General features: G+C 39.2%; 1 protein-coding gene and 1 long non-coding RNA gene across 5 annotated transcripts; both read right to left on the bottom strand.

Moving 5' to 3' along the window:
* Positions 1–21,851: 21,851 nt before the first annotated feature.
* Positions 21,852–24,514, bottom strand: LOC113961169. The gene is made up of 3 exons (XR_003532227.1): positions 23,987–24,514; positions 23,538–23,546; positions 21,852–22,884 (listed from the first exon to the last, which is right to left on the bottom strand). It is a non-coding gene; the product is annotated as an uncharacterized LOC113961169 (long non-coding RNA).
* A 1,663-nt stretch (positions 24,515–26,177) lies between these two features.
* Positions 26,178–52,162, bottom strand: FAM174A (family with sequence similarity 174 member A). Of its 4 annotated transcripts, XR_003532225.1 has the most exons (4): positions 51,851–52,162; positions 48,250–48,384; positions 48,033–48,145; positions 44,437–44,917 (listed from the first exon to the last, which is right to left on the bottom strand). XR_003532225.1 is itself a non-coding variant. In XM_027671257.1 (3 exons), the coding sequence occupies exons 1-3, from the start codon at positions 52,147–52,149 to the stop codon at positions 26,285–26,287; spliced, it is 468 nt and encodes a 155-aa protein (XP_027527058.1). In that variant the 5' UTR covers positions 52,150–52,162; the 3' UTR covers positions 26,178–26,284. The 4 variants fall into 4 exon arrangements, 2 of the variants coding, with proteins under 2 accessions (XP_027527058.1, XP_027527060.1); XM_027671257.1 differs by lacking the exons at positions 44,437–44,917; positions 48,033–48,145 and adding an exon at positions 26,178–26,318; XM_027671259.1 differs by lacking the exon at positions 48,033–48,145.
* Between the last annotated feature and the right edge of the window lie 19,927 nt (positions 52,163–72,089).

Here is a 72,089-nt window from a genome sequence, read left to right as displayed (position 1 = left end):
GACATCAGTCCTGCCACCACTGAGATAGTGGTAAAAGACAACTAAGAAATACTTACTGACAGCACTGCAGAACAGACTGGCCACTAGCTCCTTTATCTATGATAAAGGCCACCATGGGGATTGCAAGAAAAGGAAGCTCAGGAATAGGCAGAAACCTAAACACTGCATTGCAATGTGTCGTTATGACACTGCCAAACCTTTTGATAACTCACCTGCTCCCCGTACTTATCCAAGACCTACCCTGGTAACTTTTGCACAGAGGACCTCTGTCTGCTGGTAATAGAACTCTTCTGGATAAAGTGTGCCTGAGCTATGTTGCAAAACATCCTCATTTTCATTATATTTTACAAACCTCCGCAGAGGTTCGTATCTCCTATTCCACAGATTTTTAGTAACCAGTCATTTCTATTAATAGCTTCTCTTTCTTGTTCATTTATCCAGACATTTCACTGCTATGATTTTTATTTTCCTTCCTGACCCTTTTGCTGTTGGTCAGAAAATCTCCCATTTTTGCCTTCAACATTACAATTTTTTAGTTTAGCACTCTTTATCCAATAAAGGCATGTTTTGATTTCATCTGTGCTTTGCTCTGTCACCACTGTAGATTTATTTGTTTTATTAACCTGCCCTAGGGCATAGCAATGTGGCTAAGTAAGAAAGAAATGGTTCAGTACTGTTCAGGTCCCAAGGTGGGTGTTGGTGAGGGGCCATAACCATTTATTCACTGTTGGACCCACACATACCTGCCTATTTTGGGAAAAAAGGTTATCAAATGAATAAAAGAGCATGAAGTCTAGATGGCTAACTAGCAGAATATCCAGATTTGTAGAACAGTAACAATCTATGCAGGATGATTGGGAAAGGAGAGTGAAGTACATCTTGTAATCTTTTGGATTGGAAGGGAGGGAAAAACCCCACATTTTCCCTAGTTTTTGACAAACGAAAGCACAGTGTTTTCAGGGCTGATAAAGCACCCCAGGGCAAAAAGAAAGGAAAAGGAAGAGGGTATGGGAGGCTGACCTAATTATTGAAAGCTTTGGAAAAGGAATTAGAATAAAGGAATTCAGGTTGAATTTGGAATGATTGTGAGGCAAAAAAAGGAATGACAGGGAAAGATAATTTTGTTTTGTTGTGCTTTTTCTTTTGGGATGATACAACAAGTATATGGATGAATGTCAGTGCAGCTGTGTAGGATCCATTTTGTTCAATGTCCTCCAGCAATATCCTCAGGTGGTGAGAAAACAGGTTGCCTACAGAGAGTGTGAAAACTGGGAAAGCATGGCATGGTATATTATACAGTGTTTTTTTAGTTTGGCTCTGACACATCCTTGTGCAGACAAAACCAGGCTGTTATGATCTCCATGGTAATGGTCAACTTAATAACCTTTAATTGATCCTCCATATTTGCTAGCAGGTCATCAATCAGCCAAAACCCTGCATGACCCTGGCAAGAATGTTTGTTTTCTCATGAATCAATAAGTCATCTGTGTCTGTGACTGATCATTGTGATGCTGCTAAATCTGGCCTAAAGCAACAACTGCAAGCTCCTCCAGGACAGCCATTTTCAGGTGTAAATTCAGAAGGCTTCCTTCTACAAATAATTTAACCCTTGATCAATAAAAACCAGGAAGAATAGGACTAGATTAAGTGACCAAGTGCCATAGTCCACAAAGAATCTTTGGATGGCAAATTTGGAATGTGAGGTAGACAAGTAGTGTGTTTGGACACAATCCTGAGTAAGCTTTTGTGTTTGTGAATGTCCAGCTTCAACTGTCATATGTAAATATGTGAGAGTTTACAAATGTTGTGTTGATTCTTTCAACATCTGCATCACCATTTAGTATTTTTATTCCATTTTTTAAACTGCTGAAGAAGTTTTGCCTATATATAAAATACTTGAGGCAGATCTAAGGAGCCTGGTCTTCAGTAACAGATTTCAGAGGCCTTGTACTTAGGGAGTGAAGAATTGATTAAAAAGTAAGGGATTGGACTGACATTTTAGAAGTGTTGTACTTGGAATAGGTGATATAGGTCCTTCAACTCTGAATACTCGGACTTCAATGGTGAAAAAGGTCTGTTTTTGTGAACCCAAGAGCATATAAAGGCCTTGATATTGGTTATCAAAACCCAAATGGCATATTCTTGAATGTATGATTTACTTTGGCTTTGGAGAATATGCTTCTGTTAAACATTTCTGAGAGTCCACCTTGAAGAAGTTATAAACTTTCAAGTACTGATGTTGTGACACTCTACAAAAAGAAAATGGTGTAACATTCTTCATGCAATTTTATCAATTTCATGTGGCTTATATGTGTGGTTTTGTCTGTTTAGTCTTCAACATAGCAATCATCAGGCAACATCAAAGACCTGCAAGGCCTGTGCTGTGTCTGCCAGGCCATGCAGACTCCTTTTACTCCCCATGGACTCCCACATGGCACAAGAAACACATCCTCAAGCAGCTGAATCCTGCTCTCCTGCTTGGAGGACAGTTTGGGGACTGTGTGAAGCTATGTGCTGATGAACGCAGGCATGCTTTTCCATCCTGGCCAGACTGGGAATCTTGCTGAGATGAAGCCATTGTCAAAGCCCTCATCTATGCTGACACTGAAACATGACTTTCACTGGTGGTGTCCTTGGACAGAGGTAGAAACAAAAACAGCAGGCTGGGCTGGGGGGTTTGCTAAGGTGTCCTGTAACCCTGCCTGGGCATTGCTAATAATAGATGGGCTCCAGCAGTGAATGCAAATTATGGGCCTTATTTTCCTGTAAATGTGGAAAAGAAAGGAAAGCTCTTCCAAAAGAGGAAAAAGGCTTGCAGAATTCATTTTCCTATGGAATAGCGGGATATATGATTAGATGTGTGCAATACAGTCTTGGAGTCTCTTCATGTTTGTGAATTATGTGCATTTTTTTTACTTTTGTTGTTGTTGTTGCTGTTGCTGCTGGTGGTGGGTTTTGTGGGTTTTTGGTTTGGGGTTTTTTTTTACTTTTTTTTTTTTTTTTTTGCGTAGAACCAAGTATGGAAATTTCTTTAGCTTGCAGAAAATCAGGAAAAATAGATGCCTTCTCTGAAAGAATAGTTTTTTCAAAGGCATGTAGAACAATGAGAGGTGCATATAGAAATTGTCAGTTTATTTAACAACATGCATTCAATTAAATTGTGAGTTACAAAATTACAAGATGAGCCATTTGATATTTATTTGCAGTGTTTTCTACAACAATTAAACACTTGCAAGACATCTTCCCATTTCTCTCCTCCTGAATTAAAATACTGTGAGAGATGACTATTTAGTATGGGGATTCACAGTCAAATTTCCCTCCAGAGTGAAGCACCTAAGTCATGTCTTATAATGCACACTGATGGCTCACTTCTCTTTCATGAAGCCAGTAAAGTTGTTAGAGGAAACTCCCTCTTTTTGCATCACAGTTCAGTGCTTACTTGTGACTACATGGTAAGTATTAATCATACTAACTGGATACATTCTTCTAAAAAATTGAACTCTTGGTTCCTCTGAAAACAGTGTGGGGGTTTTTTCTTGTACAATATGTAGGTTTTGGGGATTTGAGAATGCAACCATGCAGAAAGATTTCATATTTCTGATATTTATTAGACATAGATGGCTTGCCATCTCCTTAATCTTTTACACACGCAGGCATGGATGTGTTTTTCTCTTCCTGCCTCTCTGGATCACCAACCACTGCTGACAGCTTTCCCAAGTGTCTATGACAGGTTCACTCATGGTACTGAAAAGAGAAAGCTAGCAACTTCTTATTTTATAAACATTTTATCTGTTCAGCAGGAAAGTGTCAATCTGTATCTTATTCAGTATTCACTTCTTAATCTCTCTACAATTAAATAAATGCTTGGTACTAAACCCAAGGTTTTGGAAATGGATTTTGTATTTTTCTTTACACAACTTGCCAGTAAGTGGCAGTTTCACCTTCTCTTCTTTCCAGTAGCAGAGCAGTGGCAAGGGAGGCTAACAGACTATTTCAACTCACCTGGTTCCATCATCTAGTGGTTGTTAAATATTCACCATGATCCCAGGCCTGTGTGGGATTTCTAACTCTTCTCACTTTCAAAGGTTAGTAAGGTCAAAGATTGCTTACTTTCCAAGATGAATTATGCATTAATACTCAGAGAAAAAGAAGTTATCAGATCCAAAAACTCTTCTCTGATTAATATGGCACAGAAAGAAGTATCTCATGCAGGTATAAAGTGATTTAAATAACATGAAATCTGATGCGAAATAAAAATATCTACTGAGGTGGTGTGGCAGTTACAGCCACATTAGAAATCAAAAAAATCCAATTTTCAGGCTTCTCCACCCCCTCCCACAATTTATGCCAACACCAAAGAGAAACTTTCAGGTCAGAGGCTTCTATAGGGGAAGGGGGAAGTATATACATTTATTTACACAAATAAATACTATACAAGCTAAAGACAACTATATATATATATATATAACATTTCTATCAATCAGTCCTTTCAAGCCCCTCCTTTAAGTTTAGTCCAGGAAAGAGCCTTTTCAAGGCTGGAAAGTAACCAGTCCCTCTGTGGGAGTGTTCTGGGCCTGAACGCTCCACCTCACAAAGTTCCAGTTGTTTTGTTGCAGTCTCTCCTCCTCATGAAGTCCGAGAAGATAGCTTTGAGTCCTTGCTCTCCTGCCGCTGTGTGATCTCTCTCTCTCTCATACCTCGATTTGTAGGCTGCTGCAGTGTAGTTCTGCTTATCAAGCGTCCACGTCCTGGCATGTGGATTTCTCCTCGGGTTTTCGGTTGTCCTGCATGGCAGAGACACCCTCCGGGCCCCTTTCTCTCTCTCTGGGGGGTCCGTCTCCAATTTCGCTTGGGACTCTTCTCCCGAGCGCCGGGCCTACCTCCATGGCCCGTCCACTTGGCTCAGCTTCAATGCTGAGCCTCTCCTCCACTTTCCAGTGGAGGGAAAGGAAAAGCCCCCCTCCACAGCTTAGCTGTAGAAAAGGAGAGGGGAGAGGGCTTGGCTGCAAAAGCCTGCCTCTCTCCTCTTACCTCAAGTCAGGTGTTGTGAGTCTCTTCCCTCACTGCACACACTCAAAATGCTGCCTCTAACTCTGCTCTGGCTTAGGCAGAGCTGGGGGGGCCGCAGGGCTCCCCTCTCCCCCCGGAGGGGGGTGGGGAAGAAGGAGCCCAGCCACCCCCCGGCCTTCCACACCTACACGCAGCAGACACCAACAGCCCAAGTGCCAACACAGAACTTGCCAACCACTTCCGCTGCTGTGAATATATGATTTTTGAGCAGAAGCAAACAACATGAGTGGTGATTGGCTCTTCAGGGAACACTGCCCTGGCATCCAATCACCTCTGAGCCCCCCTCTCTCGAGGGGGGGCCAATCTCAAACCATGACAGGTGGAATGGGAAAAAATTAGACTGCAGTTTTATAATACATGTAAACATTTCACGGCAGTTCTTTCAGGCAAGCTCTATACCAAATGCTTTACAATCTGTTAACAAAATTTGAGATAAAGCATTAAAATAATATGAAGAGCAAAAAGGATTTTTTCATGTGAGATTTGAAGGTGAGAGAGAAAGAGAAATTCAAAAATGTATGCTAATAAAGTGATAGGGATTAAATGGTTTTATATGAGTCCAGCTGGTCATAAAGTTCTAGAATTCCTGGCCTTTTCCATATTGCAGATAATTCTGTGAAAGTTGATACACAGATGGAAACATGGCAAGTTCCCTGAAAGAAAAAGATTCATCACTGAAGAATAACTCAACCCATTAAAATAGATGCACCAAGGGACAAGAATGGAGCTGCCAACAAAACTGCTTGAGTTGTCTGCCAAGATGCTGCTGCTAAAAATTAAACATGAAAAATTCTTATCCAAAATTGGTATCTGAGCTTTATGCCTGCATTCTCCAGAAGAAAAAATAAAAACTACACAGTAAAGAAGTACCTTCACTGCCAAGCACTTACAGATCTACTTTTTATAATACCAACTGCTAGGATAAATGGGAAGAAACACCTCATCCTATGCAATTCTGGGGCTTGTGAGATTCAATAATGAAGATTGGAATGGGCTGCCCAGGGAAGTGGTGGATTCTCCGTTCCTGGAGGTTTTTAAGATGAGACTGGATGTGGAACTTAGTGCCATGGTCTAGTAACCGCAGTTGTATATGTCCTGTGCTGATCCTCTGCAAACAGGTGATTTTTATTCAAGTAGACCTCTGCTTACTGCCAACTGAAACCTTTTTAAACAAATAAATAACTGAGCTGTATTTATTTTGCCCTCTGTGATAGGAGTGAACTTTAGTCTAATCCTAATTTTGTATAAGAGTACACACATTTCTGCTTGCTATTCCTGACAATGACTGTTAAAATCACAGAATGGTTATGCAAACATTCTGAATGTATTGTTTCACAAATTACAGGGAAAACATTTTGAAACCTTAATTTGAAAAAAAAAAATCAGTGATAAGATTTATTAAAAGAAATTAATTGTATTGATATTAATATCCATTCAGATGAAGAAGATAGAAATTGTAATAGATAGTCCAGGATTCACATTGTAAGGAAATGGAGCTTTAGAGAAAGAGACAAGATAAAACCTTACAGATTTTTCCATTTCCATTTCACATTTCTCCTCAGTTCACCCAGTAAAGCTATTGTAAATCTTTTTAGCAGACAATTGAGGAACTATTAAAAACATCCTGTTGTCTGACTGAAAGAGCCACTTGTGATTTGGCTACCTGACTGTACTTTTAGTACCCAGAGAGGTGTAGTTTTCTGGTGGTGAAGAGGAAATAAAGCATCCACAGCAAGAGTTAGAAGATGTGTAAAAACCAAATAAATTAAAACCTCTTGTCAAGGAGTATATTATATCAGGGAGCCATACGCTTGTTTGACTGCATGACTAGGACAATTTAGTGCTGAAATATATCAGACTTGTTTATGTTAGAGGGTGTGACATGCTTCTGTGAAACCACCCATGACACCAAACTATATGGTCATATGAAAGATTCCATCTGCTGGGCTTTTTGAGTTTTATTCTTGCACTGAACAGGAAAAAGGTGATTCGTGACACTTTGTTAAATGAAGCTTTTGAAAATTACATATTTAGCTAGTATAATTAAACCTTATTGAGAAACTTGAACAGAACAGTTATCCAGGATCATGCAAAATTGGCAAGAAAAAATTCCATTTTAAATGCAGTATGTTTTCCAGATGATCTTGTAAATGGTAATAGTCACACATTTTAATTAATCATGAGATTATTACTCAATAATTGAAGACACGCTATGAAAGTTAAAATCCTACATTTAAAATATAGTTGGTAAAAGAATTAAAATTATGACATCAGCCTATAAATTAATAGAGCACAGAACTGGTATAACGAATGAGACTAGTAGGAGAATAAAATATTGTTGCAAACAGTGATGGACAGGTACCTATTAAGTTATCTCTGTTCTGCATTAGTTAGAAATACATTCTGATCATGACACCTAAGTTATTAAAATGTCATAGAGTCTAAATTCTCAACAGACATTCAGTTAACAAAAAAAAGATCATAAGAGTGCTTGAATGATGTTTTGTTATAGCTTTTCTTCTATGTCCTATCAGATTCCCAGTGCTGCAGATCCACTTGATGCACAAAAAGTGGTGAACAGTACACAGGGAAATTTGATTCCCTGGAAAAGATGCACCACTGGACTAGCTCATTTGTCTGGAAAGTTTTGGGGACATCAAAACATGGTGTCTGGATAACTTTGGGAACATTACGGAGTTAGTGACTCATGGCAGGAGACATTAAAACTGAAATAGGAAAAAATTTGTATTTCATAAACTTCTTCTGTATTTATTTAGTAGATCAAGGCTATATGTAGTCCATTTCAGATACTTCCTGGTTTGAGATGCTCTGTTATCATGAGAGATTCCACCTGATCCTGGATACGGGTCTTATCTCTGCATATAAAAATATAGTAATAGAGTCATACAATATTTTGGTTTGGAAGGGACCTTCAAAGTTCATCATGTCCACTGCCCGGGGGAGGGACATATTTCACTACATCAGGTTGCTTCATCCACACCTGAGGTTGAACACTTCCAGTGTTGTAGCATCAACTTCCTGGGGAAACTTGCTTCAGTGTCTCACCATCCTCCTTGTAAAAACTTCTTCCTTACATCAAATCTAAATGTAAACTCTTGTAATTTAAAATAATTCCCATTGTCCTCTAACTACAGTCCTTGGCGTAAAGTATCTCTCTGTCTTTCTCATAAGATCATATCAAGTATTGAAAGGCTGCAACAAGATCTGCCCAGAATCACCTCTCAATCTTTCTTCATAGGAGAAGTGTTCCGGTCCTCTGATCATTTTTGTGGTAACCCACCGAACTTGCTCTCTAATAAGTCCTCATCTTTTTTGTTGTGGGGGAGCATATCAAAGGTCTTACAGATGTTTTAGGTAAAAGACATCCATAGGTCTTCCCTTATCCACTAATGTAGTCACTTAATTGTGGCTAGATAGCCACATACAAACAACATAAATGTTTCAAAAGGTGGTCCACAACAGCCAACAGCAGGAAATGAGGCGTTAAACAGACAAAAGAAATGCTTAAGGAGTAAGACTGCAGTTGTGTCTATCTCCAGGTAACCTCAGAGGTTTATCACCTAAAGTCCTGAACTTCCCTTCTGAAGTCAGATATTTATGCTTGATCTTTCTCCATTAACATTTCTGGCAGCAAAACCCACTCTTTTTTAACCATTACTAAGCCGTACCACTTCACTTCTGCCATTTCTTCTTCCGCACAGGGAAACTGGAACCCACAGGTTCCTTTCTGCCCTCTACTTCCACTCTGCCTTTGCTTTCTGCATCTGAATATGACAGAAACTCTTGCTGGGTATGGTGGGTATGAAAGCCACCTCAAGCATGTGCAATGAAGCCTGGGTTCATACCAAGTTTCCATTTTGCTTGGGGTATTGAAACCCCAAGGAGAAGAAAACCTCCTGGATAATTTTTCAGACATTTTCTGAAGAAAGAAAGAGATACCTGAATCTTAGTGCCTGATACAATAAGGATTTAGTTATTGAGCAGTGGGCAAGAAAACGAACTAATGTCACTCTTCAGAATGAAGAAGAGACATTTCTAGGTTCTCTTTCAGCATCAAGAAACTTCCCTCCAGGTGTTAAGAATAGACACGGGAAACAGCTGAAACATCATATCTGAACCTCTATCTGTTCTGCTCCTTCAGATAACTGTTAGGGGTCCTCCTAAAATCCTCTACAGTAAGAGGATTAAACATAGTTCAAAACATGACCAGGTTGGAAAGCAACAGGCATTTTTACAATATTTTGTTATCAAGACAAATCGAACTCTGACCTTTTGGCTTTATTCAAGAAGAGTGTCTCAAAGAACCAGCTTACACACTTGATGTGTCTAATCAGGGATTCAGGAATAGCTGGATCTAAGACTCAAATTTGGAGGAGGAGATGCACGTGGTGTGTGGCTGCGGTATCAGTGATACAATAAGCCCTACTTGTACTGCTCAGGTGTTTGCTAGGATTGTCATTGCTAGTATTAGCTGTAGAGCTAATAACTAAAAAGGGAATTACTGTGATTTATAGCTGCTTCTGTATTACAGGATGTAGATCCAATTTTTGGTTTGGGCACAAGATTTCCTTTGAGCAAGTTTCACTGTCCACATGTTAAATAAAAAATTTCAAAAAATTCCCCCAACACTTATTTGTGAATACTCCTTAAAATTGATTAGGCTTTGCTGTTGTTTAGACTTTCTCTTTAATTAGTTTTTAGACTGTACTTTCTTTATCATTACCCCAAGCAAGATAAAATGAGAAAGTTTAATACACTTAATTTCTGCCATGAACTGAATAATTTGTGGAAGGTGCTCTATGATTTAGGTAGGGTTTTTGCCAACCTACCATTTACAATTTGATTACTGTTCATGCATTGTTATGTCTAATTTAGGGTCCTATTTCATTTTGTGGATATATGTTTGACATGTGCTAGAAATGCCCTCACATATTGAAAGGACACACTGAATATTTTTTTAACAATTTTTTCCGAAAGCACACAAGCTGTTTTCAGTTGTTCAATCTGGTTTGAGGTTAATGCTTTTCTTTGGTTTTGTCTTTGAAGGTTTTTTGGGGATATGTTCAATATTTTTTAATTTTAATGTATTTTTCTAATAATAATGTGACTGCTTCTTTTGAACATGAACAGATATTGGGCCCTAACCTATTACATACCATTGCTTTTATTCTGGGGGCTGCAGAAATTACTGAAATCAATTATATTTTAATGAAGCCCATCATTGCAAGAAGAATTGTTGCAATATCCTCTATATTAATATGTTTCCTCACAACCCTTATGAAAGGTTACAAATAAAACACTGGTATAATTTCAATATTAATTTGAGACTTTTTTATATTTAATGAATTAATTTTTTATTTTTCTTATCATATAGAAAAAATGGAAAAACCTGTTTCAGATGTAAAATCACCTACAGTTTTGATTCAAATACCAAAAGTGAAGCTAGTTAATTGAAGCAAATAAAACCAAAAAAACTGAAATGATATTTAACAAATGCAGTATCAGTATGTGTGAAAGATGATCCACCTGATAATTTATAATATTTCTCATGCTTAAATAACACAAATGCAGCACATTCTTATATTTAAACACATATTCTTACTCTAATGCAGAATATATGGGTGCAGCTGTAGAATTACACAACTTGGACTGACACCTAATAAGGTTAAAGTCGGAAATTTCAGCCCATAACTAGAAACACATACATTTTTTATTTCAGTTTGTATACAGTTTTATATTTCAGTAATTATTCCATTCTTTTGCTTCTCACTAGGAGCTAAATAAATTGATTTCAACATGAACTAAAGCTTATGGATCATGATTACTGGAGTTGCTGGTTATATTTGGTACCGGCCTTTAACAAGACATCTAAGCATGTGCTGAGCAGTAACAACAGATCTCAGTAGATTCTGAGATCTATCCATGGTTTTACAATCAAAAGTAGATGCTCTTGTAAAAAAATCTAAGTTCCAGGTTTTTCAGTGTTTCCAGAAAATGTTCTTCCCGTTCACAGCAAATCTGTCCTTTCTGTGACAGCCTAGACTTAAGAAAAGAAGACCAAAGCTGCTTCTGCTTGGATATCTCAGACATTAGCAACTACTGAAGCAGTAGAGAAGGAAGGTAGAAAAAGACAAGCATAGGAATATTTTCTTTGCCTCCAAAAAGCATGATTCAAGACATTTCTCTGTCAGAAATTCTTCTGTTCCAATGATTATTCTATATCAAAAGATTTCTGGTTCCTGAACTTGTTAAGCCCATGTGTTTTTCAGTCAAAACATCCTGTGGCAAAATGTCTGGTAATCAATTTAAATTTTAAGTTAATTAGAAAATTATGTCCTTTGATGTCTGATATCTTAATCTAGGGGTGTTATGGTATGCAGTGAACAAGTGTTCTCTGTGAATTTCCATCATATTTATGACTTCATAGACATTGATTGAAGGATACAGTTCTGTAAGAAACTCTTCATAATGACTACTTTATTCTGAGTATAATGGTAAATAGTATTGCACCCTGTCTAGTTGTTTAAACTTTCAGAAAAATAGATTCTGAACAAATTTGGTTTGGAAACAGTCAAAAAAGCTCTGAGAACTGACAGCTCTGCTCATCTCCAATAACTTACCATTCTCTGGCTGTATGGCTCAGAGTTTGGAATTTTTAATTTCTCACTTCCAACAAATGTGCATCTTTGGTTTTACCACCCTACTTCATCTACCTGATGATGCAGTCACAGCTTGAGCTCCTTCACAAATCCCAGGGAAATGATGACATTCTAAAACTGACTAACCTTACTTTCTACAGTAGCAGTTATTCAAACCTGAGCACACAACATACACCTGGGTATTTTGCATGCAAAGTAGATAAATCCACTTTCTCTTCCTAGAGGATAAACCAATGACATGGTAAAGAGGCATGAGAAGAAAAAATCTCCAGCCATGATGTGCTCCCTTGCCATATGGATGGAGTTGCCATAACTGCAGTTGCTGGTTATATTTGCTCCTGGCTCCTAAACATCATCTGATTTTGCTATAGAAATTACTGTATGAAAGACAGTCAGCAAAACTGCAATGAGATTGTGCAGCAGAAAAGGTGTCAGAGCAAGGCAGATTGAACTACATTGGAAAACCTCATCTCTGATTCTCCTCAAGTGTGTTGCTATGAGAATTGGGTGCATTTCTTCTATGAAATCTGACTTTGCAGACTTATCAAGAGATTACAATGTCAATATTTTAAAAATTTAACAAAAAAAATAAAATGAAAAATGACTTACTATTGAGTTTTAGAACTTTGTAAACAGACTCCAACAACTGCAAAAATATTCTAAAAAAAAACCCCAAACCATCATTTAGACTTGACCCTTATCTCTCACTTTCTCAAATAAACAGCTTCAACACTTCCAGCTTCCTGTTCATATGAAAGCCTTAGTGGACATTTAAAAGGTCCTTGAGAGGTTTGGGATTTTTATAGTGTGAAAATTGTAAACCATCAAAAAGAAGAAAAAACACATATTAAAAGCTCTGCAGGCACCAACTTAGACTAGACTTGCACCTACAAATTTCCCAGTGTTTGACAGTTTACTTGTTCTTGAAAGAAGTACACACTTCACTGCAGTGTTAGTTGAAAGTAGCATTTAATCTGTAGTCTGTTCCAATATTACTATGTTATACTAGAGGAATTTATGAGAGATCAGTAAGGTATTCATCTGTGATAAGTCCTGTTTGTATCAAATATCGTAGTATTTCTTGGTAGTTTCATATGAGAGATATTTATCAAGGGTAAATGAAAATATTTTACTGTAATAAAGATGTTTTAGGAAACCATCACAGTCAAATGCTCCAAGAAGTCAGCAGTTTTGAATTTTAATAAATATCTAATCCAAGCTTAATTTTTATTTTCATAAAAGTAACTTCGAGTGCTTTGCAATGTATCTGTTCAAGATAATGTTCTGGGACAGTTACCTACAACAATTCTCTTGATTAACTTGATAGAATTTCCTTTCTCTTAACATTTTGCTCTTAGTACCTTTCTTTGAATAATTTTGATATTGCAGACACTTACAAAAAGAATGGCTTTGGAGCAGAATGAGCATCTTTAGTTTTGCACAGTTACAAGCTTCCAGTTAGCAAACCATAGAAGATTTGGATAAACAGCAGCAAAACCAGACAGTCCCATAAATATTTGGAATATTATGCAATCATCCTTATCACTCCTGCTATCCTTACTTGGTGTTATTTAATGAAAATAATGGAATCACTCCTGTGTGCATCCAGAATATACTTTACTGTTTCTAATCAAGTCCAGAATATACTCAATATATTTCCTGTATTTCCTCAGTATGACCTTTTTCTAATGCTGGTAACTTAAAGTACTTTAAGTAACATAAAAATGGGAGAGTGTTCATTTTACACTGAAACATTTGTTATATGTGTGGAAGAGTTTAAAAAATTACATTTTCAGAAGTGCAGATGTTGATATTTATTACATTGTTTCCACTTTAACATACCTTCTGTAAAGCATTTAAAAAAACTGGAAGCTCACAATGTTACTGATATTCATAGACATAACAAAATCTGTATTTCGAAATATTATCATAGTAAGCTGATGCATAACACAGTGCTGTGTTTTCATACTTTCAGTAAGTTCCTTTTATGCGAGTAAATGATGCTTCATAAGACATCTATAATATAACCAGTAATACTTCAACTAAAATGAAATGACCAGCTTAATGTTTTGAACTCCTTGATAGAATAACATAAACCATAAAAAGCATACAAAATCAGTCAAGCATGACTGGGAAAGAGCCTGTGACCTGTTTCACTGATATTCTGCAGATATGGAGCAGCTGTGGGTGTGGACAGACTTTTGGGCTGCCTTTGGTTATATCAAATGGCTAGGGAATGATGGCAACAGCTTCCAACAGGTCATTTTAGAAACTTCCATTTATCTGCTCAATCTTGCTTTCTGCAGTAAAAAATAAGATTATTCAAACTGTCCTCTAATTTTCTTAGGAAACAATCTTTTTCTGTCCTCCTATTACTTAATTATATTGATTAAGTAAATAACAATTTCATATGTCCTTTGTTAACCTCCAAATCCATTAAAAATAGGGGATTTTATTTTATGATCATAAATTTAAGAAAATATTGTGTTTTCATAAACCAAAATGACAATTCTATTGAAAATAATTAAATATTTAATACAGAAATAATTGTAAACCCCATCGAATTATGGTAGTCTCCTTTTAACTTCCCTGTGCTGGCTTTCTTTGCTTTTTGGTCAAGTCTGTATTTATTGTTTCCACCTAGAAGTAGCCTATCCTCCAAATAGACAAGATACTCAACCTGTGTTCAAATTTGCATTTATCAAAGCAATTTGGCTTTTGAATTTGGCAGTTACTAAAGAGCTCATGTTTATACAAAAAAACAAAACCTGACAACTCCACTCATTCTGCCAATTTTTCTGCTGTGTTTTGGACCATGACATACTGTCAGTAATCGACACATTTTAACAACTTTCTTTTATTGTTCCTAGCAAAACCAAACCAAAACAAACATCTTTCCCCTGAATTCCAAGAGAAAATACTATACAGCACACAGCACACATTTTTAATAGCAGTTCTGAAGAAAAGGATGCTGCCCCTCTACTCAGCCCTTGTGAGGCCACATTTGGATGTGTTCAGTTCTGGGCTCCCAGTACAAGAGAGACATGGAGCTCCTGGAGCAGGTCCAGTGGAGAGCTACTAAGCTGGTCAAGGGTCTGGAGAATCTCTTTTATTGGGAAAGGCTGAGGGAGCTGGGCCTCAGTCGCCTCAAGAAGAGATGACTGAGGGGGACCTTATTAATGTGTATGAATACCTAAAGGTAGGGTGTCAAAAGGATGGAGCCGGGCTCTGCTCAGTTATTCCAACCATGAAAACAAGATGCAGTAGGCAGAAGATGATGCACAGGAAGTTCCACACAAACATGAGGAAGAACTTCTTTACTGTGCAGCGACGATTCACTGGAACAGATTGCCCAGAGATGTTGTGGAAGTATCCCTCACTGGAGATGCTCAAGAACTGTCTGGGCATAACCCTGTGCCCCGTGCTCTGCGACAACCTTGCTTGAGCAGGGAGGTTGAACCAGATGACCACTGTGGTCCCTTCCAATGTGACCCATTCTGTGACTCTGTGATTCAACAGTGTTTTTACTTAAAGAAATATCTGCCTTGCTTCTTTTTCCTCAGCCACCTGTACAGTGGGTGTGCTGCAACCTAATGAAATGTAACTTAATTTGCTGTTTAAACTGCAATTCAGGAGATATTAATTTAACCCAAGTAAACTGACTTTTGGAGTGGGCTTCTGTCATACAAACCTGGAAAACTGTGATGTAGGGTTTTTTTGAGAACTAAGTTGAGCTGGTGATGCCTAAGGAGCTGAGGAAAAAAACTCCAGAGCAATTTAGAGGTGAGATAAGAAAAGGATTTAATCGTGCCTCCAAGGCACAGAAGCTACAAAACACATGCACCCCTTCTACCTCAGATATTACAATTTATAATATTGTATGTCCAATCCCAGATTTTTCCAACCTCTGGCTTTTGCCCTGGTCCACCCCCGGCCCACTCCTGGGGAATTGTGGCTGGGGTCTTTTCAAGACCACCTACTTCATCACTTGGTCTTCGTCAGAGCACAAAGGGCACATGGTTACCCAGTTCTTGACTGTATCTTGCGGTTTAGGCCAGAGCACAAGTGTTCTTTAAACAGAATAGGCCTATCTTGACAAGAGACTAAACATTTTAATGGAATTCAGGGGTATTGATATGGGGAATTGGGGTAAAAGGGTTGGAGAATATGTGTAGTTACTATGTTAAGGGTAAGGGAGAGGGTAAAGCAATAAATGCTGCTGCTTCTAAAATCTATTTCTGCTATATTACTACTTATAAGACTTATAAAAATCACAAAAATCAGAAAACTAAAAGGACCTTAAGGCATCACTAGACTCTTTAGTAAAAATTTTATTTTCCCATTAAAGTTAGCAGTAATGTAAGGTGTGAAGGGATTCTGTCTGGTTTTGGAACAGAGGCTAAGAGCTAAGTATAAAGGATTAACCTATAAAACTAATATCTAACCATTTAAATAACCAATCCATAAGTAAATATTGGGTTATAAAACAAAAATTTTGCTCTTAAGAGAAATTGGTTGAATCACATCTTTTCAAGTTACGGTTTATTTACACTTCTTTGCAGAAAACTTAGATGTTGTCAGCAATAAAAATTACTTACACTATATTAAAAAGCATAAAATTTACATAGGGTAGATATGTACTCAGAGCAAACGAAGTGAAAATCATTGGCTGGTGAATGTCCATGACTAATTAAGTTTAGGCAAAGATAAACTTAGTGATAGTTATACAGAAAATTATTAAAGGAAAACATTTGAAGACCATCTTCCAGGGAAAAAATCATCTCTTTTTTCTGTTTATTGACATTTGTTACATGACAGTAGAAATAGCCTATGACGTCCTAGAAGTTCAGCCTAGAATTTTGGTTTTGCTTTACAGATTTTTTTTTTAAGATACTAATAAAACAAGGCAGAAAAACGCAGTGAGCACATTACTGTCAGAATAGCCCATGTTAGCAGAAGCAGAAACAACTTACTGAAGAGCTGTAAACCAAGGCAGGAAGTAAAGAAGTAAGAGACGTGTTTTGAGACCTAAGCACTGCTGTGGAGGCTTTATTCAACCACATCTGCAGCCATGAGGCTTTATGCTCTGAGTCTTAGACATATGAGCTAGAAGGTGCTTTAGAATTCAGGTAATTCAGGCTGGAAGAGGCCTCAGGACATCTCTAGCCCAGCCCTGACCACAGCAGCATCAGCTCTGATGGCAGAGTTGGTCCTGAGGAGTAAGGACAAATTCTTATTTCCTCCAAGCAGGGCAAATTCCTCTCAAACTTGTGCTTTGTGAGGACACTAGCTCATGGCATTAAGCTTTTGATAGCTAATGTTTGGCAGAAATGTCTGAAGACTACCAGGTGTTGGCTCCTACACTCCACCCATTATCTTATTGATAGATGGTACTGGGAATTTCAGCAGAACTTAATCTATGCTATGAATTGAGCAATGTCAGGTAGTATTTAAATAATAAAACTCAAAAAGCTATTCTGACATACCGTTAAAATCTTCATAGGCAATTTTAGGAGACCAGAAACTCTGTTCCAGAAAATTCTCAGACCCAGCTTAGGAGTTAGAATGGACTCAAAACTGATTCCAATAGATAGCTTGCTAATCTGTTTAGGAGGTAAAATACATTTAAGTGAAAGGATGAAGGCTGTGCAATGTAGAAGAGTGACGAAAACCAGCCCAGATTGTGTTTATTAGCCATGTGTACAAAGGAAATTACAAAGGAAGGGAGGGAAAGGAAATCTGCAAAGGAAAGGCCTTCTGAAAGACCGCCATGAATCTGAAAAATCAAAGCGAAAGTGAAGGCTTGTATCTTTATCAGGGCTTGTTTTTCCTCTTCTGGGTCTGCTAGATCTGACTATTTTCTTCCCTTTTTCTTTCTGCCTTTCTGTTGGATAAACTAAATGAAGATGGAAATAATTATTTTTTCCAATAATCTGTTTTAACATGTTAAACTAGAATTTTCTACTATCAATTCCTTCAACACTGATTTTTTTTTTTTTACATAAGCATATACTTAGTGAAATCAAAGATAGTTAAAGCATTTTAAGAAATTAGTTTTGTTAATAATACTTTCAGATTAAATAAAATTTAGTTCTGAATGGCCAAATGATTAACCAGTCACAGCCTGTGCGTGTGTGGTGTCTGTTGCTGGAGTGTGAATGTCAGGGTCCTCCCCAAAACTGGTGGGCATGTGGTGCATGTGTTATCACCAGCAAACTTCAAGCTGGACTAGCCTGCAAATCAGAGACCTGTGGGGCAGGCAAGGGAGTCGAAGCAAGTACAAACAAATTACAATATAAGTAGTGTGAGAATCAGATTTTTTGGAAACTAGAGGACTGTCAGAGGTAAAGGACTCAACATGAACACTTGGTGTAATAAGAAAAGGGAGAAATGTAGTTTTACCTCTGTAAACTGACCTTTCTGGCATCTACATTTTGTGATGAAGTAGAAATAACAAAAAGAGTTCAAACAAAAAACTGCAAATGTAGTAAAAGAATTAGGAAAAAAAATTAAGATATTAATGTTTAATCTACTCAATTTCTCTAAAAAGGGTTTTGAAGTAACTTGACAAGTATGTTGGACATGGAAAAGATCATTGATTATGTGAGGATTTTTAGTGTTTAAGGGAAATTCATACTAACATGAAATGGTTGGAAAGTGAAATTGGGCAAAGTCCACCATGAACACAGCATTTCCTAGAAGTGTCAGCTGGCATTGGAAAACTGTATCAGGAGAGTGACTGAACCTCCATCACCTACTACCTCAGGAAAAAAAATGAGATAACTAAATAAAAGATTGGAAAAAAGCAGGACTGGAAAGAAAAAGGGAAGAAAATCTACTCCAGCTGTAAAGTAAACATTAAATACTGAGTGTGACCTGTAGTCAGTGTGATCTGTAGAGTGTGTGTAGACAGGCAGTTTCAGCTTCCTAGGGAGGTGGTCACTGTCCCAAGCCTGTCAGTGTTTAAAAGGCATTTGCATAATGCCTTTAATACCATGTTTTAACTTTTGGTCAGCCCTGAATTGGTCAGGCAGTTGGACCAGATTGTCATTTCAGATCCCTTCCAACTGAACTATTCTAATCTAGTCTATTTTACAGCCTCATGCAATGCTGCTAACATTGTGTATTACTGTACCTACAATATATTCTATGTTCTTGGCCAAATTTTATGGCTAATATATCAGAACTAAATTATTCTTCTGCCATGTCAGATTGCCCACAAGGAGCACAGTCTGTTATCACATTCATACATTATCTTTGAATAAACATCTTTCATTTTAGATAAACAATCCCTGTGTACTTGTTGGATATGGGCCTTTGCAAAAAGTCTGATGTTTATTTCAGACCACAGCACAGTGAATTATTAAAGTAACTAAAATTTGTTTCCACTTCTTAAGAATCTTCTTTACTGAACAATAATTACATTGGAAGTATGGGTCTAAAAGAAAATAATTTAAAACTCCACGTTTACACAAAATTATAATTTGAAATTATTTTGGAACTGAAAAGCTGTTGAGATTTTAATCATGCACAAAACCTAAAATGATAGGACTAGGAAGCCTAACAGTTTCACAGGAATAAAACTGTCTTCAAAGGTCTGCGTACCTGCTGTGCTCACAAAAGTCAACATAGCTGCTGTGCACAATGTTTTTTCCCAATTTCTTCAGGAGAGGGTTTTACATACATAATGACAGCTTTGGCAGTTTTATAGGAACATGCACTGCTAATTTGGTGAAATAAAAAAAGCAATTCCATATTCAGTGGAATTTACACATTCTGGTTTCCAATGTGCCATCCTGCACAATTCTAAGGTCTCTCTTCTCTATCTTACTCCCACTTTTTTCCTTCTATTTGTAATGTATAGGAAGATAATGCCTCTGAGAACTCCCTCTCTGTCTGCCACATCTAGATGAAATGGGCCAGCATCTTTTATTATTAGGAGAGGTTAGTAGAAAGATTTTTGTTCTCGTGCAGATAATGTGGTCATGACATTTGTTCCCTTAGAAAGACAGGCTAAAAGCAGAAACTTATCTACAACAAATTTCCATTGCAATAGAGTTTAATCAAGCTGAAAGCCAAAGAAAACTAGAGATAATTTTATGCACAGTTTATGATGTTTCATTCTACCGGGAATGATTTTTTTGTATCAAGAAATTCCATGACAGACATTATGTAGCTTTATGGTATTTGCTATTAAAATAAAAGACAACTGAAAAAGGTGCAATTTACAAACAATTAAGAACACTTGGGAATAGGATCAAACATAAAAACAATCTTTAAAGTTCATCCAATGGCACTAAATATTTGCCTAGCATATGTGTACTTCTATGTATTGTATTATTTTAAAAACATATTTTGGAATACCATGGTTTTGGTAATGTAGATACAAAGACAAAATATTGTCCATCATGATAAGGCATCAGTACTGCAGATTTATGTTAATTCCTAATTTTGAAGATTACCCAACAGAAGCTCACACTCAGAAACCCAAATCCAATTTCTAGTGTTTGATTAAGTTTAAAATACATAATGTAACAAAAAATAATTTAAAAAAAAAAGTTTTCTTCAGGGGAGGAAAGAATGGTTATTATCTGCAAGGCTAAACTTCATGGAGGACCTTGGTCTTTTCTTGTCCATTTCTTATTCTGTCCTGTTGAATCCTCTTCATACTAAATGCTCAGGAACAGAAAGTAAAATACAAATTTGGCAGAATATAGATATTTTTCTATCTTCATTAGTCACCAAACAAGTAGACAAAGTTTTTAGTGAATGTGGAACACAGGAGTGCCTTACTCTATATGGAATGGACTGCCAGTTTATTTGTTTGATAAGAAATAGAAAAAAGTGGAAATTATAGCTCAGTGAAATACGTAGGTTTCTTAGGTAGTTTTAATTCCTGTTGCATATTCACATAGAAAGCTACTGAATTAATGCTGTAGTGTGTGTGTATGTCTGTGTTTAGGTAATATAACTAAGAATGGGAAAAGGGGGAATGGTTATGTATGGATAAGCTAATTATTTGGAAGACAATTATTTTCTCCAAATCCTTTAAGTCACTACATGAGATTTCTCATTACATTGCAGGTTTTGTGAATGTAGATTGTTCATAAATACTACAGTCCTGCTTACCTCAAAATGCTCACAAAACTACCCTTTTCCAAGACACATAAAGTAAGGAATTACTTGTTCCATTGTTAAAAACAGCTACAGACAGAAAAGAGTGCTGGGACATTAAGGATTTTTATTCATCATCATCATGGCTAGGCTTCGCGAACAAAGATTTGGGAAGGACTCTACCCACACTTGCTACTAGTGCACTGGGGCTAAAAAGGCCAATGCAAAAGGCACAGCAGAAAGACTCCTTGGATGGTATCAACAGGACATGGTTCTTTCTATGTTGTCTTTTCTCCTCTAGAGTGATCCTGTGTGCATTCTCAAAAGAAGCAGCATTATGGACAGTGTGTCTCCAGACCTCCCAATTGGAGGCCAGAGTAGACCAATGATGATGATCAATATGGCCAAGGCTGAGATGTTGTTTCAGGGAGTCCTTGTATCTCCTCTTCGGGACTCCTCTCTTGCGGCAGCCGGTGGCAAGTTCACCATAGAGCACAATCTTAGGGAGGCAGTAGTCCTTCAGCCTGGAGACGTGCCCTGCCCAATGCAGCTGTGTTCTCAGCAACATGGCCTCAATACTTGTGACTGCTGCTTGTTCTAGAACAGATGTATTGGTCACATAATCTGACCAGTGGACATTTAGGATTGTACGGAGGCAGTGTTGATGGAAGCGTTCTAGGAGTCGCAGGTGGTGGCGGTAAATGACCCATGATTCGGACCCATATAAATGAGTAGACAGCACAATGGCTCTGTAAACACTGATCTTTGTACTTTTCTTCAAGTGTTTATTTCACCAAACTCTTTTATGAAGCTTTCCAAAAGCACTATATGCCTTTGCTAACCTGTTGTCTATCTCTCCGTTGATCTTACCATCCGAGGAGATGATGCTTCCCAGGCAATTAAACTGCTGGACTGATTTGAGCTCTGATTCGCCAATGGTGATATGGGGATGATGGAAGACTTCCTGAGGTGCAGGTTGATAGAAAACTTCAGTCTTCTTTAAGCTGACTTCCAGCCCAAAGAGCTCAGCAGCCTCAGCAAAGCAGGATGTTAAACGCTGCAGAGCTACTTCTGTGTGGGATTTTTATTAACACAGTAATATTTATTATACCTGTCCAATTTTGAACATGTGCTCACATAAAAGAGCATTTTCTGCTTTACTAATGTAGCTAACTACAATGGTGAAGAGCAAAGGCTCTTAGATCAATGTTTGTTTTCTAATATATAGCAGGTTATTAAACACGCGCTCCAAAGTAACTGGAGTATGACATGCAGCTCCATTAGATGTGTGCAATAAATAGAAGATATTATAAAAGGAGATTTACAGAATCTATTACTGTTTTCTGCTGGAGAGAAATATAAAATGAAGTCCTAAAGGGGACATATGATAAGGAATTGAATACTAAAAAAGATTGTTTATGAAGCACTTTGTTCCCTAGGGGTCCAGCTTAAAGCAGGCCAAGCTGAGGACAATGAAGAGCAGATATAAAAAGTGCTTAAACCTTAAGAAAGTGTGAAAGGCCATTATATGGATGGATAGCTTATAATCTGAGCAGCTGCTTTACAAAATCAACAAAGAAAAAAGATCTGGAAAATAATAAAAAATTAAAGACACATTATTTTGCTCATCATGAAAAATTCAGTAAAAGGAGTATTGCCTAGTGAAACAAAGGTAATTCAGCAAAAATGTGTAATTTATCTTTGCCAGACCAGTTGCAGCAATTGACAAAAATCTGACCATTTTTCTTAGACTGTAAGCTTGCTGCAGGCATTGCCAATAAGTCCTGTCATTACTTTTGACATCACAAGTATCTGCCTGTGGAAATGACAGACCCAGTGACCAAAGCATAAATACAGTTCACTGCATAAAGAGTTCACAATCTGCATCTCACCTATGCAGTCAGCAATACTCATTTCAGAGAGCAAAAATACTTAGGAAGGTGAGGCCGTACGGGTGTCTGAACACATGAATCAGAAAAAAAAAGAAAACTGAAGAAAAATGTCCAAAGGACAGATATTCCTGTTGTGCTGGTTTAAAAGTTAACCAGCAGGGGAAATGAACTCAACTCAAAAGAGAGATTATAAATCAGAATAACAATTTATTACAATAATACAATAAGTACAATTATACAGACAGACAATTGGTTTTGACCCACAAAACCCAAATGTATAATCCAGCACCCTGGGGCATGAACAAAAGTGGTGTTCCTCGGCCCCCCCCACCCTGAGTCCAAAGTAAAGGGAGAGGGGAAAAACCTGCTGGTGGGAGAGCTGTTGCAATCTGGTCAAAAAGTGGTGATTGCAGTCCAGTGGAGGGTGGTGGTCTCAGTCTGGTTGAGAGCGGTGAGCTGCAGTCTTCCTCTGGATCCCACGAGTGGTAAAAAGATTCCAAAACTCCAAGTTTACATATTCTCCAGTTCAGGCAGGAATGCTCAGTCTTTCCCTCAGAGCGGGGAATTCCATAAAAGGGCATGAGGACAGGAACATCTTCCTATCTCACAGGCCTCTTAATGCCTAGTTTATAGCCTGAGCAGTCAGGTTGCTCTGGGCAGAGGGTGTAAATGCTCTATTGATAACAGTTTCTGGGAAATGGCATGGAAGGCTATAGGATACACAGGTTTGGGTTACACCCATCCAGTGATGAATTGGTCCCAGCTGTTCTAACCAGGACACCTGTCCTACCTCTTCGTTTCACGTCTCCAGGATGAAGGACCACCGTCTCCCTAAGATCCTGCTTTATGGTGAACTTGCCACTGGCTGCCGCAAGAGGGGAGCCCCGAAGAAAAGATACAAGGACTCTGTGAAACAACATCTCAGCCTCAGGCATACTGACCACCATAACTGGTTTACTCTGGCCTCAAATCGGGAGGCCTGGAGACACACCATCTATAACGCTGCTGATGCCTTTGAGAAAGCACGCAGGATCACCCTTGAGGAGAAAAGACAACGCAGAAAGAATCGAGCCTTGCAGAATATACCACCTAAGGAGTATTTCTGCTGTGCCTTTTGCAACCGGACATGCCTATCTCGTATCGGCCTTTTTAGCCACCAGCGCGCTTGCACCAAATGTGGGTAGAGCCCTTCCCAAATCTTCGTTTGCGAAGCCTAGCCATGATGATGACCTCTTTGTTTTGATCACATGTTTCAGAGTTATAAAAAGCACTGACAATATCTGAAACTATTGTGAGGTAAAAGTATATAATGAATAATATGAGTATTTCATGTCTGACCTCTATCCCAAAGCATTTGATCATATTTGACAGATTTTGGATCTGAACCTACAAGCTGTGCTGCAGATTGGTGTACCATGCAAGCACAAAAAAATATCTCTGCAAACTCACAGGTAGACCTGACTTGGTGAAATTGAGCTGCTATACAGATGTGTACTTATTTTGTCATGCAAAAGACTATGAAACTCTTACCTCATATCTTCAGAGATTAACTCTGCTAGCTGGAAACATTCCCATTCCAATTTGTTCACTTTTCCCTCAACTCCTGACAGAGAGCAGTCAGGTAAACACTCCTACTCCTGTATGGGGTAGTTCAAACTAACATCCATTCATCCATCCATCCATCCTCTTCTCCTCCCCACTTAATCATTAATCATACACAGCAGGCTCCCCAGGGAAGTGATCACAGCACCAAGCCTGTCTGAGTTCAAGAAGCATTTGGACAATGCTCTCAGGCACAGAACTCTTGGGAATGGTTCTGTGCAGGAACAGGAGTTGAACTCAATGATCCTGGATGGGTTCCTTCCAACTCAGCATATTCTATGATTCTATGACTCTATATGAAGTGATAAACCACTCTGTGTCAGAGGGAAATAAAACACTGTAAGCAGAAATAATATCACATCTCTTTGCAAACTGAATATTTGTCCATCCCTTCTATAAATACAGTCTTCTAAAGGTTTGAACAGGCTTTCAGGTCTTCGACCTATTCCAAAATGAGTTTAGAGCAGAGTTTTTTCCCTCTTGATTGAGAAGCTAGCATCCAATTTATGAAACTTTGCAGAAATGTATGCTATTGAAATTTTATGTATCTGAAGGCTGTAAGAAAGCTTGTACATGCAATTTAGGTAATCAGGTACCCTTTCAAACTGGTGAATGTATACTCCTTTTCAGTAAAACCCTACTGATTTTTAAACTATGAAATTATATATATTTCTTATCTTCCTATCCCATTCTTTGCTACATCGGTATACAGAGTTGCTGTTTTTGAGGGGTTTTTTGGCTGTTTTTTATTTTTTTTCTGCTTTTTTTGTTTGTTTGGTTTGGTTTTTATTTTCAATAGGAGTATGCTTGCTTCATCCTCAAGATGAAACAAACATTTATTAGAGCACATTCCAGGACAAAGTTTAGTCTATATTCACTTGTACAATCTTAAAGATTTTGCAATAGGGGTAGACAGTAGTCCACTGATGTTGGATATTTCTTCTGATCTATTTATCAATAACTTGTGTCCTGGCACCTTCATTTCTGCTACCTGACTAACAACTAAAACAGTAAGTGTCTGTTTTCCTCTGTTATTGTGGAACTATTCCATACCATAGAATCATAAATTTGTTAGGGTTGGAAAAGACCTTTAAGATCATAAAGTCCAACCATTAACCCAGCACCACCACCATGCTCACCATTAAACCATGTCCTCAAGCGTTGCATCCACACGTATTTTGAACGCTTCCAGGAATGGTGACCCCACCACTTCCCCAGGCAGCTTAATTCAACCCTTGACAACACTTTCAGTGAAAAAAATTCTCCTAATATCCAATCTAAACCTTTCTGGTGCAGGGAGGCCATTTAAGGCCACTTCCCCTCTCTCATCCTGTCACTTGTAACCTGGGAGAAGAGACCAACCTCCACCTGGCAACAACCTCCTGTCAGGTAGTTGTATAGTGTGATGGCATCTTCCCTGAGCCTCCTTTCCTCCAAGCTAAACCCCAGCTCCCTCACCTGCTCCTCATTGGACTTGTGCTCAGACCCTTACCCAGCTCCACTGGCCTTCTCTGGACTTGCTCCAGCACCTCAGGGTCTTTCTGGTCTGGAGGGGCCCAAAAATGAACAAAGCACCCGAGGTGTGGCCTCAAAAGTGCCCAGTACAGGGGGACAATCTCTGTCCTGCTGGTCATACTATTTCTGATCCAAGCAGGATGCCATTGGCATTCTTGGCCACCTGGGCACATGCTGGCTCATGTCCAGCTGACTCTTGTCCAGCACCCCCAGATCCTTTTCCCCCAGGCAGCTTTCCAGCCACTTGTCCCCAGCCTGTAGCACTGCCCAGGGTTCTTGTGACCCAAGGGCAGGACCTGGCACTTGGTCTTGTTGAACCTCATGCAATTGGCCTCAGATCATCAATCCAGCCTGTCCAATCCTTCAGCAGAGCCTTCCTGCCCTCCAGTAGATCAATACTCCCTCTCAGCTTCATGTTGTCTGTGAATTTGCTGAGGGTGCCATCCTGAAATGACAGGAGAAAAAAGGGGAGAAGCTCATCAGGACACAGCCAGTCTGAAGAATCAGCACAATGAACTAGCAAAACTAATCTGACATTTTTAGAGTGTTTAATCAGTAGCTCGTAGGCCTGTGTCACAGGCAGTGTATGATCAACCTTTCTCAGCAACATCACTTGGGTTGAATTTTCAAATACCAGACAATCTTTGGTAGCAGTAACCACTTTCAGGTGACATTCAAAGAGCAAGAAGAGCACTGGTAAGCCTCAGTAAGAGAACCTGGGGTGACAAAGATGAATTTAAAAAAAAATCAAAGGATACAAGGACTTGTGGAAGGCTGGAACTGATAAATGCGATCAGCATTTGTGGCACAGAAGGGAAGGAATTTCTGTTTCTTTCTCAGCCTCTAAGTTGCATTCTATTTTGCCTATCTCTTTGAACAAACAGTAACACAGACTTTTTCAACATTTCTGCAAGAAGTTTTTCAGGTAATTGCTGTACAGGTTTATGTATGTGCCAGACATAACATGACAGCAGAATCTTTGTGCATATTGCTGAGTAAGCAATACAAAGGCACAGTCAGAGAGCCAAATATTTTCAAGAATAATGCAATTGTCTTTGTCTAAGAAAGGTGAAGAGTTGTGTTAATATCGAAGAAGGCTGTATGCTTTGAGGGATGAAGGGAGGGAGAGAAATAGAATGGATGACAAAATATGAGTTAAGCAGGATCTGCAAACAGTCGTAGGAAATGCCACTAAATGTGGAAGCATAAATAATATGTTATAAAGTGATTTGTTGCCTGCAAAAGTAATTATAGGGGCAAGGATAGAGGAAAAAACCGTAACTATAAGAAAGAGTATGCCCTTTCTGTATGTAAACACACATACACACAGAGGAAGAAATGCCAATACCCATATTTCCCATCCTCGGGGTTTTCTAGCATCTGTACGCTCCTCCATTTTTCAATTACTAGCCCAATGATCACAGCTGAGGTGGCTGTGTGGCCAGCACCAGGGGAGAAAAAGGAGGAAACTGTTTTGCCTGTGTGTTACTCTGCTCTGTGTTTTTCTGTAATGATTTTGTCACCTCATCTCCCACCACAGACAGATGCAGCAAGGAGAAAGAGAAGTGAAAACAACCCAACAAAATTCCAGACATGTCTGCTGCCAAGCACATATTTTAGCTGCTTATCCAGCTCTATTTTAGTATTTTATGGTTAATGATTCATTTTTCACCTGGGAGCCTGTTTAAACTCCTTCATGGCTATCTATGAATAGGTCTATAGCTAGGTTTTTGTAACAAAAGCAACTACAGTTGGTTTTAATAGAAAGTTCTTTTACTACAGACAGACGTTTGTTAAACGTCTACCTCACTTCTCTCTTAAAAATTTGACCATCAGTATCACAATAAGAGTTGATTTTTTCTCAAAATCCATCAGCTATTTAAGTGCCTAAATAGGAATGAAGATTTTCTTGAAGTCTAGTTTCAGCTATGCAGAGCCAAACAATGCCTAGGTTTATTGGAACCAGAGGATCAAGCTTGTGCAATCAAAACCTCAGACTTGCTTTTAGTAATTGAATGTGATGAAAACCTCCTCTAGGCTTGTACTTCATGAAAAAGAAACAGTGGAGCTTGGGGGAAATAAAATTGTTTTCCAGGTTATACAAGGGCATGTTGCTCTTCGGAAATTTCCAGTACTACAAGAATTGTCATTCTTTCAGATTAGAACAAAATTGAAAAAGATAGGCATTTTGCAGATGCCAATATGCTCTAAATTTATTTTTCAAAATTGACTGAAATTTAACATATCATTACTTTAAGAACAGTTGAATATTTGACTCAATATTTCAAATGAAATTTCAAATGTAATTAAGACCTAACATGGAAGGGCAAATGCCAATTTGACACTGGAAATTTTGTTTCATATCAGGAATTGGAAAAAAGATTTATATTTTTGCTTGCAAAGAAAATAAGAGGCATAAAACATTTATAAAAATAGAAAACATTTTTTGCTGAAATAAACAATTGTCTATGTAATATTTTAGCTTCAACAGGTTATATTTTTGGCTAGCAACATTTCCAAATTAATACTATTAGTCTGATGGGTACTGATTTCTGACTCTTGGATCCTCCATAGTGCTCCCTACATTGAAATATTTTGACAAGTGTCTCCATTGATTGAATATTTATCTTCTATCAAAGTAGGGTAATATTTTTTTTCTGCATACAAAAATTTGATACACACAAAACATCTGTTTGAAACGCAACCATACTGTTCTGACCCATACTAATTCCTGAACTATGGCTTAAAATTGTCTGGAGACTATAAGACTATTAACTGATCTGAACTGTCTCAGTGGCCATTAGGAACACAATACATTCAGGTAAGTCCCAGGATGTCACAACATTTCTAGAGAATATTTAATATAATATTGGGTTGAGCCCTTGATATTTTAAAAGCTACAGGATATGAGTGATAAGTATCAGGTTCTGAAATTTACTAACTTAAATATTCTGAGAATGTGTTCATAGCCAAATACCTTCATTCCATGTAAGCACTGTAATTTCCTTTGAAACTATACACAATAACTTGTGTGGACTTTCAACAATCTCTAAGCACAGATCCCTTATTCCATTCCTTCTGACTTGATAATAGCACAAATACATTAACATGGGAAGATTCAGTGACTTCGGCATGACATACTCACACTTGAGACAGCTCCCATATTTATAAATCTGTACGAAGAACATACAGAGAGCTTGTGATCTTGCTGACAGTTAGGCATAAAAATTCCAGCTAAAATCCTTAATATTCTTATAAAAATCCAAAGAATTCAGCTGCTCTATTTAAAAACTGTTCACCTGCATAGAAGCACATTGAACCAACACACTGCTGCAATTACTGTGAAATACTCTGTAAATACCCGAACACTGAGCGTGTGTTTATTGCACAGAAGCATGTGAGACTTACTCATGGAAATTTCTCTTTCAGAGGACTACATATGTCACAAAATTGATACTCTTCTCCTGAGAGAAGGAGCTGACCTAAGTACTGGTTTTCTTGCAACTCGGAATCATAGAATCACAAAATGACTTAGGTCTTTTTCTTTATCTCAAAGGATAAAATAGCCAGCCTCTCATTTGCAGCACCTGGATCCTGTCTGAAATCCATTAGGAAGGTGTCAGCAGTGATGCACCTGGGAAAATCTTCTTGCATTAAGGAAGGGATCTTATGGGAACCAATGAGATGGAAAATGACTGTTCTACATCTGGTATCAGAATTCACAGCATGCATTGTCTGCAGGAATCCTTACTTGCTTTGTTTTTCCCTTGGACACCGAACACATTGCATTTCATGTAACAAAATTTAACCAGCTATGATGATCTTTCCTTTAGTCTTGATTTCCAATTTTCCCCTTCCATTTTTATAGACATAGGGCTGCCCTCTTCCACTAAATCTTTCATCCTGGCACTTCTCCAGCCTCCTTCATCTCTGGATTCTACCTTCAAGGTGGAAGGATCTGAGAACTTTGATTTTCTCTACCCAAGTTGTCACTTCCTGTGTTATCCTGACTTACTCTGTAGCCAGAAAGGAAGACATTAAAGTGCAGCTACATCTATGCTTCATATACTGGTAAAAACCCAAAAATTGGTAAGAGTTTCACAGAATTTCAAAATTTCCAATGCTTCCCCTAGATTCAGGCAAAACTGTGTCTTTTGTGTACTCAAGAAACAGTCTAACCATATTTCCTATGGATAGAGAGGCCAAAATTAAAGAGGTTTAAAAGGATGTATGAATCATATGATCATAGTCATTAGTGTAGTCTATTTGAGGACAAAGGTACTAAACTCATTTTAGTTCACATTTTTATTACACTACAGAGTCTGTCAACTCACCGAAATTAACTGAGATTGTAAAAGGTTTCTTGTGTGCAACAGTGGGTATGAAATAGTAATTTTAGAGCCCGAAAAATACCTGTTTCCCAGGGTTTACTCATTTATATCCCATTCAGATATTTTCTTAGGATCATGAAGGGCAGTCAAGAATCCACAGGTCATAAGATAAGAGTGATTAAGGAGTAAAAGGAGCTGAAGACCAGTTAAATGCTGAGAAGTGAGGGGATAAGAGAGAAGAAGAAATTGCAGTTTAGAAATGGATTAACAATGAATGTCAGTGTGAAGAAGAAACAGGCAGAGTTCAAAGCAGTCATGAAACTCAAAATGCTGGACAAAAAATGCAGTGTGCAATCAATGACACTGCTATGCTAATTTAATTTTTATTTTCTTGTCCCTTCAATTTGTTACCTTGACCCTTCCTGGCTTGGGGAAGAGAAGGCTGAGGGTGACCTGATAGCAATCTACAGCTTGCTCAGGGTAGGAAGTGGAGGGGCAGGCACTGATCTCCTCTCTGGTGACAGGACATGAGGAAAGGGAATGAAGCTGCATCAGGGGAGGTTCAGATTGGACGTTAGGAAAAGGTCCACTGAGACAGCGGTCGGTCACTAGAACAGGCTTCCCAGGGAAGTGGTCACAGCACTTGGTCATATGGATCAGTTTTAGGTAATCCTGTGAAGTGCTGGGAATTGCACTCAACAATCCTTATGGGTCACTTCCAACTCGAGATATTCTGTGATTCTATAATACATTGGATTCTATTTCCTACCTTTTTCTGAGAGTTTAGTTGTATTTCTCTTTACAAACAATCAAAAGTTCTTTCATTTGCAGATTACAGAGGAGTAACGGAAGTAGTTATTATCTGCATATCAGAATGATATGCTTAGAAATTCTATTCTGGTGTCAAATATAACCAAGAAAATTAAAATAATTGCTAACTTCCTGAATTAAAACAATAGCATATATTAACTTGCACACTAAGTAAGAATGCTAGTGTACACTAGTTCTACAGAGCACTAGCTGTATTCAAGGTGTTTAATTTATTAATTACTATTTTCCTCAGTGAATTCCTACCTCTGTCTTGGGTTGCACAACCACCAGTACACATCACTAAGTAAACTTTTACAAACTTTTACAAAAGCAGTGGTACTGAACTTATAAAAGCAGTTCACACAAGAAGATGTGTAGGAGATCAGGTAAACAAACACACTGCAAGCAGTTGCAAAAGAACTGGAAGGTATTTGTCCTGACTAAAAAAATGTATTGGTTACTTGGGGGCTTCCAATTGTAAAAGAAAGACTTTGGTAAAGAAATAGAGAGTTTTTAAACATGTACCTAACCAGACTAAACAAAAAATGAAGGAAGTTTCAACAAAGAACTTAGATTGCAAAGAATTGTGAAACTATAAACAATAGCATATTATTTAAAAGATAAGGGTGGATATTTTTAAATAGGAGTGCAGAGTGCACTACTAGAATCTAAATACAATGATGTGGTCATTCAGATTTGGGTACTACTCAGAAGGAAAGGATTTTAAAAATATGTACTCCACAATTCTGACTGTAAAAACTTTTTTTTGAGATGTAAGATCAGAGATGCTAAAATACCGCATGTAAGTTTCTTTCTTTCTGTCCTTAAAAAAATAAGGCTACAGAAGGCCTAATCTCATCATGGTCCCAACTGAAACTTGATTCTAACTTTCCTAGCCTGATCTAGGATGTCAGCAAGATTAATTTCATTTTAGTTCTTTGCATCCATTTTTCTCTACTTTGACATAAATGAATGTATGATGAGAAAGCACCTACAATACTTTTTCCAGAAATTGAGTTTACTATCACAGTCCAAACAAAAGAAATCAATACAACATATTCTAGTCTTAAAAAATACTGGTGATATTTATTAAAAAAAAAGCATTATCACACAGTAAAGAACGATAACATATGTGAATAAAAAGCTTTTTTAAAGCAGCAGACAGTGAAAAATATTTAGCTTGAAGGCCACATTTCTGACACGTAGTCTGTTGAATTTTACATAGTTCTCTTCATTTGTTTCACAAACACAATAATCACATTGTTGGGTGTTTTTCATATGCAGTCTGGATGAATAAATAGATTGATCAAAGATCCATTGTTACAATATGAAGTAAGGTTTAACAGGTTGAAAAGAAGGTAAAACGAAGGACAGACTACTGCATTACTTACACTAACTTATAACTCTGTTATGACAAGATTCAGCCATGTCTGCCTATCAGCTGCAAAAAGGGCATCACGTCAGATTTTAGTGCTAACAAACCTCTTACAACTGAGCCCATTACTGACAAATATCTACTCATTTACTGTTTAAGTCATGAAGTAGTTATTTTTAGTCATAATTTCAAAATAACTATACCTGAAATACATTGAGTGTTACACTCAAAATGTTTACTCAAGAATACTTTGAGTAGTCAAGTATATAAATACTCAAGTACACTTGCAGTACTGCCTCCAGCCCTGGAGTACCAGCACAGGAAGAACATGGAGCAAGTCCAGAGGAGGTTCACTGAGATGATCAGAGGGATCAAGCACCTCTCCTATTAGCAAAGGCTGAGAGAACTGAGACTGTTCAGCCTGTAAAAGAGAAGGGTTTGGGGTGACCTAACTGTGGCCTTCCAGTACCTGAAAGAAGCCTACAAGACAGATAGAGAGAAACTTTTTACAAGAGCATGTAGCGACAGGAAAAGGGGGAATGGCTTCCAGCTGACAGAGAGTAGGTTTAGATCAGATATTGGGAAGAAATTCTTGACTGTGAGGGTGGTGAGGCACTGGCACAGGTTGCCCAGAGAAGCTGTGGATGCCCCATCCTTGGAAGTGTTCAAGGCAAGGCTGGAGGGGGCTTGGAGCAACCTGGTCTAGTGAAGGGTGTCCCTGTCTATAGCAGGGGGCTAGAATAGGTGATCTTGAGGGTCCCTTCCAACCTGAGCCATTCTATGATCCTATGATTTTATTTTAATACATCGGTCAATATAATTCTGTAAGTAAAATGTATCTTAGCTAAGTGTAATGAAAATTATTGTTCTCCTCATCCTTCATACCTAAAATATATGGAGACTTACTTCTAGTATCTACTTATTCTCTGCTATATAGCAAATTCTGGTGTGAATTTGGAAAACTCATTCTCCTAGTTCAAATATTCTACTGGAAGGTAGTCCTGCATTCTACTTGATTTTGTCCTTGGCAGCTTGAAAAAAAAGTCCTTTCACCTGAATATTTCATGCCACTTTCAGCAAAAGTTAACATTATAATTGGTTTTGTGCACCAATGTCAAGTTGTAGCCATCTGTCAGAGACTCCATTTGTTAAATTAACTTGAAATCAGAATTTACACTCAGGTTGAGAACTGTGTCTCCAAACAGAAGATGGAGCTATTGGGAGCCCTACCGTTGCATCTGGGGCTCTTTGGAGGGTTTGGTGCTCCTCATTCCTCCCCTCCTGGTCCTGGTGAACTCCCTGAAACAGAGCGCTCTGGGCTTGATGCTTAGTGCTGACACCCTGTGGCCAAGGAAATTACTAAGGACGATCCCTAAAATTTATATGCTATTACACATCAGAATAACAGGAAATTGAGGAATAATTTTTAATATGAGGGGAAAAAAATGTTTATTCCCCTGGAGAATTAAATCATGTTTAATTAAAGGAAAGTAAGGAAGACTTAGCCAAGGAAACCTTGAATACCAAACAACAAACACAAGTTGTTAAACATTGAAATTACTTAAACCAAGTATTAGTAAACATGCATTGTAATTATCTCACAAACTTTGGTTGATCTGAAAAGTGGACTTCTGTATACACATCCCTTTTCAGGGCTCAATTTCCTTTCAGGAGGATTAAGTCACTAGTGATTTTAATTCTTGGCTATCCACTATTTCCTCCCGCTGTTGTGGCCTAAAAGACAAGCAGAGCTGAAATTACCTGAGTTTGGTTGTACCTTCTGCAGCTTAGGAATCCGAAGTGTTTTCAGGACCTCTGAGTGCTGGAAGTCTAATGCCACCTCTTGGTTTGTTGTAAGCACTTCTCACTTGCAGCCACTCTGATCAGCCCCACTAAAGTGTCGTGTCTGCATCCACATTCGAGCCAGTATGACCAACAAGCATTACACTCATATGTGCAAATGGGAATCCGGTGCATTGATTTCTCCTTGTTTTTGCCCCAGACACTGGCAGCTGGGGGGCAGGACTGATATGTTGAAGCTATTTCCCCCTGGTTACCACCTGGTCCCACAACTTGACTTTTAACTCAGGCCAAGGGTTGCACAGATGTGGGTAGGCTCAGCAGTCTCCTCTGGAATCTACCATTAACAAACTTCCCGTTAGTTAGTTTTTTAGGTATTAATGGGAAAGTTATTCCTCATTCAGAATAAAAATAAACCTTTCTTATTGTCATATTTCATTACTTATCCATGTATAACTACACTGGTTAGACATACGTTCAATAGAATCTGCTTCAGTAGAGGAAGACCAAGCCCAACCATCTAATTTGTGTTACATGGTAAGATGGGACACATCTTTCCCTAATCCAGAAAAGATATCTTACTTAAAACTGACCCTTAAATGAAGTTTTTACGTTCTTTTATTCCTCCTTCATTAAAAAAAAAAAATAAAAGGAAAACTTCTGCTCTCACTTTTCTTGAGTGGAAGATCAGAAGAGTTTAGACTAGCAAATAATTTATGATTTGCCCTATCTGATGCAAAGTTTGTGGCAGCTGGTAGTGGACTCTACATCTTGTAGCCATAAACTGAAGACTGCTTCTTCCTGTCTATTTTCTTGTCTGCTTCATTTACTTAGTTTCTAAGCTCTTGGTCTGTCATATTTATTTGCAAGCAAACCAAATACTAATGGTTGGGAAGGAAGCAAGCAGAGCACATAGCTGTAACACAGCAAGATAGACTGCTGACATGTATCTACTACAAGCAGAAGTAAAGCATATCCTCAGAGAGAATTTAAAATTTACAACTGCTGTCAGTCTCAAGAAATTACTATTGAATTCTAGGTAATTTATGCATTTCACGTATCCAGATTTGTAACAGGTTATTCAAAGTAAACTACTTCAGAATTAGTTTCTCTTAGAGAATGAAGTAAATTGAAACCTGTAGAAAATGTACTTAAAAGACTGTTTTCATTCCTTGAACACATCATCTCATACCCGTACCCTCAAAGAAATCCCTTTTCCTTCAAAAAAATATTTAATAAATTATCCCCCTTCCAAAACAACTGCAAGTTTAATTTAACAGTTCCTAAGTTCATTCTCCTATTTTTTCCTCCTGATTACTAGCTCAGTTCTCCAAAGACAAATAACTTTTCTTTAATCATAGGAGAAGAAAGCTGCCCCCTTGTGCATGTGCACTGCAATACAGCCCTTAATTACATAATCACAAAGTATTCTTCCCAAAAGACCCTGCTTCATTCAGCGCATCAGATGGAGTACAATCAGTGAATGAACCAGGGATACATGGTGATAAAAGATCTATGTCTTTTATTTCAAGATTAAAAGGAAAAAGAAAGGGAAACAAAATGGAACAATGCTCTACAGAAACTGATTCCAGTCCAAGCTCTGCCACTGAGTTTCCAGGTGATGTTACACACGTTTTAACTCAAAATTTGTCCAGTTTGTCCTTCACTATGTAGTTCTCATTTGCTGGTCAATCAAATTAAGATTCTGGCTCTGATCCATAAAAGTTCTTACAACATGAAAATGAATAAAACAACACATGCTCAGAACACGTGAAATGCTTCAACACCCTAGAAAATAATTTCTAGCTATTTTAACCGAGGAAAATGTAACAGTAACATTTTAGTCTCTCACAGTCTCAGGAATATGGCCTAAGTCATGCCAATGGGTGACAAAAACAGCACAATTAAAGTTTCTTTCTTAATTTTCTTCACCCTGCAGTAAGCAAGGAAAGTCCTGTGGGGGGAAAAATGAGATACAGTCAGCAATATTGATAATATCATTATGTTTAAAATAAGGTTGCTCAGAAAATCTGAATGATACTTTCCAACATTTAAGCACTTGATTTTGTATTGTAACTTCAGCTATTTGAAGTGCTTTCTATGCAATGTGATGTGACAGAACCTAACAAGCGTCAGAGAACTTCTCTTCCCTATATAAATATTGATGATCAGTTCTCAACTAAGCGATCAACTACAATATTGAAAAAGTTTAGATTTAAGATTAAAAAAAAAAAGTGTGTAAACCCAGACCATTGTTACTCTATGTAAATGAAAAACAGTAAAAAAAAAAAGAAAACCAGACTTCTGATCATGAAGAAGACCAAAAAAAACCCCCTTAAGGTAACACTAAAGATTACTTGAAACAGACATTACAGAATTCATGTAAAGATTTCCATCTTAAACACAGACTCATATCAAACAAAAACCTTCGAGCAAATTAAATTCATTTGTTTTTGAAGATATCACAGAATTTGATTGTCTAGCGAAACCTGATCAAATTTTTACTTCAATATAAAGCAAAGAATAATGTTTAACACATCATGTAGCTGAATTTTTGATATTGCATCCTGCCATTAAATATGTAATTGCAAATTTTAAGCTGAATGAGTGCTCCTCTTTTTGGCACACTGAAGCATATAACCTTCTGAGTATCTGTTGAGGAGCAAGTGCAATTAAAGTGCTTTGCAAGTTCTTCATATGAAAGTAATTTCCAAGTTCTTCATATGACTAATTGAAATATATCTACTTCAGAGTAAGCCAGAACATTATGGTCTGTCAAGTTTCATTTAGTTCTACTAAGCAACACATAATTTATTGACATAAACAGGGTATGGTGTCTGTCTTCATACTTTACATAGGGAATGGCTTTGCAGTAGCCTGGTATAGTTACCTGATTTTTCCAAACAAACTGGAATTTCACTACTGCTATTTGAAATGCTTCAAGATAAGCAGAGACATAAGACATCAAGTTAAATCCAGTTGACCTCTGTGGGAATTAAGTATATGATTAAGTGCTTCGATAACTTTGCTTGTTTAATTTAAATAAGCGTCAATATTAATGCATAGTAAGAGCATCGCAAGGCAGAGCTGTGAGTAGAGCAGTTATTCTGGAGTTAAATATGTACACAGCTTGTTAATAAACTGTATCTCCTCTTAGTACACTGTATTGAGAACGTAGAAGAATCTATTTCAAATAGAGCTCAAGAGGGAATTAAATACACTGTAATGAGATATAGCCATCATTGCTTTTTCACATCAAATCTATATTTGAAATGAAAATATTATCTGCCACTTGTCTGAGCTGAAGATGCATTCACCTTAAAAAAAAATCTGTCACAAATACAAGACATGACTTATACAACTGTCCTGTTTGCACATGCCTGAGTGACTGTGTCTAGATCAGCCCACCACTTTCATTCAAAGGGTTTATTTAGGCTACACAGTTTCATCTATATGCATACAACATTCCCATATGGCAGAATTTCAATATATCTTTACTCATACCTACACTAATAAACCATAGAGGGATCACTAAATCAAGATTTAAGACATGAAGAAGGCATGATTTAAAGCAAAAATTACAAGATTTGCTTTAAGTTCGGCAAGTCTGTTTTGGGCCTCTTCTCACTACCAACTCATCAGCTTCTCTCTCATCTATGATATGTTTTTTTAAGCTCTGCCTGACCTTTACCTTCAATGTCCACACAAACCTCACTGAGCCAGTATGGTCCACCAACCTATGATTGACAAGCTGGTATCCTGCAGGTTCCCTTTGCTTCTGGACAATGATCCTCCTTAGGAGAGCATCTCATAGGAAGGATATGTCTCATTGTCAGTACTTATTAAACAATGGAAAAGAGCAGATTTGTTGAAACAGGGAGGAAGGCAGACATCACCTCTGAATGATACCTATGAGAGGTTCATCTTTCCATTCATTTCATAGCTCCGCAAAGGCCTCTTAACATTTCACATCACTCCATCCCATTTCATTATCTTTCAAGTTATGTGGACCCAGCCTTTCTTTCTCAAGAAGCTAACAGAAGAATAGGTAACATAAAAGACAGTATTTATGCCACAGAGAGGAAATTATGACCTTTCCAAGACAGAAAACTCACGTTGTAACATGCAACTACTTTGTTGCTTCATCAAGTGCCCAAAGTGTACATAAATTCACAATAAAAGGTGAAGAAATATGTTGACAGCACTTCATCCATGTTCCATTGACAGCTGTTCAGTGAAGGGTAGTGCCTTCTTGCGTTAATACGATCAGCTCACAGAGCTTGCCTGCTTTGTCAATCAGTCCTTCTTCACAGCAGTTTCACTGCATGGCTAGAGGGGTCCACTTGGGGAGTCACTTGAGAAAAAACCCACTAAGAATCCTAAATCAAACATGTTTCTTGAGTGCTTGACTGGTAAGGAAGAGGAAGCCTGGCTGATTAGAGTTAAGTTTGGCAGCTGCTGCTGAAGAAAAGTCCATGCTGACTGACAACAGTTCAAGAAATAAGACAGTTGGAATACCGTCCAGCTTAGCGAGTAGAAGACTGCTAGGTAGTATATTCTGGAAAGAACATTTTACTATTTGGCAGCAATCCCAACAAGGTGTGCACTTGGCTTTGGCTGGTAACATAAGTGGATGGATGCTCTGTCAGTGATGACAGGATACCTTCTGTCACACAACTGTGACAGATGTAACAGTGACATTATTCATAAATACCCTTAGGATAAAAGCTTGTGACTCCTTCTGGTTTTGCTATTGTTGGTAACAAAATACCACTTCTCTGATTTAGGCAATACAGGCTGAGCGTTAACTCTCCTATATTTCTGCATTAGGAGAGAGAAACTATCATCTTCTTCCCACAACAACAAGTACTCCTGTGAAAGTCTTGCAGGAGTCAGTAGTTTACTTCATAAACTTCAAGACAGTACAAGTAATTAGAAAATATTAGAAAATAACTTTGCCATGCTAGTAAAGTTCTTATAGCACACATATTTCATCTCTATGACCTCTTACTGAGATTAAATAACAACTTAGGTACTAGATTTCTGATTGCTAGCTAGGGAGTAAAGAGACATATGTACACCTCGGAGGCCTTGCTGCAGAATTTTTTAAGGGCATGTTATGTTTCAATGCATTCTCACAGAGTACCTCACAAGTCTGCCATAAATATTTCTAGGACTGATGTCAAGAAGATATGATTTTCAAGTGTGCAAAGGACATTGTTGACACATGCAAGAGTGGTCATTATAGTACATTAACAACCCAAAATGGTCTTGTTGGTCAAGGGCTAAGCTTGTACAAAACATGTGCTCTCTTCCTTCCACTGTTAGAGTTGCAACTTTGCTCTGAAGCACAAAGGAATTCATATTGCTTCCTCTACATACAAGGCTGTAGACCACTGTCAGTCTGAGACTTTAAATATTCTCTGAACAAAATATTCAAATTGAATTCTGAAACTATTAAATTATTATTACCTTGCCATTTAACTAGAAACAGAATTTAAGAAGTTGCAAATTTAACTTTGCTAAATAAAAGATATCCACGGTTGCCTTCTCATGTTTTGCTTACTGGAGAATGGCACATATGCTACCCAAAACTGAACTTGGGTTTGCTGTGAGAAATTAAACAAAAGAAAATCCTAAATGATTCATCGGGATTTTGCTCTGAAATGTCATATTCAAGGCAAGTCTCGAACTGTGTCGTAAGGGGTGTTGAGTATAGGTTCTTTAGTACAGTGACTATTAACACTTTGCACTCAAAAGCACAGCTGAAGTGACAGAACAGTGACAGTTGCAACATTACCCAGCTAAAAACCCCAAACTCAAACCCAAAACTTTGCAACCTGTGTTTTAATGATAATTTTGTCCTTTTATGATTTTAGAAAGAAGACAAAACTGAATCTCACACAGGAGTTTTTATTTTAATTTAAAATTGAAACATTTCAATTTTGTTTCTGATTTATATCTAGGCCTGTAAATGGGCAGAACAATATCTACAGTGTTAAAAACTGAGGAAAATATTTCCATTTCATAGGTACTAAGGACAGCTATATCTGCACCAAAGACAATAGAGTTTATATTCAAATAGCAGAATAAACAACAACACATTTTATAATTAACAAGATTTTCATATATCCTACTTCAGCTTTCTTTTTCTTGAAATTTACATCAACAGAAGTGAATTTAAGCATTTTTCTTCCAGAGAAGTAGAGTTGCCAATGTAATCAATTAAAATCCTAATCACTCTCTCCTATTTATATCCAAAAGACTATGAATACCTTCGTTAAATCAATATTGCACACTGGCACTCAGATACTTCATATTCTGTCAGTGGAAAACATGTAACACTGGAGCCAGAGGTACCACAGCTGCTCAGGCAAATGAGCCCTGATCTTACAGGACCTCTGGGAAAATGAATGCTGTCGTGTCCTAGCTTAGACTGAACAAGCCCTAGACTGTCCATCCTGCTTGCAGATATAAAGCAGATGTGTAGTTACTCATATTTAATTTAGAACCCGATTTTCTGCATTTACTGTCTAGTACTAAATGGTTCTGAAGCTGCTATAAAATCTAAGGCTCTAAATCAATAAAAGTTATAAATTGAAAATATGATAACTTATCTTTTATATAAGGGGAGGGGAGGAAGGGAAATGATTTATACATCTCAAGGCTGAAGCAATGATAGCTGCAACAACATGTGTACATGTTTTCATCACCATATAATCACAGAAACACAGAATCACAGAAGGTGCCAGTTGACTGAAAGCTGGCAAATGTCCCAGTTTTCAAGAAGGGCAAGAGGGATGACCCTCGTAACCACAGGCCTATCAGTCTCACTTCAGTGCCTGGCAAAATTCCAGAGAAAATTATTCTGTGAATTATTGAAAAACACCTGAAGGACAACACAGTCATCCATCACAGCTGGCACAGGCTCATGAGGTGAAAGTCCTGCTGGACAAACTTGATTTCCTTTCATGACAAGGTCCCCCATTTCAGTGATCAAGAGAAGCCAGTTGATGTAATCATCTTTTACAGTAAAGCTTTTGATACGGTGTGGTAGTTTAGTCTAGGCCTTCCTTGGTGACCAGTTTGTAACCAAGGAAGTGCCCAGATTTACCCGGTATTCCCTATGATTTTTACATAAGCCGGGGTATAAGAAGAAAGAAGGAGAGGCCTTCGCCCCTCTTTCCTTCCGGCGGCTTTGGAGGTGTGGGTTCCCTGCTGTTGAGTCTGTCATATTGGGGAGTGAGGCCTGGTAAGGCCTTGCCGACCTTGGGAGACAGAGGTTGCCGGCAGTCGTTCCAGCGCCACTTTCCGTTGTCCCAAGGAGAGTAGTAAGATATTCTTTGCTAATTCTTTTAGTTGCTAGATCTTGGGCTATTGATAGGGATATATATATATTTTATTTTGGTTTTGTTCCTTTTTTTCCCTTCCCCCTTCCCTTTCCTTTTCCTTTTGAAATTGTACATATATTTCAATTGTATATAACTGTAATATAAGTGTAAATATATTTATACATATTGCTTTAGCTGTCTCTCTCTCGCTTGGGTTCTCTTGGTTGTTTTTTTCCCTCTTCTCCCTTAGTTTGGGGGGGGAGTCTTGTGGTGAGGTTTGGGAACTTGGCAGGGAGCCAGCTTCAAACCATATCATACGGTCTCTCACAATATCCTTCTGGACAAAATGTCCAACACACAGCTGGATAAACACATCATGCGGTGGGTGAGGAACTGGCACACGGGTTGGGCGCAAGTGAATAGGGTCACATCAGGCTGGTGAGTGATCACTAGTGGGGTTCTGCAGGGCTCCTTTTTAAGCCTAGTGCTCTTCAACATCTTCATAAACTACTTAGACCCAGGACTGGAAAGAATACTAAGTAAGCTTGTCAATTATAGTAACTTGCGAGGAAAGAAATTGAGCATGCTTTGCTTAGACAAGACAAAGACGAAATATAATGATCTTGAAAGAAGTGGCAGATCTGCAACAGAACAAAGCTTTTTCTATCATTCACTGTAGCTTAAGTGTAATAGGCTTAAAATGACTAAAAACAAGATATAGATTTCATACCAGGAAAAACAAAATTAAAAATCAATCTGCTAGAAAGGATAGTTAAACTTTAATTTCACAACCTACCAGAACTTTCAGAAACACCACAGTAATGTTGATATATATTTTTTTACTTTGATTCAGTAGGTATCTCCATAAAACTATGTTTTCTGTGTTTAAAAAGATGAGGGGCCTTCGGACTCTATCAGAGTTAACTGTATTTGATCTGAATAGAAATCCACATAGTCACAAATCTCTTTTTGGACAGTAGCTAAGGCAGGTTCAAGGAGTAAGATCAGTGCAAATATATTGCACTGTCCCTGTGGAATCTCCCAAGCTTTAAAACATTTGTGGCATACAGACCTTTGAATAAAGTGATCGCTTGCAGAAGTCTGTGCAAGTTTAAACCCCCTAAAACTAGGATTTTCATAAAGATTCCTCATAAATACCATTTATCTTACTTATAAGCTTTTTTCCCAAATTTTTTTTAAGAAAAAGTTGTGGAAGGAATAAAGAGTTGTTTGTTAGAAATGAGTAATTCTCTGTACAATGCATGATCCAGTCAGATAGCTGTCAGAACTGACACTGACTTGTCTTTAAAACATGAACAACGAAAAGCTTGGGTGAGAATGTGCACTATTTCATCCTCTGTCTTTATGGGTCAGGTTTTCTGAAGCTGTTATGAATGAATCTTTGTTTCTACTAAACAGAGTGAAGCTTAGGGAAATCAATAAACAAAGTGCTCATTATCTAGTTTGATATAAATAAATATCAAAAGGATCTCTGGCTAACTTTTGGGTTATGCCCTATGTCCAATCTGAATTTTGCCTTCATTCCCTTCCCTAATGAACTATCACTGGTCACCAGAGAGAGGAAATCAGCACCTCCCACTCTGCTGCCACTCTTGCTTGCTGTCTTCTCCAAGCTGAACAAACCAGGTCACCTCAGCTACTTCTTGTAAGTCTTGCCTGTGAGACCTTTCATCTTTCTCTGGACATACTGCTCAAAACACAGCAAAGTGGGACAATCCCCTCCCTTGACTGGCTGGCAATACTGTGCTTGATGCCCCCCAGGGGACACGGTTGGCCGTCCTGGCTGCCAGGGCACTGCTGACTCAGATTCAACTTGCCATTAACCCAAATGCCCAGATTTCTTTCTGCAGGGCTGCTCTCCAGCCTCTTGTCCCCCAGTTTGTACCTATTATTACTGCATCCCAGGTGGAGAATGCAACACTTGATCTTTGTAAAACTACATGTGTCTGGTGATCATCCTGCCCCGTAGTCTTTTCAGATCTCTCTGCAAGATCTCTCTGCCCTTAAGGGAGTCCACAGCTCCTACCAGTTTAGTATTGCCAGTGAATTTACTTAATGTACACCTGATTCCTGTGTCCAGATCATTCACAAAACATTACACATATTGCATTTTATGCAAAGTATACTGTCATAAGCATCCAAAGGGCTTATGCCAAAAACATAAACCTTTTGGTTTATATTCTTCCAATTGAGGAAAGCAGGAAATCACTTTCAAAAGATTTCAGGATTAAAGAACCTCCTCTGTATCTCTTAATAAAATCTTGAACTTATTCATTTACCCTAATAATATCTTTAGGGAATCTTTAAGAAATCTTCTTGTTTTATCATGTCTTACAATAAGAATGTTTCAAGATGTAAGCTAAACAGAGTGCAAGCCACTGAGTGATGAGCAACTGTGCGCAGAGAAAAACCACATAAAAAAATCTCGCAAAAATCTTACCACAGAACCAGGTCAATTTTGCAGTGGTTTAACAGTTTAAAATTTGGAACAACATCAGCAATAGTACCATGAAACAAAACATCTATACTAAACAGCAGTCTTTTCTAAAACTATGAAGCAGTGCGGTCACACTGGGTCTTTTGAGACCCAAGTCTTTCAAATGGCTTATATATTAAGAGTTCAGTTTAGAGTTACATAATATTTTACCAAAGGCTTATCTCTGCTTCACCACAGGTGATCTCACAAAAAAAACCCTGACTCAACAGTTGTGATCAGCAGCCTTAACAGCAAGATGTTGCAATACTATGTTTTACATTATTATATTAACATCCTTTAAAATATATAGTGTTGAAGTATCACACTAAATGCTAGGAACACTGTAAACTTTTTTTATTTATTCACTGAAGTTTACACAAAACATATTAATTCAGTTTAAAAAAAGTCTCAACACAGAAGGCAGTAGTTTGTTTTTTTATTTATAAACAATAAAGCATCTCCCCAATTAAAACTAAGTTCTAACAATTCTGAGGAGTCCACAGTGGCTATATTTACTTACAATTTAATATCAGAAAAAAAATAAAATTAACATTCCAGATTACTGTAGGAAAAAAGTGTATACCACACTTAATGGCATACAAGATTTGTAACAAGCAAAAAAACTCCTGTTTTACAAGTAATCTCCCTTCCAAATAGGTTTTTATTTTAGTGCAGTTAGCACTCTCTCCCCATAGGCTATACATTTAGAATCCTCTATATACAAAAAGGTACAACAAATTGGTACATTACTTATTGCAAGAAATTAAGGATGCCATAATATACACAAATTAAATTAGCCCCCCCACACTTGCATACCCTCTTGCTGCTTATTTCTCTCATGAAGCAGTCTCCTTCTCTGGTTCTAAGATTAAGTTCTTTCACTGAAAGGCACGTACTTCTCTACAACAGAAGAAACAGATGCATTAATCTGAAATGCCCTGTTTCAAGGGGAAATTTAGCCTATGTTTTTGAAGACTAAACATTATGAAAGAGCCAACAGAGACATTTTATTATAAAATTTGCCTGAAAAAAGCTCTTAGTTACCATAGGACTGTGAAGCAAAGTGCCAAAAAACTGCATTCATTTAAACCTTCCAAATAGAGAGACAGCTCACTGATGAAAATAAAAAGGGATTTACCACGGTGAATGTATTTTTGAACTGCCAAGGCTCCCGAGTTCCTATTGAAACTTTGGTAAGTCTAACAAAAACAGATTAAGTGCTTTTCCTTGCGCCTTACAGCGTGAAGCAAGTAGTTTCTGTGTGAAGTCATTTCATGAGGATTGTAAACAACTAGTGTGATATAACTTTGAAAAACAAAGACGTGATATGAGTATCCCATACCTCAGTTAACATGTATGTAAAGCTGTATTGTGAGAAACCAAGATTTAGAATTTCCAACTTGGACATTTAATAGTATGCTATTGAACAAAATGACTAAAACATCCTGCTCAGGTAAACTGCCCCAAACTGCAGCAGCAGAGAGATTAGGGGCATGGTGACGGTAACAGTGGGAGTGCCCTTAAACTGCAGCAACAGGAGGCACTGGGGACTTTTTTTCCTACATCTCTGAAAGAAAACAGCAACACTGGAGAAAACTGTATCTGGACACCAGAACACTACTACGGTGATTTTAGGACAGAAGTCAGTTTCTCTGCCTAGTCTTGGAAAGGTCATACAAACTTATCAGCTAGCCCAGAACTAGCCTATAGGAATTTCTAACATAGGTATACTGTGCTGTAGACCATCACCTCAAAAAAAAGCTTGATTGTTTTAATCAAGAAAAATGAAAAGAGAGTGGATACCACAAACAGGTCATAAAGAAATAAAGAAAAAAGACATCCATAATTTGATGTCAATAACAAATTTACATGAACATGTAGATTAGAATTTCCTAATCTAATCTATCTAATTAGAATTAGATAGAACTGAACTATGTTCAGTTTTTTAGTGCCTTCCATTCAGAGTTATGAAGAAAAGAAACTTATGCACTGAATAAGCAAATTGTTGACAATAAGTTAAGCAAAACTGCAACTGTTCTTTACTCAACAAAGCACTAAACTCAAAAACCACTAAGGGCCTCTCTTTGTTGTTCTCTAATCAGTTGCTCCAAGCCTGACTATATATTTATGCTATCTTGAAAAACCCCAACCAACCCCTTCTCTGAATTACTGCAAATGTCAGGACAAAGTGTAATGACATCTCCTGAGAATATCTGAGTATCATTTTCATCAAGTTGTCCTCAGCAACTCTTTGATTATTTACGTATTTTGTACTGCCTTTGGTAATTCTTATTTAAGCAGTGACACAAAGACTGATTACTAAGCTTCAATGCAGATGCAAAAGACTTAGTTGAAACAAGGGGAAATAAATTAACTTTAAAAAGTACCTTCAATTAAGGTTAAAGAAAAAAATTCAAGTACTTTCTCTTTTAAACTTTCCTCGCAGCAATGTCCTTGCCTTGCAAAATTTGGACAGCTCTTTATCAAGCTGTTCTACAGAGATTTGTGGAGTAAATTCACACTGTTCAGCATTCTTTCCTGCTGCACATGAACAGTTTCAAAATAAAAAGTAACTTAAGATTTTAAGAGCTTCTCCCCATAAAGGAGAACATCACAAGATCTCAATATATAGAAACAGAGTATATTCACAGTCTTGACTAAACATAACTGAAGCCCATTTTTCCTCAAGTTCCCAGTATCAAAATAAGGACTTTGATAATTTAAGCACATACTTTCTCAGCGATATTGAAACAAGTTTAGATACTTCTACAATGAAATACTCAAATGAATTTTTTTCCTCCCTCAGACTGAAGTGTTTAGAAAAGTACAAGGGAAAAAAAGAAAAATCAGAAATCTGCTCTCTGAAAATTGTAATTGTATAACACTATTTGTTAATGATGACGCTATTATTATGATGGTACTTCCTACTAAACAATATACTTGATACTCCTGCAAATTAACATTTATAAAGAATATCATGTTAACTGGCCATCAAATACCTCAAAGTCTAATCAGTATGCTGAATTACAACAGAAGTTAAGAGATTTAAGGAAGACATTGAGGGAATTCCTGGATACAGTGTGACAATTATACTGGAACAAGACTAGTAACATGGGGTAACTGTAAGAGTCACATGATTCTGTAATACAGAGGAACGCTAAATGTAGATATTCCAACAGGTTTATTCTAGTGTGTGGTGGAAAGACAGACTTTGAGTTATGAAAAAAAATTAATCAGAAAGATTCCCCCTAAGGAGACAAAGTTAAAAGAGACTGAACCTTTCACTTCAATTTCCAGAACTGCACCCAATGTTATTTCCTGACAAACAGCAGAACACCTTACTATACCAATACTTCTAATTCATTTGAGACACCATGTATTGCATTTGTTGAATTGTTCTGCTTGAGACTTATTCAGTTCAACATTAAACAGCGTGATTCAACTATTTGCTGTGACTGGCAGAATTCATCATTTATATCTTCTGGTACTTGACAGTAGTCCTCACTGTGAAAATACTATCAATTTTTTTTACTCTATCTTCATATGTGCAGTGTGGTGGCATTACTCAAAAAGGAAAACTTTTAAGTCTGAATTGTGTAAATTTAAGTTTGAATTGATCATAATCTTTAAGTAAAAGGACAATAAGGAAATAAAACCAAATTTCAAGACAATAAGGAAATATAACAAAATTTTCCTCTATCTATGTAGTTGCAAAGAGGGACCAAAGAATATGAGCCTTTAAGTGCAGCAATACCAAATGTAAAACTTCGTTTAAGATCATCAACTGCTGACTACGTTTAAGATCATCAACTGCTGACTACTTTAGCAATGAGAATGCAGAATGAAGCAAAGTTGCTTGAAGCAGAACTCACAGGTGAGAACACACAGAAAAACCTGAGGAGCTTCAAAAATAGAAAAAAAATTATAAAAATAGGAAAGAGAAAGCTAAAAGCTAGTTGTTGACTTTAACGTACGCTTCAATAATGTCACTGTATTTTTAACAAAAATATCCTACCTTCCTCTCCATTTCTCTGGAATTCACATGCTGAAGACAAATGGTGTTTATCTTCTTGCCCACTAAATTCTTGCCCATTTAAAATTCAAGTGATCTTGACATCCCTTCTCCAACTATGCATATGAAACACAGTAGTGAGCTTTCTCAAAGAAACTGCTTATCACCCACACTCCTTCACTTCTATTGCTAGAAGTACATTTGGGTTCTAAATACTAACCTTCGAGGATGATTGGCATCAAATAGTGTTGTATCATCATCATCATCATCTTGCTCTAATGGGGTCAGCTCCATGTTTTCTATGTTTGTGTCCAAAACTCCATATCTTCGGGTTTTTCTGTTTCGCCTTCTGAGCCTGAAAGGTATTTTAAAACATTTAAGTTACATGAATATTTCTCTACTTTCTACTTCAATAATTTAAGAAAATTATTCCTTAAAATACCTCTATATTGATACTTAGTATAAGTTTCTTTAAATTTATAAGTGACATGTAAACACTCTGCTTTATGAAATTCAGAGGGCAGACAATTTTAAGAGTCAAGAGTTTACATGAAATGATTAAGGCTAATAAGAATGTCATCTGTAGTTTTGTACAGAATTACTGCAATGAATACAAAAAGCCTACACAGGCACTTGGCAGCTAAATGTAAGAGCCAAGTAAAAATACATGCAAATGTATACTTCTAGCAGGTCTAGCAGTGAGAAAAAATTGCCTTGTTACATATTCTCTATGCGTTTTATACATCTGTAAAGAACAGCTGATCAAATCAGAGAGAAAAGAAACAAAGCTATAGCAAAGGTGTAACACAAGCCATGGGTGACACTGAAAATTTTTATTATCATTTGTGCAGTCTTTTATGAATATCAAGTTAAAACATTGTTTATAACTACACTTCAGAATAAGAGAGAACTCATAGAGTCAATGCCTTGTATGCTTCACAAAAAGCGGAAGGAAGAGGCGGTGACTCACATTTCAGATTAAGGCACAGTGCTTATCACAGACACACGACTGTTTATGTCTGCTTTTCTCACTTTCTGGGGCTTTGCTGCACAGGCCCAGATCACATGTGAGCCCCCACACAATGAACTCTTCCATTTGGCTTTTCAGAACTACTCCCACACATATGGAACAAGCCTTGCCTAAGATCCAAAATTCAGATCAGCAAACACGGTGCAGAGCCAACTGTTTACAGAATGCTGATGGTCACATTTTACCATTTTTCCTTAATGGGTTAATATGGAACGTGAGTTGGTACTGTGAGTCAAAAATAACCTAAGACAGCCATAGTAAATGTTCAGATTGCAGATAATGCAAAAAAACCCTCATCACAAAGCTGGCACAGATTTCTAGATTCAAACAAATTCTTTTGAAAAAAGGATAAATTAATCCCTTGTGACACAAAACTTTATATACCAATTAGTCAAAAGACTACAGCTAAAAGAATACTGGAGATGCTTATGCAAGATTCATGTACAGTCATAGCTATGACTCTAAAGCAGTGTCCTGACTTTTAACAAAATCTAACTTAAAATCCTTTACCCTGTGACTGTTTTAGAATACAATTGTTCAGTTGGAAAGGACCTACAATGACCATCTAGTCAACTGATCAATTCAGGGCTGACCTAAAGGATGATACTATGGTATTGTCCAAATGACCTCCTCTCTAGGAAGCTCTTTGACCACCCTATTGGTAAAGAAATGCTTCCTGATGTCCCATTTATACCTCCCCTGGTGACCCATAAGGTCAACCCTCAGGCCTCCTTTTCTCCAAACTAGACAGGTCCAAAGTCCTCAGCTGCTCCTCACAAGACATGCCTTCCAGCCCATCTGCCAGCTTGGTTGCCCTGCTCTGGTCACACTGAAGTGTTTTACTATTCTTCTTAAATCAAGGGGTCATCACTGCACACAATAGTCAGTGGAAGGCCACCCCAATATTGAACACAGGGGGACAATCCTCTCTCTTGACTGGCTTGTTGTGCTATGTGTGATGCCCCTGGGATGTAATTTTCCCATGTTGACTGATACTGAGCTGAACATCAACCAGCACTACCAGATCCTTCTGCGGGGCTGCTCTCCAGCTACTCCTCTCCCAATTAATACTTGTGTCCAGTGTTATTCTGTTTCAGCTGCAGAGTCTAGCATTTGTTCTCATTAAATATCATGCCACAGGTGATTGCCCAATGTTCCAATCCACCCAGATCCCTCTGCAAGGCCTCTTGTCCCTTGAGAAAGCCAACTGCACCTCCCAGTTTGGTATCATCAGCAAACTTGCTAATGGCACATTAAACTCCAGCCTTCAGATAAAAATCTTGACCGGAACCAGTCCTAGAACTGAGCTCTGAGGAGCACCACTGGTGACTGGCTGGAGTTCTTCACTACAACCCTTTGAGCCCTGTCATTCCACCGGCTCTTGACCCAATGCACCGTGAACCTGCTCACTCCACAGCTTGACAACTTGTCCAGGAGGGTACCGTGAAGGACAGTATCTAAACCCTTATTAAAATCCACAAAAACTACATCCACTGTCTTCCCTTCATCCACTGAGTAGGTCACATGGTTGAAAGGTTGCGAAAGAGCCCTGAAGTTTTTATGTCTGATAGCAAGACATATGTATTCATCCCAAGAAAACCTTTCAAAAAACAGAGATGTTTGTACTTAGACCTTGTATTTCTTATATGACCGTTGCAAAAATTTTTCAGCTACAAGTTCAAATTCAAAAACACGCACTTCATCTATTCCAAATTTCAAAAGCAAGATGCAGCAGAATTACAGAATAACATGAGCCTTAACCTTCCTGTTTATGGTGGCACCTAGAAGACAGTACTACAGTTTCAAATGCAGAACTGCCAACTTCCTACTGCCAAAACCAGAATGTCAAGGAATTACCACTCATCCAGAAAATAATGGCAGTAGATGAGAGTTTTCCTCTTCAGCTCCTGCAATGACAGGCTTTTATTTACTCATACCTCCAAATCCAATGGGCTCCTGTTAGGAGAAACACTAACACTGAGAAGTGCTCTTGTCTACTCTTACTCCCTTATAAAAGATTATGACATTTCCTTTTAAGATACGATAACAAGATATGCATCCTACACAAAAATAAGACTGAAGGCTTCTCAAGAATGACCTGTAAGAGCTATGGAGCAATCACAATATCCTAATTTACTGTATATGCTTGTACATGCCACACACCACCTTTCAACTGCCTTTCTGGAATAAGGGATGCAAATACTAGGCACAATCATCACCAGCATAACTAACTACAATGAAAAGTACACAGAGAACTTGCTGCATAATTAATGTGCTTTATGCATAACCACACATTTGGGCCTTCCCCAGAAGAGTTCCAAGTTAAAGCACGACAGATACAAGCAAAACTACAAAGACAAAAAAAATACAGTCACAAATGGTGTACTTAACTGTATGAGAAACATAAAGGCAGTTGGCTGGTAGTGCAAGCTTTTTAAGGGCCCTTTCCATAAAAAAGTACAAAATAGATAAGTTTACTGTGCAAGAAACCATAAAAGAAAGATGTTTACTGAGAAAGACGGGGAGAGGCACAAATTCGGCAGCTTAGCGGGTCAGAAATTTGCAAACAGGTCACAACCTGCTGGAGAAAGTACAAAATTAAATTCAGGTGGGCTGATGGACGAAGGCCACTTGGGGAGCACAGGAGGGGGTCAGGAAAGGCCCGGCACTAATGCGCTGCTACCCAAGCCCCACCGACCTCCTTCCCGCCTACACGGGGGAGGCGCCACCGGGAGCTCCCCAGCGCTCCTGCCCGAGTTCCCCCCAGTCGCCCGCCCGCTCCCGCCCTCACCGCACGGTCCGGATCACGAAGTAGACGATGAGAGTGGCGCTCGCCAGCACCAGAACGGACAGGGCGCGCTGGGTCATGGGCTGGCCCTGCTCGGGCGGCGCCGACACCTCGGCCAGGCGGCTGCTGCTGCTGCTGCTCCGCGTGGCGGCCCCGCCGGCCGCCTCCGTGGGGCTCGGGGAGGCGGTGGAGGCGTCCCGGGGCCGCGGCGCCGCAGCCTCCCCGCAGCTGGCGAGCAGCAGCAGCAGCGGCAGGAGCAGCAGCAGCCCCGCCAGGAGGCCGGGCAGCGCCCGCGGCCGCATGTCCCGCTCGTCCCGCCCGGCGCGGCCCCGCAGCGCGGCCGGGCCCCGCCGCCTCGGTCCGGCCGCCGGAAGCGGAAGCGGCCAGGGCTGCCTGCCCCGCCGGGAGACTCCATGGATTTCCTGGGGACCCGCCCCGTTGGGGATTCCGTGGGTTTCATTGGGGATACCTTTTTTCGGTGAGCGGCCAATTTCGCTCAGGGGCTACTTGGAATGTAACCGGATTTAAAGCAGATTTTATTTTTTTTAACTGGTCCCCCTATTTTAGCCTAATTCTGTCTACGTGCGAAAGAATGGAAATTTTATAACTGAGTTAAATGAAAGCAGGAAACTTCCCAGTGTGACCCTTCCCGAGGCTGTCTGGCAGGAGCATTCCCAGCGCCAGAGGCTGTCACTGCTGGGACCGAAGCCCCTTGACGGCGGGCGGTTCCAGTGATCAGACTGGAGCCCCCTTGGCTCTCTCCTGATGCCCGAAACCAGCGTACAAAGGAATACTCCCTAGTACTAACAAAGACTCTTAAAGAGTCCTTCTTTGTACCCGGTTTGCGGGCATCGGTCCCCATCTAAATCCCACACGGTCGGACGAAGTTTCCTCCCCGCTTCGATGCCGGGTATCCCATGACAGAGTTCCAAAATCTCGTTCATTCGCGGCTGAGTCACGCGGAAACAGCCTGAGCTGGTGCCTTCGATGAGGGACCCCTCAGCAAAGGAACTGTCTTTTATCCCCTCACAATCCTCTCCTCTGCTACCCACGTGTCTCCCAGTGTCCATCCACCTGCTGCCACCGCCGGTCTCCGTGCGCTTCATGCTCCCACCCGCAGCTTGACCTGCGTGTCGCACGGCAGCTGCAAACCCTGCTGCCTGCACCAGATGTGTTCCTCGACAACGAGCAAAAGAAGGGGTTGGAAAAGAGCCTGAAGGCGTGGACTCCAGTTTTTTCTTCAGATGCGGTCCAGTGTTGGAAAGACCACGACAGGGTTGTGTCTGGGCTGATCACAGAGCGAGGTGGTGGAGTAGCGTTACAAAGCTTAAGTGGGCATTCGAGTACAGGAGGCAGGGCCCTGACACAGGGTAATGCTGTCTAAAGAATGATTCTGTCATAAAGTTTACTGTGCTTGTGTCATGTGTGTTCTTAAACTATGTGCTGTTCTGGTAGGAACAACTTTTATAGTTACAGTCTGTTATTCGATTATATTTATTCTCTCTCTTTTTTTTCTTTTTTTTGTGAACAGTAAACTACAAGAAGGCTTTCAGGGATCCCATGTGCATAGAGAAGGTGAAATCCACATTGCCAGTGAGCTCTTTCTCATTTGTCACTATGTTGAAGGGAATGGATAAAATGCCAGAGTAGCAAAGAAGCTTTGTATAAAAATATTATTGCAGTCGAAGCAATAACCAGACTTTTTTTTTTTTATCGCAGAGGCTTTGAACTTATTGGTGTATCAATCATATTGGGTCATATAGATTCGCATATAGGTAATGTCAACAGTGATTAGTTAATTTAAATAGCATGTGAGCCTTTATCATCTGTACGTCTTCTCTTGAGAAAATGTAGTCCTTTTAATGGTAATAGGCTTTCAGATTCTTTGAACAACAGTTTTTGCTGAAGGTGCTGGAGGGATGAAGCATGTGAATAAACTTTCTTGATAGCTTTTCCCATGGTTTATAACTCTGATGGGCTTGACTGATTCACGTCCTCCCACTCCCAATCAAGCTGCTTCTACCCCATGGATTCCCTTGAGGTATATTTTCTCTTGACAAGTTCAAGCAACTTCCTTCCAGCACAGTGATTTATGAAGAGGAAAGTGTCATATTCAAAAGTCAAGGAGGAATACTTTTTAGAATGTCAGTCATTGATATTATACTGTCCTAAAGAAGTATCCGTGACTCATGGACTATGTAAAATGTAACAGTGCTGAGTTGCTCACTCAGGGTGATGTGGCAACATACTTCATGGTAAACTGCATGTCAGATGCAAAGCATGAGGGAAAAAGAAAAGAGTATTGCTAGAGCAATTTGTGTTCCTTATTTTGAAACAAAAATAGTTATTAAAGTCCTTGTATATTTGCTGGGGTTTTGTTGTTGTTGTTTGTTTTAATCATCAAAATGCATAGATTTGTTTAGTATTTGACTCGGGTATAAATAAACTTCAAGTTTGTATGCAAAAATGTACTTTGAGAGAGCTATAATTTTTTCATTAAATTTGACATAACTTTGAACCTGCACATGGAAACTGATTTGACAATCATTTTTACCTGACTGTTAGTAACTGTTTTCTAATTTACTGGTTAGAGACAAAGACAGGAAAAAGAATTTAAAAACTTGTGATGTTCTGTGATCATCCTGATATACAGCAGCTTTTGCAAGATGTGTCTTAGGGTTATGTTCCCCCATCTGAGTGTAAATTGTAGAACTTTTCTCACTTACAAAAGAAATAAGGAACTTTGTATCTTATGCCCGAAAGGCGAAAGAACTTGAGTGCCCGTGAAAGACTCTGGGACTGCTAAATTGTCCATTAAAATAATGGAGCTTACTTGAGTTTCACCTTTGAGAAAAACAAAATTGGCTAATTTTTTTTGAGTTCCATAAAGTAGGTCATGCAGATGAGTTGAAACAGCAGAAAAATTAATTTACAAGATTATGTCAGTGTCAAGGATGTCTGGGAAGGGGTCTTTTCATCAGGAAATGAAACAGTGATTCAGAGAAAGGCACTTGGAAGCTCTCTATTTTTTCTTTGTCTTGTTTTGCTAGTTCGCCTAAAATGTCAGTGTGTGCTTCCTGATACTTCTAGTAACAAAGGGCACCATACAGAGAACATCTCTTTCCTTTTTCCTCAGCTCTATTAGTCTGTCTATATTACAGGTTATTATGAGTTGGAAGGGACCCACAAGGATCGTCAAGTCTGACTCTGAACTGACTGGCCCCTACAGGGACCAAATCCACAACCTTGGCATTATTAACACCATTCTCTAACCAACCGAGCTGATGTCAAGTTGTGTCTTCTTTATGAAGTCCTTGTGGAATGACTTCCAGGTGATCTTGGAAAATGAAGACATCAGAAGTGGCCACTCTTCTCTGCTCTGATAGGAGCCTACATGGGTGCAAGCTGCCTGCTGTACCCATGAGCCATATTAAACTCCTAAACCCCAAATAGCACTATCCAGTTCTATAGGTCTCCAAGCCATGTTCTACTCACTATTATTTATGCCAAGGACATCTTTATCCAAATATCTCTATACTTACCCTTGTGTAGATAAAAAATCTTTTTGATCAATCAATTAGAAAAAGCTCAGTTTAATCTTTGTCTCTTTTAATTACTCTTCCCCTGATGCTATGCAAACTACTTAACTGCAGACTGTTGCAAAGGATTGCAGAGGAATATGTTCTGCAGAGGATTTACAGATCCATTTTGAAAAAAAAATATGTGCATAATTTTTCTAAGAAAAAGAAAAAGGATGCATTTTACGTTTATGTACAATGAGCTCTAAACTGGTCCTTGACTACTTTTTAGAATGCAGCTGAGTGCCTCTTTATGTTGGTGCCATTAAAAATCTAGCTATTATGTATACATAATTGTTATTTGAAATATCTTTGTTAGCTGTGGATCAAACTAACTGAGATATTGTGTTTAAAGAAAACTTGGTGAAAAAGACAGTGTGACTTCCTGAACATAAAAATGATATCTAGAATCTGAAGGTAAAGAATCTTTACAAAGTTTGAGAAAATACTATCTAAACCAAGGTTTTGAATGGAATTCTGATGCTACACACAAATGTTCCCTGGAGGAGACATGGAATGGCACTTCCTGTACATGTGCAATTACAGAGCCAGAGACTAATGTGTCTGGCACCATTGAAGTAAAACTATTTTATGTTGTCCTTGTCATGGTACTCCTGCACAAAATGGTCATCATAGTTGAACTCATCGATTACGTTTCTGTATAAGTTTTTGGCAAAATGGTTTGAAGGGACTTGGAGGTCTGTTCATGTTTAGTATTATATTTTCATGTTTACCTTTTGTCCTTGTAGTACCAAAAGGCCCTGGCAGTGCCAGGATCAATTTCTTGTGCTCAAGAACATGAAGTAATTAAGAGGACAAAAGGATGCTGGGGGAAAAAAAAAAAAAAGTGGCTTATGCTTTTTATTTTAAGTCATGAACATATACTTAGTAATATATCACAAAAGTTTAAATTCCTTTTGGAGTTGGATTTTGGGGTGATGCTTGCTCATAAAATCAGTGCATTTTATACAGTCTATATTTTGCTTTCTTATTTTAGGCAGTGGAACAATGAGAGTCAACAGTAAACGTTGCACTTTTATTGTGCTTTTTTAAAATTGAGTTGCCAGATAAAGTCTGTTTTTATTATAACAGCAAGTTGCTGAAGGTAGTCAAGCTACTTTTATTTGTTTCAAAGAAGAAGTCATTTTATATGCAACTATAAAAAGTCAGTAGTTTATAGCAACAATTAATTTACCTAAAGATTTTAAAATTTGTTCCTTTTACTGGTCTGAACGAGTGTTTCTTTGGCAAGTTTTCATCTATAGCAGTGTTTTCTGGTATTCCAGTGGGCAATATTTTTCTTTCATTTTTCTGACATTTATCTTTAGATCCAACAGTTTCTGGCAGAATCTAGGCTGTTTACCTACATATGGAAGCTAGAAGGGGTCACAATTTGTATCTTGCATTGTTTTGGATGACATTCTCTCATGTTGCCCTGCTTATTTTTCTGTAACTGAATTCATCCAAACCTCTGGTACCTACAGGTTTTGAGATTATGGACCACTGCAGCCTCTTCTGCTGTCACAAAGAGACCCTGTAAACTTTCCAGAGGTGCACTGTTTCTTAGTTGAAGTATAACATGTTGCTACTAAACACTGTCTGCTGTGGTGCTTCCTGAAAATCTTCTGTTCTCCTCCCCAGAAATCACAGCTATGTCTTGGCCAAGTGATGAGCAAAAGGACAAAAAGTAGTCCCAGCAGAAGGAGTCACTGTGAGCTCAGTATATATGAATTGTTCTCATGACAGCAGCTCATTTCTTTTCCAAGCTGCTCCAGTGTACACAGAGGCTCACTTGCACAGATATGCTACTCTTAGCAAAATCTGTCTGCATGATACATGTACTTCATGCACTTATGGTAGTCCTGTCCATTCCTGGAAACACTGAATATTTTCTATAAGGATGAGTGGCCTGTGGCTGTTTCCTCATGCTTTAACAATGTATGATATCTGCTGTCGAAAAGTCTTGGAGGTGGGGGCTTCAAAATAAACAGTACTACTTACCACTTTGATTGCTTCTTAAAAATTTAATGTATCCATTTTAGAGATTTACATTTATGGCTCTCATTAGATGCCAGAAACTTACTGATAATGTCCATACACAAGCAATCTCTTGGTTTGCATAACTATTTGCAATTTAATAGTACATGTTCACCTGTTTCTGAAAATTTTGTGTTTTGTTGCTTGCATTCTTTCTTGCAAAAGCATCAAGAATTCAATATTTTGGTGAATTATATCAGTGGGGAAGTATACTTTAATGGACTCCAAAAGATGATTTTCATGAACTAGGAAAAAAAAAAGCAAACAAAAAATAAAATCTCTGAAGTTTTTTTGTGAGTTGTAAACATTGCCAAGAAAAGTCTTGTTTTAGGAACAATAAAAATGCAACAGTTAAATCAGTTATAGAAATGCATTTTATTTCCTCTGTTAAACTGTGGAATGGTGGTACCATGATTCTCTGCTTATAACTGTCTGGACTGTTTCCAAAGTATGAATTAATTCTCAAAGACTTAGATTCTCAGTATTATGCACACACCTAATTTACGTTAAAACTCCTAAGAGTAGGTGCAACTGTACTTTGAAGATGGACAGAGTTCATTGTCAAATTTTACTGTAATCCTTGAACTGATAGTGGTCTTAAAAGACTCAATTGGTTTTCAACATAAAAGTGAGTGAAAAATATTTTCAAATACAGCTTACGCCCATGAACTAGGGTATCAAGAAACACAGTTGGACTTTTATCACACCTTACTTTTTATCTTCAAAGACATTGAATGAAAGAGGGAACAGAGCATGTTGAGGTAACAGTGAAGATATGGAGAATGCTTGTTTGTTGATAACACTTATTGTTAAATATTTGGAGGTGTCACCTCTCAACGGTGAAATGCAATACAGACAGAAAAATGATTTTTAATCGGTAACCTTTTGTTGAGAAATAAAAATTTAGCAAAAGAGCGTGTGAAGTGTGTCATATCAAGCAAGATACAGCCAGAAAATAGAGCGTAAAGACTGCAGAAAATTTCATAATAAGGCCTGTTTAGACAGTACACAAAGACTTAGACATACTGTAAATCACGGGTTTCTAGAAGGTAAACCAACAAGACTGTCTTGCACATCTACATTGTGTTCTTTCACTAGATGGTCATTTCATAGCAGAAAAGAGAACCTATAATTGCTAAAACTAATACCTACAAAAATTTCAGTCCTAAATTATGTGATTAAATGCTGTAATACTTACAGTAATTTGTTATGGGAAATAATTTGCTATAGTGAGCTTCCTCTTCTGTGTCAGCCCTTTTTATTATTAATGGCCTTTCCAATATAAAAGCATCAAGAGTGGCTTTGGCAATTTTTCTCACTCTCTTTAATGTACAGGTTCCTTACAGACAAATTTAAAATGAAACTAATGACAGATGACATTGCTAAATTAGGTTCTTAAGAGTCATAGCACCCATCTTTTCCCTCTTAAATAGATTAGCTAAGTACTTTCAAAAAGGGGTGTGTGTGAATGAACACATTAAAAATATAGCCTCTTATGTGCAATTTTATTAAAAAGTGCCTCTCAGAAAGCTTCAAAATACCTTTAAAACTGTAATGTCTTTGTAATCTTTTAGTATCAGGAGAAAATACTGATTCATGTATTTGAATCTGGTACTTTATGATAGAAAATTAAGCTTTCAGCCCTTTAACAATTATCTGCCAATTTTAAATGAATGTTGTAATGCCTGTTTTTTCCGATGTAAGAGATCATGTGGTATCAGAAGAGATTTAGGAGAAAAGTGAGAGAATGTCTTGCGTAAGTTTTCTCTGTGGATGTAGGTAATGCTGAAGTATGTTGACTCTTAAGTCAGTAAGTAGAATTGCTTTTCAGAACATACTCCACACTCAGTCAGAATTTTGTTAATGGGTGTCTGTCTCTGAAAAACTTGTGACCGTTTCTATATATGTATATCATTCATGATAGAAATTTCAAAATATAATTTTCAGAGCATATTAAGAAATTTGTATTTCTTAATGAAATTTTTATCTAACCAAAAAAAGAAAAAAAAGCAATCAAAAAAATTATTTTGTACTGCAGTAAGCAGGAGCCTATTAGAAGCTGATATAATCCACCATCAACACTTGATAATATATAGAAAAGTCTTGTTGGATTGGTATGAGAGGCAAATCCCTGAGTGACATCCTGGGTATGGTGAGCCAAGGCATTACAGAGAGACAAGAGGCTGCAGAAGGCTAAGAAAGAGTGCTGAGAGTACAGACCTGCCTGAGTGTTGTAGTGCTTGTTATGACATGATCTGTATTTAGTCATGTTACCTTCTCAGAAGCCTCCTAGCTGCTGTTGTGCAGTGATGGCCTGCCACCTTCACTGTTCGGTTTTTTTAGAAAAGTGGAATGAAGCCTTAGTGGAAAAACTGTTAAAACTCTCTCACAAACAGCTCTGGAGAAATCTAAATTTACATTTTAAGTTATTGTTGTGGTTTAGGAATGTTTCTTCCCAGTTTAGTGCCCCCACCAAGACTCTCCAAAACCACACACCTCTTTCCCTTCCCCTTCCCTCTGTGACAGGATGTAGTTGAGAATTGGAGGTACAAAAGGTGAAGATCACAGGTTGAGATGAGAAAAATTTACTGGAAAAAGCAGTTAAATAAGAAAATTAACAGTAACAGCTACAATATTAATAACCAAAGTATACAAAAAGAAAGTGCAAAAATGCTCACCACAGAGCCTATGACAATAAACTGAAATGTTCTCTGAACATGGTTCTGTGATGCAAAGAGAAACTAGCTGTTCATAGGGACCTTGTACAGTAACCAAGACATCCAGCTGTTTTTATTCAGGAGCTCAAAACAACCCAGTCCTTCTTGCACAGAGAGGCCATCAGTCTCTCCTTTTCTTTCTATAAGGTGAGCAGTTCAGAGTCCATGTGGATAAAACAGGCTTTCAGGCTGAGTAAGTAACTTGAATTCCAAATGAAGGTATCAAAGCTCACGATGCAGGGAAAGTGGAGCATGGTCTCTGCTCTCTAAGTGTGGACGCATTTTAAATGAGAATAAAGGTGAAGAAGGAGTGATGAGATAGAAATAGAGAGGATTTTGAAGTCTCCGAGGAATGTGTGTTTCTGTAAGCATTCTTGTCTTCCAAGAGTTAGCAATCTCCAGAAGCTAGGAATCTGGTAAGGAAGGCAAGAGACCAGCATGGCTGAGTCGAGACACGCAGGTCAAACTAAAGGGAAAGAAGCAAATGCACAGGCAGTAGAAGCAAGGAGAATGTGCTGGGAAGACTATAGAGATGAATTTTGGTTGTATAGGGATGGGTTGAGGAAGGCCTAAGCAAAGCTGGAACTGGACCTGACAAGGAACACAAAGAATAACAGGAGGGATTCTACAGGTATGTTAACAGAAAAGGAAGGTCAAAGGTCCATCCCCACTGATAAACAGTGCTAGGAAACAGGTGACAATGGATGAGGAGAGGGCTGAGGTACTCAACAACCCTTTTGCCTCAGTCTTCAATGGAAACCTCTCTTCCTACACACCTCTTGAGTGGATGGACAGCAGAATGGGGGCTGGAGGACTTTGTTCCCACTGTAAGAGAAGATCAGGTTTATGATCACCTGAGGAACTTGAGTGTACTTAAGCCTGTGGGACCTGATGCCAATTTTATGCCCCCAAAAAGGCACAGAGAAACTGCTCAGAGACAGAGTTTAAGTCTTTGAGTAGCGAGGTATTTATTGGAATACAACTTTGAGGTAGCAGCCAGCTCGCGCTGGACAACCTGCTCCAAAGCGGCAGTGAACAGCTGGATATTTATAGAGTTTTTGCTACAAGATTTTATCATTTCACATTCATATTCATAATGTTGCAACATCTAGTTTTAATATTCATAACAGGTGGAGTTGAGGCGGAGTCAGGGGTGTGGTCATCAATTTGGGGAGAGTTTTGAGGGTACATCCTGTTACTTTGGCCTCAAGGGAGTCGTTTTCTCTCTCTTCTCCCTCACTGAACTCCTGAACTCTTTAATTTTGGCTGACTCCAATATGTGTGTGGCAGGAGTTTCTGATATTTGGCAAGAGTGCCTAGGCCTTGACTCACCTCCCTTTCCTTATCTCCCTCTCTCTTCCTCTCATGTGTCTATGTCAGCGTTCCTAGGGCTTCGTGTTCTTTTCTTTATGTTCTTTTGTGTCAGTTTGTCAGATTTATGTATGTGTTTATTCGTTTTCTCTTTTCTGCTCGGAGAATGTATTCTCAGTTAACTCTTCAGGCCTTATTTCGCTACACTGCATTGACTTCTTCAGGCTTTGCTCTGTTTCATTTCCCCCCTTTTCTTAGAACTTACGAATTCTTTCATCAAGTTCCACTCCTAGAGGGCATTGATAGGCTCGTATCATTGCCCAAATTACTTGTGTTCTTTTGGGTTGTAGAATTCAGTTTGTACCACAGGCATATGTTCAGGAGGGATAACAGGAGCATAGCTACCGCTATAATTAGCATTGGGCGTACTAAGTAGTGGAACACTTGTGTTGCTGTTGGGGAGTACCCTGTAAAGATATCCCACCAGTGATGTTCTCCTACTTGCTCTACTTTTGTTGAGATATTCTTTATACCTATTGAGTCATGTTCCACCTGCCAAAGCATGCGCTGAGTGGTCTTGTTTACTTCTTGGACCAACTTTTCTACGTCAGGATGTGTAAGCATTACTTTGAGAAAATTAGTATCCATACCTATCTGTAGCCTTGGTATATCATGATATAGAGCATATTCAGCTTCAATTAATTGCTGGGTAGTTACAGGGATGGTATAACTAAAGTCGCAACCTACAATCCTAGCAAAATTACATACACAAAAATTGGTATCATTAGTTACTTCTTGACAATTATCTATATTAGTATCACTACAAGTAGTTCTAACACATGCACATCCATTTTCTACGTAAAATACTTGTGATTGAACTCTATTGTGAGGAAGCATTTCAAAGGTGCATACACTATCTTCAGTATCTAAGCATAAGTCTTCAGCTTCTACAATTGTATTTTCACAGATATGATCTAATTGCCCTTTCGGGATGCAAGCTTCTGTACTAACTGACTGCCATTTGTTCTTGGTATTATCATAGCTTGCCAGAACATTGTGGTCTACAGGTTTAACTATAACATTCCGATGTACAGCTCCTAGTGTTAAAACAGGAAAAACGATTTTTTCTTCTGCAGCACTAGTGGCGAGAACATAGGCCTCAATGTGTTTGTGTTGTGGATCATAAGTAAAGTTCACCAGTTGCCACCAGGCTTGGTGGTCTTTCTCAAATGGAGTAGTGGAGCTATTTCTTATTATCATTTCTCTTATTTCCTGAGGTAGTGTACCTGATGTTCCTTCTCTCAATATTCCTGCTGCTACTGATTGTACCCACTGCTGTGTTTGGATGCACTGGATAGCAAGTGCAACTTCTTTACTGGTATCACAGTATAATCAGCAATTTTAAGAAAATCTTCGGCAGTGTGGTTAGCTATTAAGATTATCAATTTAACTGCTAGTGATTGGGTTTCTGCTAAAGTGAGCATAGATGAGCTCAAGGGGACTTTGAGCTTTCCCAAATTAGAAGTGACAGTACTTAGCTTATTTATCAACACTTCTTGATCTATTGTGTTTAATATGCCTAGCCCAGTGCCGGCCCATCCTGCCACATCTCTTCATGTTCGTCTGGGGTGTGATCTAGCTGCTAGCCGTGCATTCCAGCCCTTGAGGCTTTGTTGCACAAAGGGCTGACAATCTTTTTGCAGGTGTGTAATGTCTGTCACATTATGACAGTAGGATGAGTAATGTAGGATCTAACAGTAATTTTAATTCATTTGACTGCCTTATCATGTGAGGCCCTATGAAAGTTAAATTATGCACCCCTTTGCAACTTAGAGAACGAGTCGTGGGAACGGTAGTGGTTTCTTCAGGTGGGTCAGTGATAGGGTCTTTTGTGGGTTCAATATAGACCCATCTTTTTTTGTATGTATTACTTATATGGTCTAGCTTACATGAAACTGAGAGTGGTTGGTCCAATAGCAACTTAATTTCGCACTGTGCCCTAGCTTGTTTTTCCTTCTTTGTGCTATCCCATTGACAGGAAATCGGTCCTTTTCTTCGAATCCAAACAATATGATCCATACCTCCCCCTTGACTGTATGTAATTGATAAATTCTGTTTAGACTTAACGATTAATGTGATTTGTTCTGTCTCATGAGCTAATGTGTCAATATCTCTGCATCCCACTTGAATGGTGTCTCCTTCTTGTCCAAAGAATTTACCTATATTTTCTTCACCTAAGTAGCCAAAATACTTTTCCCAGTCTTGTGGTGTGTATGGTTGGTTATTACAAAAAATATACATGGTGTGGTGGGGGGAAACAGTTTTCCTCCTGGAGTTAAAAAAATGGTAACTCCCACGGGGTGGTGACCCTGGGACTGAACCAATCAGCGCTCCTGCAAAATATAAACATATCAACAACCAGACCGGAAAAGAAGGTAGTGGTAGTTGTTGTTGGAGAGAGTGGCCATGTTGTGAAAGCCACGAGCTGAGGGGCTCAGAGCCCCCGCTGGGGGCTGCGCCCTCCCCAGCCCCCTAGCTGAGGGCTGCAAGAACAGTATTAAACTTGGCCGAGTTCTGTAGCCGAGAGCTGTGGGCAGCAGCAAGAGATACTGAAAGCGGCAGCAAAACAGCATTGACCAAGGAGGAGTGGCAGAGAGCCAGCAGAAGATAAGGAGCAGCAAACCAAGCACGCAGCTAACCAGAGACACAGAGTTGTCTGATGGAGAGAGAGAGAGCAGAACTAATCTCTGTGGACAGAGTTGTGGGTAAGAACTGAAAACCAAAACTTCCCCAAACTCCTTGGAGACCTCTACTCTCACAGAGAGGAGGGGTGGTGGACTCCCACCTGAGAGGAGTCCTAAAATGCAGCACCAGAGAGACAGAGAGGAGCTAAGAAGCTCAGGTGTCCTGGAAAGCTGGACCAGGACGGCCGATGGAATGCAGAGGGGGTGACCTTGGCCCCCCACCTCACTGCTGCTGAGAAGTTAGCAGCCTGAGATCAGAGCATGAAAGCTCTGATAGAACTCTTGAGGCAAAGGCCTTCAATTGAAAGCTTGCTCGAGACGTTCTGACTCAGGGGTGAATCCCCTGAGGAAGGGACCATCACGAAGGCCCCTGCACTTCGTGCTATGCCCGTGGTGAAGCGAGTTTTGTCCCTGCTGGCAGTCCACGGGCAAGACCTTCGCTTGGAGTTGAAGGACCGAGAGGGGCTTGGAGACCCCCTCGTATGTACTGGCAGAGATCCAGCTACAGCTGCTGCATGGAAGAAAGAGAGAATGCTGCCCTAGAGACACTACTGCTCTGAGAGTGGAAAGGATCTCTTCCTTCTTCCCTCCTGGACCTTTATTTGGAGGGAAAAGAGATTTGATCCATTGTAAATACTGATGTATCATGGTAGAGATAGTTAAGATTATGTGTATAATGTATTATAATATTTATGTGATGTGTATATAATATAATTTCCCTTCCCCCCATTTTGAGTCTCGTGTGGTGTCTGGAAAACCCATCTCACACTGGGTTGAGATGTGGGAGGGGGGTTTGGACTCGGGAATTGGATTTTGGGGCTCTCAAACCATGACACATAGCAAAAACTGGTTTATCACTAGTCATTGATTCAAAAGTGTATGCACTAGACCATTGCCATTCTGGAATGAGGTCTTGGGATAGAACAATACTTATCAGGAGTCCAATGATCAGCGCTGAGAGGGTTTGAGAGAAGGCTGGATTCATGGTGTTAGGTCTTCTTGCTTATTTTCTGGAGCTTTCTTGACTCGAGAACAGTGGATCCATGTAGGTTGCTCCTTTATCCGAACCGCGGTGAAGGTGGTCAGCAGCACTTGGAAAGGTCTCTCCCACTTCTCTTGTAGGGTTTTCCTAAAAAATTCTTAACATACACCCAATCAACAGGGTTAAACGGATGCGGTTTACAATCAGGCTGTTTGGGTTGGTGGTCTATTACCACCATGGCGTTTTTGTCAAAATGTTTTCCTACAGCAATAACATAATCATATGTATATTGATTACCTATTTGGTCTACAGCATCACTATTTACAATTTGCATAGCATAAGGTCGACCATACAAGATTTCAAATGGGCTCAGCTTTTCTTTTGATTGAGGTTTGATTCTCAATCTGATCAGAGCAATAAAATTGGTTTCTTGGCATATTTTAGCAGTTTGTTGTTTGATAAGATGGTTCATTTTTTCTACTTGCCCACTGGCCTGTGGCCTGTAGGACGTATGTAATTGCCATTGTTCTAGGTTAGAAATCCAAAGAGTGGGAATTTTTCTTCCCCCTGCCCCCCACTGTAGGAAAGACGGAGTTTGAACGGAAAGGGGAGCGATTAGCGTTACAAAGGACCTAGCCGGGGGGGAGGAGTTTCTGAGATTTTGGTAGCTGGCCCAGGCTCATGGGGGGAGTTGCTGGCCGCCCTCACACAGGACAGGTCAGTTTTGCTGGGTGCTCTCTCTCTGGAACGGAGACAGGGTCTGTGGGCGGGCATTTTTGGAGAAAAAGCCTGGAAGCCAGGCTTTTCTGGCTTCTCGTCCTGGTGAAGCCAGATTACTGCTCTCGGCTGGCTTTGCACACTGCCTCGTGACTCCAGCCAGAGCCTACTGTGTTTTCATCAGAGAGCTCTGTGCTCACTGAGGGAGAGAGAAGAGGAGCCTTGAGACACCATTATCTGGGAACAACAATGAGTTCCGTTGGGGGTGGACTGCTTTCCTTTCCCCCTTTCTTCCACTGGGGGAAGGGTCCCCCATTTTCTTTTTCAGCTTCTCCCACAATCTGGGATCCCCCAGATCCCCTTCCCGCACGATGACGGCTGGAGCCCAACAGCACCCCCTGCAGGTCAACACAGAGAACTGCAGGCTCTGCACCTCCAGCGACCCAGCAGCGCCCTCTGCAGACCACAATTAGGACTGCGCTAAAGGACAGAGAAGTATTCATTCAGACTTTTTTTGTGTTGTTTTTTTTCTTTTGTTTGAAGGGGACTTTTTGGGTACAGGATTATTGCCTAGGTTTTTTTGTGTTCTGTTACTGTTCTTGCCAACATACATATATCCTTTAATAAAGGGCTGTTATTTCTTCTGGTTTTTTCCACACTTCCTCGATTAAAGCCCCTTAATTTTGAATTCACAATTGCTGAGAGAGAGGAGTTTGGTTTGTCTCATAGCTCATCCTCTTTAGCAAACTTTCCAGTCTCTTCAAACTGAGACAGCCATTTAATTTGCAATGCTTTGCTTATTGCTCTTACAACTTTTGCACGAAAGTGTGAGCCTCTGTCTGAGGAGATACTTCTTGGCACCCCAAAACATGGTATGATTTCATTTAACAAGACTTTAGTTACTTCTCTTTCTTTGTTTGTTTTGCGTGGGAATGCTTCAGGCCACCTAGAAAACTTGTCAGTCAACACTAAAAGATATCTATACCCCCCTTTTCTTGGGAGTTCAGAGAAATCAGTTTGCCATAGTTCACCTGGGAATTTTCTTTGGTTTATTGCCCCTTGTTGTATTTTAGTTCCCGTATTTGGATTGGTTTTCAGGGATGTGACCTGCTTTATTGTGGTAAACAGTTTTGGCCCTGCTATTCTAGCCTGTAAATACTGGTAAAGTGGATCTAAACTCCAATGGGCCTTTTCATGTTCTGCTTTTACAACTTGCCACATCAATTTCCCTGGCATTATTAGCTGTCCTGTTTCCAATTGACCCCATCCATTTTCTAACAGTTTGCCTTTATTTCTTTGAATCCATCTATGATCTGATTCCTGATAATCTGGTTGAAAGTTGGTATCTAGCTCCCCTGGTACTAGAGCTGTTATGGTCAGTTCCTCAGTTCTTGCAGCAGCTAATTTAGCTTCTGCATCGGCTTTTCTATTACCTATTTCTGGAACGCTGTTACCTTTCAGGTGTCCCTTGCAATGCATTATGACCACTTGCACTGGCAGTTGGACTGCTTCTAGCAATTGTAGAATTTCCTCTGCATGTTTTACAGCTTTGCCTTGGGTAGTTAGCAGTCCTCTTTCCTTCCAATTTGCTCCGTGGGCGTGTCCAACAGAGAAGGCATACTTAGAATCTGTCCAGATGGTTATTCGTATACCTTCTGCTAATTCCAGGGCTTGGGTGAGAGCTATTAATTCTGCTTTCTGTGCTGAAGTCCCTGCAGGTAAAGGATTTGATTCAATTACCTGTTCCATTGTGGTTACCGCATAGCCAGCCATTCTTACTCCTTGTTTCACGAAACTGCTGCCATCAGAGAACCAGTTGTCTGCATCTTCGAATGGTTCCTCTTTGAGGTCTGGGTGGCTGGAGTGTACCACTTCAATGGTCTCCAGGCAGTCGTGCTCGATCGGCTCTGCCAGCATTTTCCCTTCTGAGGGGAAGGGTCCACAATGTTAGTTACTTGGATGGTTATATCATCTGATTCGGCCAGGATCACCTGGTACTTCAGAAATTGAGAAAGTGACAACCAATGGCCACCTTTCTGTTCAAGCAGATACAGTATGGGACACTAGCACAGTCATTTTCTGGTCCAATGTGAATTTTCTGGCTTCTTCTGTTTATGATTACTGCAGCCACTGCTTTCAGACAACTGGGCCATCCCTTGCTCACTTCATCCAACTGTTTGGAGAAATAAGCTTCAGCTCTTTTGTATGGTCCCAACTGTTGTGCTAAGACTCCTAAAGCTATCCCTTGTCATTCATGAGAGAACAGCCAGAATGGTTTCGTTACATCTGGCAGGCCCAAGGCTGGGACTTTCATGAGCTCTTGCTTCAGGCTTTTAAAGGCCGCTTCTGCCTCAGGAGTCCAAACTAAAAGGTTTTTGGTCTCTTTCAGCAAGTCATACAAGGGCCTGGCAAGTATCCCATATTGATATATCCATAAATGGCACCAACCTGTCATTCCTAGGAAGGCTCGTAGATCTCTCACTGTTTCTGGTTTGGGCATCTGGCAGATGGTTTCTTTCCTTGTGGTTCCTAGGGATCGTTGCCCTCTGGAGATTTTGTATCCCAGTGTCATAGTTTGAGATTGGCGCTCCCTCGAGAAGAGGGGGGCTCAGAGGTGATTGGGTGCCAGGGCAGTGTTCCCTGAAGAGCCAATCACCACTCATGTTGTTCGCTTCTGCTCAAAATCATATATTCACAGCTGCCGGAAGTTGTTGGCACTACTTCGGCTGTTGGTGTCTGCTGCGTGTAGGTGTGGAAGGCCGGGGGGTGGCTGGACTCCTTCTTTCCCCTCCCTCTGGGGGGGAAGGAGAGGGGAGCCCTGCGGCCCCCCAGCTCTGCCTAGGCCAGAGCAGAGTTAGAGGCAGCATTTTGAGTGTGTGCGGTGAGGGAAGAGACTCACAGCACCTGACCTGAGGTAAGAGGAGAGAGGCAGGCTTTTGCAGCCAAACCCTCTCCCCCCTCCTTTTCTACAGCTAAGCTGTGGAGGGGGACTTTCCTTTCCCTCTGCTGGAAAGTGGAGGAGAGGCTCAGCATTGAAGCTGAGCCAAGAGACGGGCCGGAGGAGAAGGCTCGGTTGCCAGGGAGAAGAGTCCCTGGCAAGAATTGGAGACGGGCCAAAGGACTCGGGAGTTGCCCTGCGAAGCTGACCGGGGGGCAGCCGAAAACTGACTTGGAGGAATGAAGATTCCAATGCCTACTGGATAAGGTGGACTACACCTACAGGAGCCTATGAGCCGAGGTATGAGATTGAGAGAGAGAGATCACACAGCAGACCAAGGAGGATGGACTCAAGGCTATTTTGGACTTCGTGAGGAAGGAAGGACTTCCAGTAACAGCTGAAGGTTGGTTAGGGAGTGTTCAGGGGCCCAGAACACTCCCACTGGAGAGACTGCATTACCCAGCAGCCTTGAAAGGCTCTTCCTGGACTAAGTTAAAGGGAGGGGCTTAAAAGGACTGAGAGAAGTGTAATAGTATGTATATATAGTTGCTTCTAGTTTGTACAGTATATTTATTTGTGTAAATAAATGTATATACTTCCCCCTTCCCCTATGGAAGCCTCTGGCCTGAAAGTTTCTCTTCGGTGGTGTTGGGATAAATTGTGGGAGGGGGTGGAGAAGCCTGAAAATTGGGGTTTTAGATTTCTAATGTGGCTCAAACTACCACACCCAGGTATACCACTTTTTCTTGCACCAGTTGCGCTTTCTGTTGAGAGACTCGATATCCGCTTAAACCCAGGAAATTCAATAGAGAAATTGTCCACTTTTCACACTCCTCCTCTGTCTCAGTTGCTATTAGCAGATCATCTACATACTGTAGAAGAGCACCATCTTCCTGTGGCCTTTCCCATTGTTCTAATTCTTTGGCTAATTGGTTCCCGAACAATGTGGGACTGTTCTTATCGCCCTGAGGTAAAATCGTCCAGGTTAATTGAGTTTTTCTCCCTTCGCTAACAGATTCCTATTCAAAGGTGAAGATCTTTTGACTTTCTGGAGCTAAGGGAAGGCAGAAAAACGCATCTTTCAAGTCTAACACTGTGAACCAAATTAGATTGTCTTTTAATTTAGTCAAAAGTGTATAGGGGTTGGCTACCACTGGGTGTAGAGTTTTCGTTATTGCATTTATGGCTCTTAAATCCTGAACTAGTCTATAAGTCCCATTTGGTTTCTTAACTGACAAGATTAGTGTGTTATAATCTGATTCACATTCTACTAATAACCCCAATTTTAAAAATTTCTCTATCATTGCTTCAATTCCTTTTCTATCCTCTAACCTTAGTGGGTATTGTTTTCTGATCACTGGTTTTGCTCCAGGTGTAAGTTCAATAATAATAGGTGCCGCCTGTTTTGATTTCCCAGGTATTTCGGTGGCCCATACCAATAGCTATGCTTCACTCATGATTCGTTCAATATTGTGACTGCTAAGTTCTGGTTTTATACAACTGATTGTCAGGCTTAAAGCCGCAATCAGTTGTTCTTCGTTTACTTGGAATTCAAGTTTGTCTTTGTTGAATCTTATTACAGCTCCCAAATTTTCTAATAAATCTCTACCTAGTAGAGGCTTTGGAGAATTCGGTAAATATAAAAATTGCTGAATTCCCATTTGCTTTCCAATTTTATACTTAAGAGGTTTCAGAAAATAGGCTTTTTCTGGTTGGTCTGTCGCTCCCACGACTTGTACAAACTTGTCGTTCTTTGATAGTAGTTCCTGGTTCAAAACCAAAAATGTAGCTCCAGTGTTGATCAAAAAGTCTAATTCTTTTTCAGCTTCCCCTAGCTCCATTTTAACCAGTGGGTCTGCTAGGGAACGATTCACCGGTCCCCCTCAGTCACTGCTATGATGTGAGATAGCAGCACCCTCAGGTCTCCCATTTAGCTGAGGGCAGTCTCGCTTCCAGTGGCCTATCTGTAAGCAGTAGGAACATTGGTTTGGTCCTACTCTGGCTTGCTGGGAGTGGAAGCCTCCTCTTCTCCGTGTGGGATACCCACGACCTCTACCTCTAGTATTTCCTTCCTGGAACTTTGCGTTTTGGGCTGCCACTGCTACTGCTACAACTCTGGCGAGTTTCTTATCCTCTATCTTTTTTTCTTCCTTTTCTCTATTGTTGTATACTTTCCAGGCTTCATTTATTAGCATTTCTAAATCTCTGTTTGCAGGATGTTCGAGTTTCTGCAATCTCTTCCTAATATCTGAAGTACACTGTCCCATCACTAATCCCAACAACTGTTGTTTCCCTTCCTCTGAGGCAGGATCCAAGGGTGTGTATTGTCTCATGGCTACTCTGAGCCTGTCTAAGAATTCTGAGGATGTCTCGTCTTGCCCCTGCCTAACGTCATACTAAGCTGCCCATTTATCGCTTTGGGTATTACAGTTCGTAAGCCTAATGCAATTAATTTTCGGTATTGTTAGTGATTCATATTGCGCTGAGATGTTCAGATCCCAACCTGGATTGTCTGTCAGGAATATATCTTCTATTTCTCCTTCTAACAGGGCGGCATGTACCTTCCCTCTTCTCAGCACAAGTTCTTTTTCTGTTTCTGTTAATTCTGATAGCATCACGTCAATATCCTCCCAATCAACATCTTGGTTCTTTGCAAATAATTCAAATCTCCTAGCAACTCCCTCCGGATTTTTCCTAAAGTTCTTCGCTTCTTCCCTCCGGCTGTTCAGATCACTATTTGTGAATGGTACTTTTACCCGTGGCTGTTATCCTATGATGGGCATTATTTGTCAGAGAGGGGCTATTGTATAGTTCCTTTTAGGATTATATTTTGCCTTTCCTTCCTCTCTGTCCTTGGCCTTTTGCTCTGCAGCTCAAGTAAAGTATGAATGGCTAGACCCTTCTCCCGGCTCACCTTCTATCTGGATTACAATATCTGCTTTATTCTTTTTCTTTTCCTTTTTCTTTTCTGGCTTCTGTAGGCTTTCCTTTTCCCTATTGTCTTCTGATCTTTGCGGGCTACTCTCTTCTCTGCTACCCCCTGATCCTTGCGGGCTACCTTCCTCCCTGTAGCTTCCTGATCCTTGCGGACTACCTTCCTCCCAACTGCTTTCTAGCTTTTGAGGGCTGTACCCTGTTCTATATCTTCCCAATTCCAGCAAGCTATCACCTAACAGGCTGGTGTCTCTTTCACCTCCTCTTAGCCTTGGCGGTGATTC

This window comes from Neopelma chrysocephalum, unplaced genomic scaffold (assembly GCF_003984885.1).
Source record: "Neopelma chrysocephalum unplaced genomic scaffold, ASM398488v2 Primary Assembly neopelma1_97065, whole genome shotgun sequence".
NCBI lineage: Eukaryota > Metazoa > Chordata > Aves > Passeriformes > Pipridae > Neopelma > Neopelma chrysocephalum.
Note: the sequence above shows the minus strand (reverse complement) of the source record. Positions and strands in the feature narration are given on the sequence as shown.

Excerpts from the sequence above, each read along its gene's own strand:
- FAM174A (XM_027671257.1), bottom strand. The coding sequence starts at position 52,149 with ATGCGGCCGCGGGCGCTGCCCGGCCTCCTGGCGGGGCTGCTGCTGCTC. Across the intron at positions 48,385-51,850 it reads TTCGTGATCCGGACCGTGCG|GCTCAGAAGGCGAAACAGAA; the intron begins GTGAGGGCGGGA and ends AATACCTTTCAG. Across the intron at positions 26,319-48,249 it reads GATGCCAATCATCCTCGAAG|GATGGCACCCTCAGCAAATT; the intron begins GTTAGTATTTAG and ends CTGTCATTTCAG.